Source organism: Fringilla coelebs, assembly GCF_963513975.1.
Source record: "Fringilla coelebs genome assembly, chromosome: 4".
In the NCBI taxonomy this organism is placed as follows: domain Eukaryota; kingdom Metazoa; phylum Chordata; class Aves; order Passeriformes; family Fringillidae; genus Fringilla; species Fringilla coelebs.
Window position 1 is genome coordinate 48,915,407 of NC_140032.1, and position 55,778 is coordinate 48,971,184.

The 55,778-nt window shown below is 39.9% G+C and overlaps 2 protein-coding genes across 3 annotated transcripts; one reads left to right on the plus strand and one right to left on the minus strand.

Moving 5' to 3' along the window:
- Positions 1–663: 663 nt before the first annotated feature.
- On the minus strand, positions 664–8,033 carry CISD2 (CDGSH iron sulfur domain 2). Its single transcript, XM_084204329.1, has 3 exons — positions 7,890–8,033; positions 2,026–2,237; positions 664–1,004 (listed from the first exon to the last, which is right to left on the minus strand). The coding sequence occupies exons 1-3, from the start codon at positions 7,990–7,992 to the stop codon at positions 915–917; spliced, it is 405 nt and encodes a 134-aa protein (XP_084060455.1). The 5' UTR covers positions 7,993–8,033; the 3' UTR covers positions 664–914.
- Positions 8,034–21,663: 13,630 nt separating this feature from the next.
- On the plus strand, positions 21,664–44,711 carry UBE2D3 (ubiquitin conjugating enzyme E2 D3). 2 transcript variants are annotated; one of them, XM_084203763.1, is made up of 8 exons: positions 21,791–22,077; positions 36,218–36,281; positions 36,367–36,398; positions 38,866–38,943; positions 39,778–39,883; positions 41,246–41,339; positions 41,845–41,894; positions 42,943–44,711. In XM_084203763.1, the coding sequence occupies exons 1-7, from the start codon at positions 22,054–22,056 to the stop codon at positions 41,891–41,893; spliced, it is 447 nt and encodes a 148-aa protein (XP_084059889.1). In that variant the 5' UTR covers positions 21,791–22,053; the 3' UTR covers position 41,894; positions 42,943–44,711. The 2 variants fall into 2 exon arrangements, with proteins under 2 accessions (XP_084059888.1, XP_084059889.1); XM_084203762.1 differs by lacking the exon at positions 41,845–41,894 and having other exon boundaries at positions 21,664–22,077; positions 42,943–44,710.
- Positions 44,712–55,778: the final 11,067 nt, after the last annotated feature.

Genomic DNA, 55,778 nt, shown 5'->3' on the forward strand with positions numbered 1-55,778 from the left:
AATAATTAATTAGAAATCCAGCTGTTAAGTAAGTAGTAATTATCTGCATCTGAATTTAAGCCTCAGCAAAACAATGTTCTGACTTGCCTAAATAATAATTCTGAATGGGTAACAAGCCAAGAAAACAGCTCAGCTCTACATCCTCAGTTCTGTCTCTTAACCCATTTATCCCTTGAAAATTCCCATTGCAAAAAGTAGTGACTGTAGTGCAAGGGAACTTGCAGGAGGCAAATTTGTGTTTCCTTACCATCGACGCAGGGCCTAAAATACAGGGGTAATAGTGGTGGGTGACCTGCTCAAAAGTTTGGTTTATATATGGCCTGGAACTGCCAGCACTCCACCTGGGATGCTGTGTGAAAGTGTAGGGTTTGTCTGAGCTGGGCTGTTTTGTGTAAGACCAACACACTGCCCACTTAGGCACCACGCAGGCCAGACCTTCAGCTAGCATGACTTAACATTGATCTGCTGCCTGAGGATACATTCACAAAGGAGAGAGTTGGTATCTTTTTCTCCCCTACTTAAGTACACTTAAATTTGTTCCTGAAAAGCTGAGTAAAACATGATTTCTCAGCAGAACAAACTCAACAGAGAAGTGCACTTGAAACAGTGACTATTTTATAATTGTATGTTCATACAAAAAAGACTTAGTTGTAGAAAGTCAATTTATTATTGAAATAAATGACTTATTTACAGAGATAGGTACTTTACAGTTTTACAAAGCAGGCAAAATTCTTCTCAGAATAAGGTACCAAAACAGTGACAAATTCATCACTGTCTAAATGCAATTTATTCCAAAAAGAAATCTACAGCAATCATGATACTAAATCATACCAATCACATAATAAAATGCTGTCCCTTGCGACTACAACAGTATAAAAGACTTTTTATCCATCAAGACCTAGATTAAGCATCTGCTATACTTCTTTCTTCTTGAGTATTAGTGGACCTACATTATCTCCTGTCAACTCATTGTGCTTGTTGTGGGAACCGTCACAGACAGGGAACTGGAAAAAAAAAAAAAAAACACAAGGAATTAGCATAATTCTGTACAGCAGTTGCATGGTGATTTCTGTATTTCTTCCTATGCCCCGAGTGCTCTGATAATGTTGCTAGTTCCTCCTGTGATGTCCTGGTTCAACGTTGAACTCCCTGTCTCCAATCAGACACAGGATACTAAGGACAACAAATACAGTTAATGGGTAACTCAGTTTGTGAGATCCTAAAATAGCTTTTCTTAGACGCAAAGTCAGGGACAAAGCCTCTTCCATGAAAGAACAGCAAACAAAACAGCCATCATAGCTACAAATGGATTTACTGTGCTACTATTTAGAGTGCTCTTAATTTAGTCATTTGCAACCAGAAAGTACTTTTTTAAGAGAAGCTGAAATACTGGGCTGAAGTGATTAGTCCAAAGTGAGAATGGCTGAGTAAGCTTCTTCAGTTCAGGACAGACATTTTGTTTTTATTAAAAAAGGAAAGCATTTGGTCCAGGGAAAACAAAACCAGACTGTGGTCAGGACATTGAAAACTGAATCAGGAAATGAAAATTGAGGCAAGATGAAATACACTCATTTACATCTAGTTGATTTGGGGGATATGGAATATCCCAACCAGTCATCTCACTGCTCTGGACCAGATGGGAATCACCAGGAAAACACAGGCCCAGCCTCATTTTCATTCTAATATGAACAACTTTCTAAGCATTGTTTTTTGCAATATAAGAGTAGTTATCTCTTAATTAGTTGCAATGTATTTCCAAATAGTAAAACAGGTTTGCTAGGTTTTATTCTTACTCCCATATGATCACTCTCTAAACATTTTTAGAGAAACCCTACTGTGTTTCTTTCAAGTTTCTACAGTTGCTTTCTTCATGTAGACAGGTTTGTGCCATTCTACAAAGTTCAGGAGCATGTTCCAATTCCAGACAAAGGCAACAGCTCAACACAGAGCAATCCACCACCAAAGCTAAACTACTAAAAATAAGCAAGTTTCAATCTTTAATCCTACAGTAGCACAATGTCTTACCGTCTTTGAACGCCAACACCTGCAGTAAGCTTTAGTGAGGCACAGATCTTCAATGTTGATCTCATTCACTACTTTGGGATTTTCCTTCTGGATCTTCAGGTTAATCAAGCTATCCTTCTGCTGTTTCTTCTTGGGGAGGAAGGGACGAACAGCAAGGTAACCAAGCAAGGCCAGCACGCCCAGGAAAGGCAGTAACCGCAGCCATTCTGAAACTAGAGATAAGGTGGGATTTAGGTGGCTTTTGGCACCACTCCAGGATGGTGCAGCATCAGCTACTTTCACACGGCTTAGGCTGAGGGTATGAAACGGGGCTGCACAGTCAGCAGCAGATTCCATTGGTGAGTCTCAAGGAAAAAAAAGACATAGATTAAGTCCTAGGATTTACTCCAGCCAAAGTAAAAATCTGACTCCTAGAATTTAACGAATTGAAATTAAATGATGAAATTGAATTTTATCACTCTAGAAGATGATTCAATGGAAGAATATAAAACATATAGAAGATTTATTGAAATGGCCAACCCTAAGGTACTGGCAAAACCTTCACCAATCTCTGGTTTTATTTTTCAGACCTCTGTTTGCTCAGGAATCTGCAACCAGTTTCTACAACACAGAGAAAGAAAGACACCTAAGATCAGGAGGTCAAGTCACAGAAAATTGCTTTTTACCAAGGTAAGGAACTTCTTTCAAGTACAGGTAAAAAATAGAAGTATCCACTGCAGATCTGGTTGCTCTGCTACATCATTATAAATCTTCTAGGCATACTGGTGAGAGAAGACTTACTGGACTTTTTAAGAAATGCATCAATAATTGGCATTTATATATATAAGGTGGATCTACTTTTCCAGCAGAGCATGCTGTGACAATACTCCAGTGCATTTTAAATACCATGGTGCAGTAAAGGTTGAAAGCATTTTTCTAAATTTCTGGAGAATAATTAAATCTAAACACTCATATGGAAGAGAGTTTAAAAATATTTTAGAAGAGAAAGAAAAAAGTATAACAAGCTGGAGCACAAATAGCTGCACAAGCACTTCTTAAGACAAGACACTAATCAACTTCTAAATTATTTAGGATCAGAATATAGCAAGATTATGTTCTACAAATTTTTTGAAATTAAGATGTGCAAGAAAGAAAACGCAACAGAGCAGGCTAAGTCTGCCAGGTGGGTTGTAGCCCTGAAAAAATACATTATTCTGTACAGCTTGATTTTATTTGTACTAGTAAAATACATGTTTATACTAATAATTCTCCAGTTAGAATCCAATGGCTTTTTCTTAAGGATTTGAATTTTCTGGAACCAGACCATGTAATGAAAATAATTTGTGGGATTAATATTTTGTTCTTTGTTGCCTTTGATGCAACAGCCACATTTAGTGCATTTATGTGGAAATGCATCACAGCTGCATAAATGCTAAAGGCACTGCAAGAAGTCTCAGCAGTCATTCCCCAACTGCACCTGCAGCAGTCCCTGCAAACCACAATTCACAACATTCACTAAGACTCACTGTGATGCATTAATCTCTGGCGCCCTTTCCTTAGTTCCTCCAACAAGCTGCAAGCCCTAAATAATAATTAACACTGAGATACTTAAATGTTTTCAGCTACAAAGAACCCTGAGTTCCTGGACAGTAGTGCCTGTTTGCCTTTTCTAGCATTACTTTTCCAGAACACTCCATCAATTCCATCAGGAATCCAAGTACACTTTCTTACCTTAATTGAAGGTCTGACTTGGAATGCATTTCAAAAGGGAGGAAAAATATTTGGTCACTGAAAAAAATTTCCTAACTTTGTATTTAACCTGACTGTTGACAAAAATGTGGATCTCTACAAAGCTACTCCTCTGAACTCCAAGACAGAAGAGACATTCCAAGAGGTACATCAGGACCAGGGCATCTGTCAAGTGTGTGGTGAATATAACTGGGCTAGGATTGACACACAAAAAGGACACGTCTCACACTCTGATATAGCATCAAAATCAGAACAGTGGTCATGTCTATGAATGGCTCACAGCCAGTTGGGTTCATACAAGTGAAAGAGGAACATGAGAGCTGTAACCTCTGAGAAATGAAAATAGAAATAAACATGAATAGGAGGTACAAGGCTGTTATTTAGGATGGTTATTATTTAATATTTATACCAAGATAAGGATAAATAGATTTGCCATCACTAGCCAATAAATTATGTGCTTACTTCTAATCTGGAAGTCTCTGGAAAGCCCCCAGTTGCATTCATGTGTACACTAATCATAAACTGGCTTGTTACTGCCAAAAGACTGCCTGAAGCTCCTGTGTTGAAACTGAAAAATCAATGTGATCATGCTCTAAGGCATGAGATACAAGACATTGTCAGAGATCTTCAGGCTGGGTGAGCAGGGATGGGAAAAACCCTTTCCAAACGAATGCAATGCCTTCCTACAAATGTAGACTGCTCTGGTTTTAAAGCCATTCATACCTTTCTGAAGCAGATGTAGGACAATTCATAAGACTTTATTTTCACAGCTGACAACTCAGAATTCAGCCATTACACTGATTCTGGAGATTCTTTATCGGTTCTGCTGCATGGGGAGAGGCAGATTTTGGAGACAGAAATGAAGAGTAGTGTATGAAACAGGTCAGTCTTCAGACTTGTGTTAGATAGAGACTAATCCCAAAGATAAGTCCTGGAAAATATCAGAAGAATTCCGAGAAGCTGAGGCAATGGATATTTTCAAGGAGAGGTGGTCTTAATTTTTAGCCCAACAGTAACACGTCCAAAAGCAAAGGATACACATACACTAGGAACAAAGGTACAGACTGAGAGGAAAATCAAAGCAGGTATTCCCTGCTTATCTTCCATCAACTACTCCTTTGGTATCTTTGACTTATGTTTCAGCTACTTTTTGTAGAAATAACCCCATGCAGACCCAAAAGCAGCTTCTTACAGTAACAGCTCAACTGCAAATCAAAATTTTAACGAGTATTAACTACCAGTCAAAAGCAACATTGGAACTGTGCTTTTATATTCTCTAAACTGATGACATTCTTAATGCAAAGTACTTACTAATTACATTCTCTTCAGAACTAACAAGCAGATCTATCCTGGTTTTGGTTGTTTGCTATTTTGAGGTGAATGTCTATGCCATTTTAATGACACCTTCCAGGGCAAAAAACAATGCCGATGTGATACAACACTGTTTATTTCACTGAATTTGAGAAGACTAAAGAAGCAATGACAAGACACTGAAAGGGGCTTCTGAGCAGCAGAGCATGATAATTTAGATATCCACTTTCAAACCCAAGGTCAAACATTCTTTACTTCGTCCCTCACTGCTTTTACCTTCAGGAGGTATGCACTGGATGTTAACAGTTTTTCTCTTCAAACAATCAGTTTCTCATTCTGGTTTTGTAAGGTTACATCAGATAACAGATGTCCAGATCTCTAACCAGCACATTATACAACATCCTATTAAAAAAACCAAAATGCTCCATATACTTTTGTTCTGTTGTTTCTACAACTGATGCACTACAGGAACTGAAACTGCATCTGCCTAATGAGAGTTTAGAAGCAATAAAAGAGTTAAAAGACTGCACTGTTCCAAATCTGAATTCTGGCCTGCATTTGCAAACAAGGTCTATGTTGCCCAGTGTTTCATAATGTTGGTCCCTGATTAAGTTCAACAGATGCCACCAAAAGGCAAATAGTAATGCACTTTAAATGTTTTTAGACCAATGTTACTTCTCACTTTCCAAAAAGGAGCAAAGTATGCCATTTGTCAAAGAATATACTTGGTAATTATAGGAGCACATACAAAAGGTCACATTAATTTTCTTTATTGTCTAATAGTCTTTCCTAATGATAATTCACTGCAAAATAACCCCAGGACTGGGAATCCCCTGCTCTTAAAGGCTTTAGGACAGGACAAAGACCACAACAACACAGAAGAGGCAGCACTTGCTCAAGCAATCATTTTCTCAAATGAAACTTAAGACTGACAGCAGCTCTGCGTGCAAGCAAGCACACAGCTCTTCACTGAGCAATGACGTTTCAATGACTTTCAATACCCTTTACGCCCTAAGAGATAATAATTTTTCAATGTGGGTGCCTAGGATGCAGTGTCCTACAAAACCCTTCTCAAAAGTCTCACTGTGTTGCATTTACCCTATGCCATAATTTGAAGCACCTGTACAGTTTTGCTTTTTTCCCCCCATTTTCATTCATATTCACCCTGGGAGGAAGATGTATAAGCATGGTGGCAGATACTAGTCTAGTTTACTATTGAAAAAAAATTTAAAATGTAAAAATGTTCTCTCTGTAGCCATGTATTTTTAAATATACCTTTGTCTCCCGTGTTTAGAGTCCATCCAAGAAATCACTAAGAACTAGAGGCAGTGGATTTTTCAGGTATGCTCATTAAATCCTATCAGTCCTCAAAAGCAGTTTCTGACTCAGCTCCTTCTTTCACTTTTGTTCAGTATTTTTGGGACTGACATTTCACATGTTTGGTCTACACTTAAGAAATCAGTTATTTGCTTCTTGTCCTCTCTGCAAATTCGAGGAAGTACCTTGAAGTCAATGGGGTAAACAATGTGACAACAAAACAGTTGTCCCACACTGATCACACTAGGTAAAAACCCCAAAGCCCTGATTTTGGTCTACAGACCAAACCTTCTAGAGGTTTTCAAAATAAATCATATTACTGCTATGCATTATGAGTACAAAAGACTGCACAAATAAAATCCTGCTGCAAAAAGACAAGTGAAGCAGTAAGATACTAAAATATTACTAAGCTTAACAAACTTTAAGTCAAGTTGTGGTTACAAGGGCAATTGGTTTCATTAGTAAACTGCCAAATACTAGAAACAGGAGAAGTTGCACTGTTCTGTAGTTTGTTTTATTCTTCCTTATCGCCCAGTTTTGTAGCAGCTGAACTACTCTATTTGGTAAATATAATTAACAGTTTTTTCGTATGAGAGAGTACTTGTGGAAGAAGAACAGGTAATTTAAAAGAGATTTGCTGGTTTCTGAGGAAGATAATGAGACTTGCAGTTCACAAGCAGCATAAACATGCTGGAAAAAAAGAAGTGCTCAAAGCTGGCTTTAAATAAACTGTGCCTGTTCTAAATTTAACAATTTTCCAACACTATTACAGTCGTGGTGTTAGTGCTGCAAGATGTAAAGTTGATTCTGCACTTTGATAACTCTTTCTACTTCTACTTTCTGTGGAGAGTGTTCCTTCCTTCTTGTCACCGAACTAACCCTGTCACTTGACCCTGCCCGAGGGCCCGCCTGTGTCACCACCGCCGAGCCTGGGCTCCCAGAGCCTCGGTGTGCAGGGCACTGAGCGCCCACAGAAGTCGACACTGCTCACTCTTCTTTCTTGTTCACTCTGTCACAGGGCTACAATCAATGAACTGGTGTTTCTACTCCCTCACGCAGAAAATACTTATAAAAATTACTGAATTTAAAAACTATCCTAACTTTATGTATGTGGCAGGTTCCCAGAAAGAGAGTTTTTTTGGTTTAACTCGTTTCAGACGCTGTCTTTGACCTGTGAGGAAGACGAAGAGGCCGTGCTGTAGGCCTCCGGCTAAATCCCAATCCATCTCGGCGCACGGCCTCTGGCCCACCGGCGTTGGTTCCCAGAGGAATTTCAGAGGCGAACGTTTTACCCTGCCCCTGCACTTCATCCTGACAGCTCCCCTGCCCTCCTACACCTCCTGTCGAGTCATCCTCCTGCTGCAACAGTTCAGGGTTCGGGGTTCCCCGTTCTGTGCCGCGGCCGGCAGACACCGAGCGATGCCTGGAGCGAGGGGTGGGAGCCGGATCCCAAGGCAGGACCGACCGCGCCGGCGGGGCGGGAAGGGGGTCCCGCTGCCCCCGCCTACCTGTGAGGCGGATGAAGCCGCCGACGCTCTCGGGCAGCGGCAGGCGCTTGAGGTACGCGGGCAGCTGGACCTTGACGATGCGGGCCAGAGTCTCCAGCACCATTGCCAGCCTCTCCCGCCGTGCCCCCGCGCGCCGACCCGGGATGCGCCCGCCGCGCACGCGCCGCGGGGCGGGGCCGCGCACGCGCCCGGCCGGCCGGGCCGCGCAGCCCGCCGATGCCGCTAGGGGGCGCTGCCCGCCTGTGCCGCTAGGGGGCGCTGCCCGCCGGCGCGGAGGGGCGGGCGGGAGCGCTCCCGGCTGCCAGGGGTCGCGCGGGAAGGGAAGGGAAGGGAAGGGAAGGGAAGGGAAGGGAAGGGAAGGGAAGGGAAGGGAAGGGAAGGGAAGGGAAGGGAAGGGAAGGGAAGGGAAGGGAAGGGAAGGGAAGGGAAGGGAAGGGAAGGGAAGGGAAGGGAAGGGAAGGGAAGGGAAGGGAAGGGAAGGGAAGGGAAGGGAAGGGAAGGGAAGGGAAGGGAAGGGAAGGGAAGGGAAGGGAAGGGAAGGGAAGGGAAGGGAAGGGAAGGGAAGGGAAGGGAAGGGAAGGGAAGGGAAGGGAAGGGAAGGGAAGGGAACATGAGGGACTGTATTTAATAAAATGTGGCTTATGCTTTACAGGTTTTATGTAATTACCTGTCATCACCCTGCTGCATTCAAGCTGTATTCCATGTTGATTGTCTTATAAATATTGAAGTAAAAAGATTGAAAGTTTTTCTTCATGTGAATGAGGTAGGATAACGTGAGTGCTGTGAGGTTTAAAGTTACAGGGGGAGGCACATTCACCTCGTGTTTGGCAATAATTTGCACAGAATAAGACCTATCACATATGTTTGTTTGTTTGTTTGTTTGTTTGTTTTCACTTTATTGTTATGTCTAGGAGACTGGACATTTTTTGGCATAGACAATCCTCCCTGTATAGGCAGATGAAAAAGTGGGAAGCATGTAGCCATTCTGGGCCAGTTTAGACAATCCATCCAGACCTGGAGATGCTTATGTTAATCCCTTGGTCATGACAACACCGTTTGGTTCAAGGTGTTTTGCTGCCATAAGTGAATCTATCAAGTGCTAGTAGAATATAGCACAGAGCATGAGCAAGAAAGCTGGAGCAGCACAATCCTGCAAGACCTGTCTCCTTCCTTTCATGATCCTGACTGAAGCACAGTTCTCTCTCCTACCTCAGCATACCGAAATCCCACCATATCTACCCAAATCAACTGTGTGCTTCTCCTGCTGGAAAATACTGGAAAATAAGTTTAGGATAAATCCAATTTATTTGTGCTTCTGGCCTAATACTTTTCTGCCTGTGGCCCTACATTAACATTTCCTCATGAATCATCACCTTCAGCTAGTGGGAATATTCCTGTGATCTCAGAGTATCTAAGTTCCCTACCTCACCTAAATTTATTCATGTAATGACTGTGTCTGATGTCCTAAGATGATTCCCTCTTGTCTAGGCAGATGCCAGCTATTAGACAAGGTAATGAAAGAGTAAAACATTTGGTTATTCCTGTAAAAATTATACATCAGTTGTCATGATGTGACCTCCTTTGTGAGACTTTCTGAGGGAAGAATACATAAGGTAAATACTCCCGCCCTAAATCAAGCAACTTCACACTGAAGTTGAGAACCTCTGTCCTACCCTCCTCCTCCCCAGATTCTTCTGCTCTTCCAGCCTTCTCTGGATGCTGTGAGCACAGCTGACATTGTGGGGAAGCTGCTGAGCCCTGCTGTGCTGCCTCTGATCAGTGCTGCACTCAGCACTGCAAGTCCATCTGCACATGTCGCAGAGAGGAATTGCTCTCCCTGTGTCCCTCCTGTTGTGTAGGGATTAGCTGACATGAGCCACAGATGGGTTTGGTTTATCAGTCTGAAAGTCACAGATTATGGCAAACCTATAAAGAAAACGAAACCTGAAGGAGATCTTTAACCAAAGCAGAAGTGAAAAGTGTCTTTAGAAACCCAGTTTGAACCGGAGCACAGGAGATGCATGTTCACCCTGCAATTTGGCTTCAGACTTCCTGTTTGCTTTAAGGTGGGAAATGTAAGCTTCAGGCTTGCTCAGTCCTGCAGGAAAGAACAAGGTTTTACACAGTAATCCATCTTTAGAGACAACATTATGAGTTCAGAACTTAGTCAACATCGGGAGGTTTAGCAGGCAGGTGTGATGTCTTCACTCTGTTACACGTGTTTAACACCCTACGTGGACATTCTTATTCCAGAGGCAGATTGCTTCTTCAGGATTTTATCAGTGTATTTTTCAGCTCAAATGTCAATATTGTTTGCTATTTGGAAAATTTTCTCACTTTTTTGTGGGGAGAGTAAAAATGCAACAATTCATTCTTGTATATTTAATTTCACTCTGTGAGCTGTTAAAAAGTAGAGATTGCCTCTGCTTGTGTGTTTAATGCTAAATTTGGCCACTGAAACTCTGGTATTGGGAGGATATGTAGAAGTTGCTGTAATAAAAGAGCAGCACAAAAAGCTTAAGCATAGATATTTGAAAACCTAGGTCACCTGTGTGGAAAGATGACTATTGCTTTCAGCACTAGATATCCTCTATCACTGGGATTTTTCATCTAGCAAGAACATTACAGATAAAATGGAGCTCAGAGGCCTCAGGAAGAGATCTCCATCCATAGGGCTAGCTCAGGTCTTTCACATGGAATTCCCCAAGCATTGCCCAAATGAGAACCAGCCTATGTTTGGATAAGAATGGTAGAAAAGTTTGTGGTGCAGATGATGTTTGGTAGAATTTGTTCTTCTCACTACAACATAGCTGCACTGGTCCAGCTCACAGCAGAAATAAGAGCTCCCCTCAGCATCCACAAGCTGGTTGGTTGTGGTCCAACAGACTGAGGATAGATTAAAAGAATCTGTTTGTGTTCCTCCTTATGTTACCCTTTGAAAATTGCTCTATTTCCCTCTGCCCTTAATTCATCTGTAAAATGAGATAATATTTACTGGTCTGTCTAGAACACATGAGATTTGCAAAGGAGAACATTTATAAATTACATATATTTATTTTATTTTACCAAGTGTACAACAGTAAGGATAAAAGATAAAAGGTTCTGAGGCAGCAGACACGCAGTTCTGACATCAGTAAAACAAGCCTAAGTAGCACAGTAATTTGCTCAGTACTCTTTCATGGTAATGAGCTTTTCTATCAAGAGGATGTCTGGTGTTGTTTCAACCATTTTCTTGGAATTGGTATTGCCATTTTCCAAACTGACCACCTGGAATAATGTCTGCAGCAGGCTAAAGTACTACTGCCAACTAAAAGGCCTGGCTTCTGTGATCAGCAAACACAAGTCTCCTGTCTAGGAGGAAGCTAGATCTGTCCCTTTGCATTTGAATCATTTCACAATGGGGTGTGATCAGCTGCTGTTCCTGCTGTATGCAAAGATCTCTCTCTCTTCCACTTCCCCAAAAGCAAGTGAAATCATTACACCCCAAAAGAGCTGTAGGAACTGTGATTCACTTCATGCAATATCTCCATCAGCTAGTTATGCAGCACTGTCAACATCCAACTATTAAATAACTGAATCTCAAAAAATAAGCAGGCTGGCTTAAAATTGAATATAAGATCACGTAAATACAGTTACTTTCCTGTATTTTATGCATAATAACATTGTAAGCAAATTGCAATTGCACTGCACACAAGTTAGGTTTTTTATTTCATATTTTTACATCCAGAGGTTTAGTTGCCCAGAGAAGAAAGCTGAGAGTGTTTTGCTTCCACTTGACTCAGACCTGGCACCTTAAGTGGCTTCTGCTGGTGTTTACTGAAAATAGCTACCTGTCCATTGTGGGCAAAGTGTTCAAGAGAAAAATAAGGAAACAAATCATGTTTATGACAAAATCAGTGAGCTAATCACGTGATACCAAAATGTTCATATTATAAAATTACTACTGAATGAGCATGGCATTACTTCTAATCTAGCTAATGTCCAAGAATTTTACAATGTAGCCATTATGTTTTGAAAGGAGGTGCTATCATAATTGCCTAAGTAACTGTAGTGTCCCACTAACAGCTTGTATTATTGTTAAATTTTAAAAATTCCTGCAGCTTAGAATGGCACTTATTGTTGGAGATTGTAGGGAATTAATTTCGAAGAGACTGAAAACAAGCATGTAAAGAAAAATTGCAAGATTTCTAAGAATTGCATCAGGTTCCAACAGGGCAACTTTGTACATGAGAGAACAGAACAGTAGACACTGTTTTTATTTATTCGAGAAAAATGCCATGCTTTGATCTCTCAGCCATGGGTTTAACACTTTAATTCCTTTCTCTGATTGCTACTGCTGGGGAATGGGAAATGTTACCCATGAGCTGGTATAAAACAAAGTTGAATAAATCCCCTGCTCAAGAAAAAAGAAGTGTATTCAGTGTTAACTTTCCAGATATCCCCAGCTAAAGTTCAGTTACATTTCTACTTACATTGTATGGGTTTTTCTGAGCTGGAGCTGTCTTTTTATGAAGTGGTTATCACTGTTAGTAGTTTCTACAGCTACTCTAACAGCTGCAGAAATAGCACGAGATGAAACTAAGAATATCCACTCTGTTACCCTGAGCTGAAATAGCATTTATTTAAAGCACAGAAAGCAACAAGTTGTATGACATGAAACTGTTGTAAAAAACATCAGTCAAGTAATATTAACAGTGCTCAAGAAAGTACACAGTAAATTTAATATTGCAATGAGTTTTAAATTTTGACCCATTACACAAAACATCCAGTTTTTCCATCTGCACTAAGTGATCCAGGAGGTACCGCTCGTGAGGATCCAGAATGATCTGATTGCTGCTCACATGCAGACCTGCATAGATTTGGAACTTCACTGGCTTCCAGGGAGCTGCTATTTCACAAGTTTTACTCAAATCAGAACAAGTATCTTTAGGATTCACTAATATGTTCATAAGAGACCAGATATGTTATTGATTTGTAGCAAGTTCTGCCTGGTTTGTTGCAATAAACCAGACTGCAAAATCGCCGATTGTCCCCTGGGAGGAAGCTGCAGTGATGGAAAACAGATACATCGTCCCCTTCAGTAAAGGACCTACAGAGGACAAAGCTGACATAATCTGGGAAGTACGCACTGTCAAATGAACAGATGTGAAGTAAAACCACTAACAAAACACTACAAACTGTGCTCATGATGGGAATTCTGGAGACAAGAAGCTGTGTATATATATGTCAGTATATTCTCAGCAGCACACCACTCACCTTTCCTTTTTCAACTGCATTGATGAGTGAAGACTGTCTATTCTTGACCAGATACCTGAGGATATATTTTTTCCCTTAGTACTTTGCTCCCTTGGTATAAGAGCTGACACTGAAAGATATTTCCTTCATTTTGGAAGGCAAAGGTGAGAATGCCACAAGACCAATTCCTGTGACGCAATGTGCATTCTTTGGCACTGGCTAATTATAGCACAGAAAAACTACCAGCCTCTCTGCCGAGGACAGAGCAGATGATCTCCGCTGTGGGACTGCACTCTGCTCCTGGGTTCTCCCTGTGTCATAATGCCCAGTGACACTGCAGTGAAAGGGCAGTTTGTCATCCCTTCTCAGACAGCTGTGCAACAACAGCGCTGAGGAGATTTCTGAGCTTGGCTCCCCTTTTCAAGGTTAGCCAGGTCTGGCACTGACAGTGACCCATACTCATTCTCTCTCATCTTACAAGAATAAAGAGGAGCAAAAGGAAAACCTCAACCCCAAAACACCATGCCTCTTTAGTTTTGACAAGTGTATGTCCAACAGATGGAGATGAAGGCCAGAAAAAAGAGGCTATCTTGATTCCAAGGCAATGGCATGGAATAGTATTACAGCTGGTAAACAAGATTAATACAGCCTCACTTATGCCTATTTTACTAATCCTTTTTCTTTTCTAATTTTTTTCCCAGACATTCCCTATCCTCTGGACCATAATTCAGTTATAGCACAGTGCACATCTAGATCTACACAACTGACCATTCCCCAGATCTTTAAGTTACTTCATTTACTTTTAAAGATATTGCCAGAAATTTATATAAATTCTGTACTCCAGCCCAATGCACAGAGCTGTAAGGTCTGTAAATATTTTTTTTAATAAGATTCTGTCTCTGCTGATTCAAAGGAGAAAAAAAGTAACTAACACAAAATGTAGAATATAAACATACCACCCCCTATTTACAGAACTTACTTTACAGGAAATGTAATCCTAATGGCTGTGAAAGGTACATGATAATTGAGAGGCATTCATGTTGAAAAACATGCTAGGAGAGTGCTTTTGGAAACAAGGGAAAGATCCTAGTGCCCCTTTTTATTAGAACAGAAAGGTTTTTATTGAAAGCTAATGTTGTGATAGTATCTATAGTTAATTTATTAAAACACTTGAGAATGTTTTAAATTGTTTTCCCAAGAGGAATTAAATTATTTTTGTTAGTTTTTTGGTTTTTTGTTGTTTTGTTTTTTTTTTTTTTACTTTTGTGTGAGTTACTTTGACAGTTTCAGGGACAGAAATGTTTTGATTATTCAGGAAACAAGTATAGTAGAAACCACTGATGCACATAGTCCCTCAAATTGCCTGTCCATCACGATTTGATACTGTCAAATATCCTGAATGATGAATGGGTAAGGGTATAATTTAGTCTCCAAGTACCTGAGTCCTCCATTTCTATTGTAGCGGTGCTTTTTTTATATGGGAGCTAAATGGATATCATAAAATCATCTAAGATAAGCCACCAAGTAGTCAGGAAGGAAATTATCTTTTTTGCTGTTATTTTGAATTTAAATCACTATGACTTTGAAAATTAGTATCTTGCATTCCACTACCAACTCCTTAAGTGAGTATTTTTCAGGGGGTATTTTTTTTACAAGATGATATCCCATTTTCCAAAGCAAAACAAACCAAAATATTTGCAGTCCTTATTGTCTATATGAAAACAGATTCCCATTTATTGCTTGGAAAAGTGACAAATCCATGCAGTATTTCTCTAAAAACTGAAAAGCATGCTTGACCTTGAAGAATAAAAGTCAGCAGGAATACAGAAGTCAGGTTGCCTTTGCTTTATGATTTGCAAAATTTTCGGCAACTTGCCAACACCTGGCCATATTTCATTACTACCATGTCTGTCACAACCCAGCTCCCCAGAAATACTGGCCTGGTCCATCTTCCTAACCATAATGATGGAATAATTGGCTCATTTCAGTTATTGGTGACTTAGAGTCATCAACAATATTTGCCAAATTACAATAGGACATCAAACAAGAATCGTATGCCATCCTTCTAAGAGATATATTTGGCTGTAATTACCTGGGTATTTGAGGTCTAAGTAAGCTCTTGGATACCTTGTGGTTAACTGGAACATAGCCAAGAAAAGAGAAGGCAAATCTTTAAAGGTGAGATTGCTCAAAAGGACAGAAAGAAAGTAAAATGACTCCTCATTGCAATGATAGTTGGCTAGTTAAATCCCTTGTCTAAGTAAACAGCATATACTCCTGACAGTTCAAAGACAAACCAACCAAACAAAAAACCTGAAGTATCTCTGCAGACTTTCTTATTTTCTTAAGTTATTAAGTCAATATACCATCAAACAATTAAAACACAGCACTCTACAAGACACTAATAATTTCCCCAGAGAAATATACCATTTTTCTGTGTAAAACACAATGAGGAGGGAGAAAAAGAGAGAGAAAGAATGTTCCAGGAAAAAACCCCTCTCAATGAAGAGTGACAGCAAGTCAACCTGCTGCTGCTGAACTGTAGTGTTTATTTAGCTACAAATATGTGAACAATTCACTAGCAGGACTGCTTCAGAAGAAGGAGGCATGGCCAGGAGAAGTAGTTTGCTGCAGGCCATTTGTGACATCAGTGGTACTAGGGCTTCTAGCTCAGTGCGGGTCTCTGCCCCAGGTCTTCTGGAAACATTGGCTGATCTCTGCAGGGAAACCTACTGAGATGAAAGGTGGTTTCTACTTCAGTGTATGAAGTACACCATCAGTGTCCTGATTAGCTCAGGCTAACTCATTCCCTGTATCTCTAGTCAAACAGTGAAAACTGTACTTTGCATGTAGCCGGGCAGGTGAATGGAAGCCTGCGCTTCAATCAACAGAGCCTGCTGTGACCCCTGAACAGCCGTGCCCATACCGGGGAGCCTGTGAAACACCTTAACTGGCCTGTTTGAGCAATTACCTTTAAGCATTAACATTTTATCTGAACTAGCAACTTTTAAAGTCTATTAAGTACACTGCTCAAATCCTTTCTTGTACCAAACACTCCTCAAAGGTTGTGGTTTGCTTAGTACATTTGCATCCTGAAACAAGCACCGGAGTGTCAACCGAATTAGGATGGTCCAAATCTGGCTAGTAATCAATTACATCAAAGTAATAAAAATAGACATATCTTGAAAGCGCTCCAGAGAATCCTTTGATGTCTCCTTTAGTAAACACAATAGGTCAAATTACCTACTGCTGAAAACTGCTGTTAAGAGCTTGGTCATTTTCAGTAACAGTGTAACCCACACAGACTTAGCTTGCAGTCTGAAGGCAGCCTGAGGGGACAAAAAACAGGTATAACAAGGAAAAGCAAGCACCACCAAACGGATAGGGTAAAGTAGGTCACCATTAAACACCTTTTTGACAAGGTCTCCAACTGATGTACCCTGGCCTCCTGAAATTGATAAAATTCCTGAGTTGCTCCAGAGAGGGGTTTTGCTCACTGAATTCAGCCTGTGTTACCTTATTTTAGCAACAGTGGATAATTGCTTAGCCCTTCACCCCCTCCTATTTTGCCATGTATGTTTATATTATCTATGTTTATTCAGGCATGTAAAGAATTCATACAAAAGAAGGAAACAGAGGTAGTTAGTAACTGCACGACAACAAAAAAATTCAGTTTTCAAATTTGGCATCATAATTACACCATGCACATACTCATCTGACTTTCATGCTTCAATATCCATACAGCTGAATCAGCACAGAAAATGAACATTCTTGTTGACAAAAACTGCTGGTGACTTGACAGGGATATATTTTTCATCTAGATCAAATGGTAGTTTTGCTGGGGGAAAAAAAAAAAGAGGAATACTCTGTATGATACTAATAAATAACCTGTAGTGATTTTCAGATATTCCATTGCTTAGGTCTGTGAAAATAGCATAAAGAATTTTATGTTGTCATATGTTTATTCTTGTAAAATAGCTTTTATTTTCTGGAAGGATTTCTAGAGAAGAAAGAGAAGAGAAAAATCTTTAACTAAAAGAAAGCTATGTTGTCGCTATGAAGATAAAAAAGTGCCAGACAATCAAGTGCTATACAAAATCCTGAAGATCAAAAGATTTTGTGGGGGACTTCAGTCTATTTATCTTGGTGTAAGTTACTGAAGTGTTCTATGCTCTTATGAATCCCACATGACTGTGCAAACCATGAAAACTTAGCATATCATTATTCAGCAAACGCTCCAGGTTTTCATTGGGAGTCATATGCAGACTTAAACTCTAGATTTTCCAACTCCTTACACAAAGCTGCAACAACTTAAAATGGATTGATGTAGGGACTCAGCGTTTTGCACTTCTAATTCCAAGGAAATGTGGATTAGCTTGGGAATTGTTTCAGTGAAAATGTCAGAGAAGCTGTTGAAGAACCAATGGGAGATGAAGAATTGGCCAAGTTGGAATATCAGGAAAGTTACCTTTTATCTGGTATTTCTTAAAAAGCTAACTGCTGCCTAACACACGGACCTTGGGCTTCACTCCAGATGTGAAAGGGGGCTGCCTACCTCTTCTTCCTAACAGAAGGAGACATAATGGTCACAGATACAACAGCCAGGGAACTAAGCATGCACTGCAAAGTCTCTAACTCTGACCTAGTCATCCTCTTTGAAGGGGAGAAGCCCCCAGCTACACAAAAGGGCCTGCTGATCTTTGGAATTTGAAACAGATCAAGTGGAACCCAATGGCATCTCCAAACCTGTTTTTTTCCACTGTCTTGTAATGGTGCTTGGCAAATTCACTTTTTTTTTTTGTTGTTCTGTTAAAAAAAAAAAAAAGCCGATGGAACAATCTTATTTTATCAGCTTTCTCCAGTGATCTTATTCTTTGTGATATCCACCGAATCAAAAGGATCCTCAATAAGGTGAGTTTTGCTCAGATAAAAGAAGGATTTGGCTGCAAGCTTGATTTACAGTAATTAAAGGAAAAACAAGTTGGACAGGATGCTGAAGAGAAAATTGAGGCCTGGTAATACATGCAAACAGGGAGAAGTTGTTGTTGTTGTTGTTGTTCATCTTAGCTCTTTGTTTTCCAGCAGCATGAGCTGAAGTGTTCCAAACAGGAACTAATAGTAATCTATTGGATGGTTTAGATGGATATCTTGCTTTTGTTGAAGTAATTTTTTTTCTCTCCTAGAATGGAAAATCTTTTTGGAAAACATTTGCATCTTGTTTCCCCCTTTCCTCTCAGATATATGAAGCATCCTGTATGGAATGCTGCTTGGTGTCCAGGATGCTTGGTTGCTCCACCTATTTTGAAGGCAGGTGGAATAGCATGCTCCAAATACAAAACTGGCTGGTCTCGGGCAAGCAGAAGTGAAAAACCAGCACTGATGTACAAGTAACCTATGTTAACCTCTAAACCAAAATTCTGGGCTGCTTTTCCCTCCAGTCCCCGAGGGGCAGTGCTGTAACAGCCAAACAAGGCAACCTCCATTCATGGCTGGATCATCCATTCCTCTGTTGGGCCATCAGGAAGCAGCTGAAATGGACTGGTGAATCCAGCCTTTGGAAGCTGTTGATCACTTGGCCACACAGGGCTCTGGAACACCATACCTGAAAAAAACAAAATTTAAAGACAGGGTTCAAGAGAGCTGGTTTGCTCTCAGTATTTTTGTGCAAACTGTTTATTACTAGGCCACATCTACTGAGCTATTTTGCATAATAAACCTCTAAAAGTCTAACCCAGACTCCACTACTGTGGAGGATTAGACATGGTAATACCTCTCTACAGCCACTTCTGAGCATTAGCTTCAAAAATCAAATTAAAATGAAGCAAACACAAATAGTTCCACAATAAGTTGCAACACCCTTATTCAGCAACAATCATCTGCACCTCCTGCATTTTATATTACCGTATGAGGAATCTATGCAAAAGAATATACATGCTGCGTGGGGTAAAGCTGAAAAACTCTGCATGGGCACATCACCATATTCAGGTTTTGAGGCCTTGCTTGCTCAAATATTCCTAGTGAAGTAAAAAATCTATTTGGTTTTATTTATTTCCAAATACTGAGGAGAAAATACATGATTTTTACTTCACAATTTGAGGAAAAGGAGGTGAGAGTGGAAAGTATAATGTTCTCCAAGCAGAACTGTGTGCTGTGACTTGCAGAACTGGTCACAGAACTGTGACTGCATGTCTTGTTTTTCATTCCTACACAAGCCATAATTTTTTATTATTTTTCTCAAAGGTCAGTATTTAAATGGGCAGATTGTTTTTTAAAACAGTGCGATGAAGTGTTTGCCTAAATAAGTATACTGAACTAAAATTTGCAAATCTGTTTCTGAGCAATGGCTACAAACAAGAGCTATCCAATAAATTTTAAATTCTCTTTGGGGTCAAATGCTAATAGACATATTGAAATTAACACGTAACAAAACTTGATTTACCAGATTAACAATTCCAGTTGTCTTAAATTAGCAGGGGAAATTACACACTGTCAACAGTATGTTTGTGCTGTTCTTAATTTCTTTCATTATACAGAAAATGTGAATCACAAGTCTGATCAAAAATGTTAATATAAAGTCGTATTAGAGGTCATTAATCTCAAATAATAATTACAAAATGTAGAACTGGAATACTGCCAAGGATCTAAATCTCCTGAGATGACAAACCATAATGAAGCTCAGAAAGTTTGTGAGCAATTTACAAGGCAGAGGATCATGTCTGTGGTACAAAGATAGACACGCTGGTGATTTGGAGCAGTTTAATAGCATCCGTAATCCAAAGCTGGAACAGCAAGGTGTTCTTCAGCAATATTCTTGACTAAGATGATAAGCATGAAAATCAAATAGTTTGTAATTACACTTCCTGAACATGCTGTTCAGTACAATTAAAAGAATAAGCAGAAAAAGAAGACTACATAAGGAAGTTGCTAGGATTGGTTTAGGAGATCATAGCAAGATAACTGGACTTTACAAGTACAATGCATTGTTTACTCTTTCACTTGTAAATATCAGTGTTAAAAAACTATGGCAGTCCTACTACTTGCTATTTTAAAAAGTAATAAAAAACCCCCACTGCTTTCCTAATTCACTGCTGCCTATTGTCAAGCTTCATACTGAAAATGTTGTTACACAGTAAGCTTTTCTGAATATTCTGCCTTCTCCAGACCAATAATAATTAGTATCCTAGACAGCAAGACAACTAACACTACAGCACTGTAACAAACACAAACTGAGTCCAGTGCAATTATTGGGACATCCCCCCTGGACAGCAAATGCCATGTTTGTCATTCTAATACATCCTGTCATTACAGCAGAAGGGCAGTCAGGCAATCTTTCTCTTCTTGTTTCATGGAAATGGAGTAGGAGTCCTTCCCCATGCAGAGAACTATGTATAAACCTGCACAATTTATTACTGTGAGAAAAAACCACCTGGCTGAGAGTGATCTGCTCACCCGTGCTGCACAAAATAAAAAGCCTCCAAGAAGCAGAAAGTGCCACGGATGGTATCTCTGTAAATAAAATAATTATTCCTCATTCTCTAGAGCTACCCCAAAGGTTGTTGTGAGGTGGAGGTCAGTCTCTTATAGACTGCCCACCGTGAGGAGACTAGAGGAAACGGCATTAAGGTGAGACAGGGTAGCTTCAAAATAGATATTAGAACATTTTTTTTCAATATTTAGGTGGTCAAGCATTGGAATAGGTTGCCCAGGAAGGTGTAACTGGCACTGGGTGATATGGTTTAGCGGCAATGTCCCGCGATAGTTGGATTTTATGATTTTAAAGGTCACTTCCAATTTTGATGATTATATGACTCTCTTTGATGCGTCTGGCCCTTGTACTGACATTCCACGTCACCATATCTTCCCTTTGGTGATGTTTTTTCCCCTATACTGAGACATTTGGTTTGGTATCCTCGTGTGTGCCGATATGCCACTAAAAGGAAGCGCCCGGGCCCGTGACCAGGCCCGCGCTCTTCCTGGGGAAGAGCAGCGCTTTAGCTTCGTCATTCGCACCGCGGCGAACGCTGCAAACCCCGTCGCTTTGGGGCTCCCGCCTTGCTCCGTGCCCAGGCGCTCCCGGGACGGCGGCGTCCGCGGGAGTGCCGGTTCTCCCCAGGCGCCAGGCGGGCCGAGCCCCGCTCCAGCCGCTGGGGCGCGGGCCGGGCGGTGACCCCTCCGCGGCGCTGACAGACAGCTGACGCGCGGAGGAACACCGCGCCGCCGCGTCAGCGGGCGGACCTAGATCCGGCCGCTGCCGCCATTTCGCGGGGAGGCGGGCGGGGCGGGACCCGCCGTCAGCGGTGCGCGCCCGCCGCCGAGCCCCGGGGGCCGCCGAACTCCGAAGCCGCCACAACCCCCAGGAGCCGCGGACAGGAAGAGCCGCACAGCGGTCCCGAGGCGGCGGCGCCCGCGGGCAGCCCCAGAACCTTCCTTCCCCTGCCCCGCCCGTTCACCCTTGGCCCCGCCCCTCGGCCCCGCCCCTGGGAGCCGTTGGCGGCGGCGTGCCGGGCCCGGCCCCGCCTCCCTCCCTCCCGCGGCGTCCGGGCCTGGCCAGCGGCGGCAGCGCGGGGCTCTCTCGCCCTTCCTCTCTCGCTCTTCTCTGGGCGGGCGACGCCTCTCGGCTCTCCCGGCACTTCGCACCCTCTCCCGGCCGTGACGGGCGGCGGCGGGCGGAGCGCTCCCCCGGCAGCCTCACGGCCCCGCTGCCCGCAGGCAGGCAGAAGTTCGGGCGGCCGGCCGGCCGGTCGGGCGCCCCCCCGGCTGTTTCCGGAGGAAGGAGAAGAGCAGCTGCCCCCTCCCCCCTCTCCGCCTTCCTCCCCGTTCTCCTCCTCCTCCTCCTCCTCCTTCTCCTCCTCCTCCTCCCTCCCGGCCCCCCGAGCGGAGCGCGGAGTCACCGCGGCGCGTAGACGGGCCCGGCACTCGCACACACACAATGGCGCTGAAACGCATCAACAAGGTGAGTGAGCACCGCGGCTCCTCCTCCTCCGCCGCCCCCCCCCCCCTTCACCGCTTCGCCCTTCTTTTTATTGTTATTTTTTGGGTGTTTTTTTCTTCCCCTTCCCCCATCGCCTTCCTCGCCCCTGGAGGAGACGGGCGGGGAGGGGGGGGGGGGGGGGGGTGGAGAGGCGGAGGCTGAAGAGGCCGGGAAGCGGCGGCTCCTTCCGGCGGGGCAGCGGCCCGGCTGGGGCTGCGAGGCTGCTGCTCTCTCCGGGCCTGAGCTCGGAGCTCGGCCTCGGCCCCTTCCTGAGGGCGGGGGCCGGGGGGGGGGGGGGAGGTCGGAGAGAGGCAGCTCCGTGGGCCGCTCGGATGTCAGCGCAGCCCGGGGTCGCTGCCGCTGTCCTTCCGCCGAAGCCGGCCCGGATGGTGCCGGCCCGTGTGTGCCGAGGGGTTTCGGCGCGATGGAGGCGCTGCCCGGGGCAGCAGCCGGGCCCCTCGGCCGGGTTCTCCCCACTGCTGTGCAACTTCTCTCCCGCATTGTAAGATGGCGGCGGGTCCGCCTGCCCCGAGCGCTTTCCGGGATCCCTCGCGTTCCGCAGTAACGCGGCACGGACACACGGAGCAGCCACCGCGGCGCTCCCCTCGCCCCGCAGTCGTCCCTCTCCGCTGCCCCGGCGCCCTCCAGACACCCGGGAATCCATCGCCCGGCCGGGAATAGCTTCCCCCCGCGCCCGGCGGGAGCGCGCTGCGCGCCGCCGCCTCCCCCCCGTTGCACAATCGGAGCCGGGTGGAGCAACTTCGCGGCGGCTAACTCGGAAAAAATGCCGAGGTGATGAAAGTTTAATGGTTTGGTTTTCTTTTGGTTTTCTTTTTTTTTTTCCCTTTTCTTTTTCTTTTTTTCCTTTTTTTTTTTTTTTTTGGTTTTTGAGGGTTTTTTTTGTTTTGTTTTTTGTGTGTGTGGCGGTGGTTGTTTTTTATTAAACCGCTCCCAGGGTAAGAAGGCTCCCGGCGTGAAGTTGCACCTAAGTAGGTTTAGGTTGTCTCGGCAGGTTTGAGAATTGCTGGGATGTAATGGCAAAACGCGATGGGGAGCGCAGCGGCGTAACCGGGAAGTCGCTGTTGGTCTGTGCTCCTTCTTACGCGAGCTACGTGGAGCATTTACGTGTTTCAAGAGCTCAGAGGAGTTTCTTGGTCATCTCATAGCCTGCCAAGATGGCAGAACGTCAGTGTGTCCTGAAATCGGTGAATTTCAGTGCACAAAACACCTTTTGTAGACAGTGTGTAAACTTCATGCCGCCTGCTAGTCTCGCTTTAATTTCACGCAGTGCCTGTGGTCATATTTTAGACAAAAAAAGCGATTTTTATAATATTTTTAGTGAATGGATAGTACTGTTTTCCTCGAAAATTTTAAATCCATTCTGGGTAGCTAGCTGAATGGATTGTCTTTGAATTATGGCTGTGCTCTGGCAAGAATTTCAAAACAATTCCTTTCGAATCTGCCATCAAAACTTGTTCCCTGTATTAGTGGATGATATCACTTGAGTTGAAACATAGCTGGGATACTCCCTGGTATGCTTTGTCATCAGCTCATGCTTATGAAACACGTTCAGGCGCTGCAGGTAAGAATTTATTGTCAAATGTAAACCAAGACAAACTCCCACTTATGTAGTAATCTGGTGGTCAGAACCTGGAAACGATTCAGCGTGACTCTTGAACCAGTAAGTCATCTCTGACTTCAGCGTCTTGGCCTGCTGTGTGCAGTCTTGTCTTGTATTGGTCCTTACGCTCTATTGCACTGTGTAGTCGGATGGTTCTTGCTTTACTCTTGCAAGAATTAAGGATTGGGAAGATAGTTGAGTTAGGGGTTTTTCTTTTTGCCTATTTTTTGTGTGTGTGTGTTTGGGTTTTTTTATCAGTTTCATCGCACCACACTACAAGATGCACTTCAGAATTCACATGGAGTTTGTAGTTCTGGTTTTTGTATTTGCAAGCCTGGAAGATGAACTTTATTTGTGAAATGAAACCATTCTTTGTGCGTTGGTTTCTTTCCTCTGCTGGTTTCCAGTACAAATGTTTACAGGGGTTGATGCTGACATAAAAAAACAGCAGGGCCAGTTCTGTAACAAAATGGTTGTGAATGTAATTTTAATTTTAATCCTGTCAACCAGTAGAGCCCGTAGAGAACGGCATTGTCACTGATAAGCTGGGATTCCTTGTCTTCCAATTGTAAGATCACAGATCAGACCTTGGAACTCTATGCTGCTTTGTAGTGTGTCTTTGGCAGTAGATGAGAACAGGGTGAAGAGAAACCAGGACCTCAGAACATTGTAATCACCATAGTTGATTTAGTTTGTGTTATTACTTGTCAGGACTAGAATTCATTGTCTCCTGCAGCAGATGACATCCTGAATGTACCAGTGAAGATAGTTTCAATTTGTTAGGTTGACTCCCTCTTTGTGGACTTGACATATCAAACAAAATAACATTCTTCATTATATTGAGTAAACTAGACTTTGAGACTCTGTTTGTGTGTGTATCTTTAATTTGAAGTCTGTTACACGTTCCAAATGCAACCACTCTTAAGACATAACTGGCAAATTCTACTTCTGATTTGAAAATGAAAGTAAATGAGTATTTATGTGTTGGGTTGTCTGCTTCTGGAACACCCTGTATAAAGCACTCCCCAGACTGAAATAGTTGTCAGGTACACAGCCAATCCCAGAAAGATTATTGTTATTCTGGAGTTTGTCATGGCATCAGTGCTATCTGCTCGGGGGGCAGCTTGTGTTCAGTTGGCAAAACTCTGTCCTTGATAAGGCTTGCTTTGCAGTTGTTTTATGATAACAAGCAAGTTCTTTTCCCATAAAATTGAGTGCTTTCTTTCCTGAGGATGAAATTTTTCCCCTTTCCCCCCCCTCCAGAATTATCAAGAAATTCACATTGATTTATGAGCATGTATATAAATGCTTGGTGCATGCTGTGGCACATTGTCTTGGTCTGAAGTGTCAATGGTGCCTGCTAAAAACACATCCTGTAATTGCTGCAGCATGCTGGAGCTTCCGCTTCAAATGATGATGATCTGGTAGCAGGGAAGCATTTATGTAGGAGTAAGGAATCAGGAATGCATAAAACTTGGAAAACTTGGAAATGGTACATCGTTGGTACACACATCCATTTTATCACTGCTGTATGCATCCATTAAAGTGAGGTAATGTAAGTGGCCTAAGTGATCTTGATAGGCTAAAAATAGAATTAATACAGGAGATGTATGCATGAAATGTCTCTTCTGTGTAAGCCTTAAGAAGGCTTGTGCCTGCTGTGTTTTATGGCCATTTGATTAAGCATAGCGCAAGCCAGCATCATTATATTGGAATAATTTATTAGTAAATCTTAAGTGGAGTTGACATCCTGGAAGCTAAAGGCTGAAGGTGGCAAAACCATTTATTACTATTTAAGTACAGATAGAAGGCTTCCATTGACACTAGTGGAGTGGAGACCAAATTAACTATTTTCCTCAGGCTATAGCCTCCAGCACTGTTTCTAGATGTATAATTAATTGCAGCTTTAACCCCCCTTCTCCAAATGCTCATAGTAAGAAATGCTGCTAACCCTGGAAATACAGTATTTTTCAGAGATGAGGTGTAATGTGCATTAGTGAGGACTGCATGGAAATCTGCATTAGTTTAACTGAAGTCAAAGAGTTGGAAAGCCTGCTTATTACTTTATTGCTACTTTTGCTACTGTTTTATTTTGAACTTAGTTTGAATGAAAAAACAATCTATAGTAAAGATGGTTGGAATTAAGTTTTCATCTCTGGATGAAACACACAACACTTCTGCAGGCAGCCTTGGATTTTGTTTACTGGGCTTTCTCAAAGTTGAAGTTACGTGATCGATCTCATGCTTTGAATGAATGTGTAGAAATAAGTCTGGATTTGTGTGTTTAGGTGCTCAGAAAGTTAAGATTAGCTAGCTAGTGAAATTCAGTTGATGTAAGCTTAGTTGAAATGTTTTAAACCTTTGTAAATGCTCTCTACATGTATTGAATTACCTTTTCACTGTAGTTTCATTTAACTATTGTGGATATCCAGGGCTAGACTAAGGCCCTGCCTTGAGTGGGTAATTCAGCGCAACTATCACTCGGTGGTAAGAAGGTCACATTGAGCCAGAAGGCAGTGGTTGGTTTTTAAATCATAATACTGCAGTAACGGAGTTTGGGAGGCCCTAGTATTGAAGAACTTAAATGTTTTTTTTAGAGTCAGAATAAAATATTTAGCATTAGATAAAATCTGTCATTGCTTAAATTCTGTTTAAGATTTAGCTTATCCTAAAGGAAGTGACAGTTCTACTATGAAATTAATATCATTAAAATGGATATAATGTTTCTTAATTGGGTAGGTTTGGTACTCTGTAATGAAGGCCAGCATTTATTAATGAAGTATTGGATATGTTTTAAGAATTGGTCATTTTTTTATGAGAGAGGAAAACTGATGCTTCCTTAGCTAGAAAGTTTGGACTGTGATAACTTAAAGATTTCTCTTGTTAATTGAACACAGTGCTTGTGAAACAAGTTCCCAGTCAACATAGAACTTTAAATGTGTCCATTGGAGTGGGAAGAGAATGGGGATTGTTATCTCACTTAAGTGATTTAAAGAACTTCAGAGATCAATATTCCATTAGACGGGTGCTTCTTGCATACTTTAGAAAGAGTCATCCAGTATATCAAGGATTTAGGTGGGATAATGTATACAGAGTAAAAAGGCCAGCGCTTATGATCTTTATGATCATTCAGGCTTTGAGAGATCTCATTTTGAAAATAAGTGTGCTTTTGCTGTTATTCCTAGTGTGAGTTCCTTCTACAGAAGGCCTGATGTGGAACTCTACAGAACAAGCTCCCTTCGACTTCCTGCCCAGTCTGTAAGCAGTTCTCAGGCTTTTTTCTGAGCTCACAAATAATGGGTAAGGGAATGGAGAAGGATGGAAACAGTTGTAAGCAGCAGCTGTTGGGTACTGCGCAGTAAACTGTCCCTTGCCAAAGGTATCTCACTATTCCTTGTGGAGCCCAGTTCCAGCCTGGTGTAATGCCCTCCCTACCTGTGGATGTGTTCTCTGCATCCACTGGGTTGAACTGTTGGACGAGAGAGAGGATGGAGGTTCTTAACCTTCCCTGAGATGTCAGGTGACAGCTGATAAGGTGGAGTGGGAAAGGGTTGAGCTTTTGTGTCATTCGGAGTAAGGCATGATACACCATCCCTGATAAGTCTTTCTGTTGCAAATATGAAGATTTTTCCACTTTAACTGTCTGCCCTGTGCTCTTGTGTAGGTCCCTCCCCTGTGCATCAGAGCTGGCAGATGGGGCCTTGAGGTCTGCACTTCAGCCTTAGGTCTGATCTCTCAGAATAAGCTGACTTCTGTTGATGGTTTTAGGCTGAGGTGCTGTAGCTTATATTGAAAGGGCTGAGTTACAAGCATTCTTTCCTGTGATTGATTCAATGTAGTAACCTGACAGTAGAATATGCAGGAAAAAAAAATTAAGAAATGAAAGCAGCGCTGTGAGAGTGTGTGTGTGTGTATATAACTGCAGTCAGTAGTGCATTTTTAAATGCAGTTGCTTTTTGCCGAGTTGGTCTTTAAGTCTTAAATTGTGTAGAGTTGCACATGCTTGACAAAGTTTTGTAAACTTAGGAATATAAATTTAATGTCTTAAACTCTAAATGAAAATGCAGGAGATTTAAAAAAACCCAAACAATGAAGCCAGTTTCTCTTGACTGCTCTTCTATAGGGCACAGATGGGATTAAACTTCGTAGTTGTGTTGGGGAAGGTTTGCAAAAAAATAGTTAAAATTACTTTCACAAGTTTAGATTGGTGTTTATGCCTTTAGCAGCTCTTTGTAAAACACTTGGATGTGGACAAGGTTTAATAGAGCATTGCAGGATTCAGGACTGAAAGCTAAATAGATAATAGGGGGATTTTTACCAACAGTAAACTTCAGTATTAAATTTTTTGTGTAAAGGAAGCCTTTGTTCTGAACATCATCCTTTTGAGACGTGTGATACACTAGACATCTTCAAGATCTCCTGCAGTTTTTTCCACTGTAATTATGATAGATTTTTATTATGGTCTTAAGAAAGCAAGATGAGAGGATTGTGGACTGCTTTGCAAATGTTACAGCCTAGTAGATAAAGGTGACCAACATTTAAACCTTTCCACAACCATCTGGACCCCAGAGTTTTTGCCAGCTGAACTGAGTGCAGATGCTGAAGTGCTTTAGGTCTTTCTGATGAGGAAGGCAAGAAGATTGTATTAAATGTTCAGTTAACTTTATAGTGAGCTTTCTCTGTAACCTGGAGTTAGAGTTCATCGCCTCTGTGAGCTCTTCTAAGTGTCTAATAAATAAGTGCACTGCTCAAAGACAGTACTTCTCAACCTTTGGTGGCCCATTTGAGTAGTAATGCCAAAAAAATTCTTCAATCAGATGAATGCAAAGTTTGTTTTTCTTTTTAGCCTTAGTTGTAATTTTTTCTTGCCTTGAATAATATAGGAGGATCTCCTGAATTAGTTTGCCACATGAGCTAGACCCCCTTCTACTCCCCTACTTCCGGATGCAGTCTGCTCAGAAAGATGCTTTGAAACTTTTTTTCTTAAAAGCTTTCCTCATTTACTTTTTAAGATCCTTCTGTACATCACTATTCTCTAAATAGCCGAGGTGGAACTCAACTGTAAGAGCAGCTGTTTGTGTTTTGTTTTGGTAGTGGTTGGTTTAATTGTCTTGGTGTGAGTTGATTTTGTGTATAACTGTACCTAATCCTATAGACAGGCCCTTAGAACGATTGTGAAGGGTAGTTTCAGAAATAGCATAATATAATATATGATAAGGTCATTATACAGTGTAGCTAAGGCAGTATAGTCAGTCCCACATAGTTGTGTCCATAGACTTCACCCCCAGGGTATACTGTAATAACTTTCACATGTATCTTTGTATTCATACAAAATATGGACTGGTGAAAGTAAAGACAATTTTTTAAAAGGATAGCTGAGTTTCAGACTTTATTAGGTTAATTAATAAATTTCAGAATAATATATCAAGCTATTGCTAAACAGTGAATTTACCATGCTGTTTACAGATGTGGCATTACTTGTTAGAATACTAATTTGATAACTGTTGCACCGTCCTCATTTTTTTTCGAACATGGATAATTGTTGTGGCTTTTCAGAAGGTGCAGACTGACTGATGTTGTGCCCCATAAAGGCCACTTGTCATTTCTACAAAAACTTGTCCTGCACACTGCCAGTCTCCAGAGTTGTTATTTGTGTAGTTTTGGCAAACTCTGGGACTCTTCTGTCACATGGAGTGCAGGGTGTACAGGTGCTGCTTCTGGTTATGTGTCAAATGCTGCTCTAAGTCACTGTGCCCTGAACAGTGGGAGGCTCTTGCATAATGCTGCCAAACTCCAACATCTAAGGAATAATGAGGCAGCATTGGTGTGAAAATGTCTAGCACAATGCCCAAATCACATTTCTGAGAGTTAGCCATCAGGACAGGGTGCTGTACTTCAGGTATAAACTTCTTTCCACCTGCATCAGTTTACATTTGTCTGTACTGAATTGCACCCGTCCCTTTGTTTCCCAGTCATTCTGTTTGATTTTAGCAAGGTCATCTTGGTGTTTCTTGTGTGGCCTTTGTGTATACCGGTTACCCTCTTCTTTGAGGGCTGCATTGTAGTCCTGGGTTACAGAGCCAAAGATTACTGTGGTTCTTGCAGGAAAAACCTCCCAAGGGAAAAGTCATGCTATGTTTCAGTGTCTGATATTCAAAAGCTTGGAAATGGTAGAATTAAAATACCCAACTGTCATGAATGACTCCGTAGTTAACCAGTGCTTCATTTCACACTTGCCCCTTCAATGTACTTTAGCCAGTGTGTACAGTCCTCATGCTCCACTGACACAGGAGTGTTTTCATAAAAGCTCTGCTGTTTTCAGGGTATGGTAATTGTTATAATACCTCAGAATTTGTGTGTTAAGCAGTCAGATTTTCTTCATCTTGAGTAAGACAGCTTCTGTGGTTTTGGTTACTTGAGGGGAAGCAAACTGTACTTTTCGGTTCAAAGCACAGCTACACGTGTGTAGTTGCCACCTTTTTTTAAAGTTTGTTCTGAAAGCCTTTAGGGAGTGACCAGGAAAGCAAAGTCTGTAACTGCATTCCTTTTTCATTTGGATCTGTCCAACTACTCTGCAAAACATTGGAATAAATAGAGAGCCATTTTTAGTTGCAGTAACTCTGAATTTTCCCAAAAACCATTACCTGCATTGTACACCTTCCAGATCCCAGAACAGATGAGAACAGCTGTAGACAATACTCGCATTCACAAAGGGCCTGTGTGCTGAAAGGTAGGTTCTTTGAAGAGATAGTAGGTAGTCACCTGAGTAGTTTATATCACAGTCCAAGTACACAGAGTGATTTAATTGCAGTGGCATAGCAGTCTGGCATTTCCTTCCCTGAGTGTGAGGCTTAAAACATGAATATTTCAATGTTCGTCTTTTCTTATACCACAATGGTATTACTGCTAGACGTTGTACAAACAATATGTCAGGTGTAGGCTGAAAAATCCAGTACTAAGGACTGAAGGGAGAACCATGAAAAGCAGAAGAATAACCAAAATAGGGAGAATTACAAGTGTTACGTTGCTAATTATGTTTTGGGTTTCTTAAAAACCTTGCTGTGCTCATTGTCCTTGCTGTTTTTCTGACTGCTTTTCATGTGTTTTCTCTGCATAGTTGTCCTTTTTTAATCAAGAGGAACCTATGTATTTCTGTATCTTGCACTGCCATTACACGTTGCTTTTATCTATTTATTTTTCGCCAAAAGGCTGGCTTGTTTGAAGCAGATAATTTTCTGCTGGTTACATTTCTTTTGTGATGTCTATTATGCCATTGCTTTCTTACTCAGCTTAGAAATCCACATTCAGTGTCCTTACAAACTGTTATTTTCTGCTTCCAGGTGTAATTAATTTCCATGCTGAAATGAATGTTTCAAATGCAGGTGTGTGGGATGAGGCAGTAGTTCTTTGCTGCTTGACACTTCTTAATCTTCAAACAGGCTTAAATGTTCTTCCCCTCCCTTTATAGCTGCTTCCAATCCTTCCTTCTTTTTTAAAGCTGTTTTCAGCTGTGAGCTAATGAGTAAGACTAATGCAGTGATGAATTTTTGGTTGCCTAGAGTTTGAAGTATCCTGTTTGACACATCATTAGACAAGCAGTTAGGTTAATGAATGTTGATTTTTTTGATTGGCCTAAGTGTTCGTTTTTCTCTTTGTCCTGTTTTTGGTTGGATTGGGCTTCTTTGAGTTGGGGGGGTGGGGTTTTTTTTGTGTGTGTGTGCATAGTGGGTGGTTGTTGTTTGGGTTTTTTGTGTTGTGGTTTGTTGATTTATTTTTTCTTAACTTCTGATTTAACTGCATATCACCTTTCATGTCCTCCAAATTGTTTCTGGAAATTTAAAGCAAATCCCTCTAAATTAATCCCTGTACGCTTTCTTGAGTACAAACCAGAAAGCTGCAGTATGTAATTTTAACAAATACCTTTGTTATGAACCAATATTAAATGTTACTGTGAATTAAGGCCCGTGGAGGGCAATCTTCAGTCATTCTGGTCGGAGTGATGTTCTGTCACTATCATTAAAAGAAAGGCCTGGCTATTTCCAGCTTAAACTAAAAAAATGTGGTAATGCTACAGGGAGTATGGAATCTGACAAATGGGAAGAAAGTGGTGCAGATGCTGCATTATTTGGTGCCTTGCAAGAAGGCAGCTTGGTAGGCACCAGGCTGTCATCTCTTAAAGAATTTTCTGGGACCTGAAAACTTCTGTTTTCTTGTTCATGCATATTTGGTTGAGATATCCTTTTTCAGTCTTTAAAGTTTCTTCATTCTTTAAATGACTTCTGTAATCTTTTAAATAGCTGGTAGAGGGGAGTTGTTTGAGGGGTTTTTTTTTAGCGACTTTTCTGTCAAGAAAAGAAAAATACTTCTGGTTTTATTGTAGGATCATAGTCCTGCAGTCGCTCTCACAGGTCAAAGTTTTGAATCTTCGCTTGAAGCACAAGCCATATTTTCTATGTTGTGATTATATTGCTGCAAAACAAGCAGGTTTTTTAGTTAGCTTTTTTTATTAGCATTTTTTCCTTGAATATACTGGTTTGTGGTTTTTTGTTAGCTTTCTGATAAATGTATAGTGAAAGAGAAGGGAGGAGATAAAAAATGGGGCTGTTTCACGAGTGAAACTGAATCTTGCTAGCAACCTAATATGAAACTGGCAGAGAACAACGTGCTGAATTTATGTTAGAGCAGATCTGTCTGTTGTGATGGGTACTGCTGTTTTTATTTCTATTGATCCCTGTTTTCCAAAACCGTTGTAGAATTGTACACATATTGCTCCTTGTCTGTGTTACATACTGTTGTCCTCTAACAGAAGCATTGGTGCTTACTCTTTTAACAGTGTTCTAGTCTGTAAAATGCTGAGTGACTAATCATCCTTGTGGAGAGGTAGGAACTATCACACTTTATATTTGGAAACTGGGACACAGAAACGGTGACATGCTGGAGTTGCACCGGAAACCTCTGGCAGTGACAGAGACCGCTGGTCACGGTTGTAATTCAAGACTAATCCTTTCCGATAGGTGCATGGTGTGTGACACTCGGCACCAAATTTGGGTTATTGTTTCTATGTAGTCTTTCACATTTGCTGCTTGGAAGTTTTGGTTTGGTTTTTCTTTAAAGCCACCTCTAAAGTGAAAAACTGTAACAACTGATTCCAGGAAAATGTGGGTTCCATTTTGAGGATTTTAAAGAAAATTTGGGATGTAGCTTAATACCCCTTGAGAAAGGGAAAGTACTACTTGAAACCATGTTAAAAAATGAAGCAAAGTTGGAGAAGTAGGTATGGTAGAAGGATTAGGAGAAGCAGAAAGCTCTTATATGTAAAAAACAAAAAAATATTTGATTCAATATTTATTTGTTTTAGAATCATTCCTCTTGGTAGCTAAGCTGAGAAAGAAAGTAGGTTTGTATTTGTATTGCTGAGTCGGAACCCTTTTAAAGAAAAAAAGCCCCTTCCTTTCCTTGAACAAAATGCTTCAACTGCACTCCAGATCTCACAGCCCACGTGCCTCTGCTTGTTCAATTTCCAGTTATTCCAGTTTGCCTGTTGTGTTCAGTAGAGTTGTAGCTTTCAGAAGGAGGTGCTTTTAAAAGTTACTCAGAACTTTCCACTGCCTTGTTGTAAAAAGCCTCCCCTTTTTATGTAGATGTGAAGTGTCACTCAACAGAGAGATGAAGTAGGTCTGGTGTTACTGTGAACCTGGGTTTGCTTCATGTTTGCCCAGGTTCTTCTACAGCCCTTTGCACTCTGCTGAAGCAGACAGCTTTACTACAGACTTCTCTGACCATAGTACCCTGGAGAAGCAAGTACAAGAGTATGCGCCACCTCAGCTTTTTTTCCCCCAAATTTAGTGGGTGTGTTACTTGCTCTGTGGATGAAGTGCCAACTGGTATATCATTTGTTCCCAGCAGTATCTGTATATTGAACTGCTTTTACTGAGGTTTTTTAGACCAGACAAAACTTCAGTCCTTTCGTTAATGAAGGTCACTGCTACCTTGTTATGTTGAGCAGTTCAAGTAGTTAAAAGGAGTATAGACATAAATTTTGAAATTATTGGAGCATGGAATTTTGAAACTCATTTGTTTCAGCTTTTAAGGTTTTTTTAGTATTACCAAAGGGTTTTTTGCACAAATGTATCACTGGAACTTACTAAATTTAATTTATGTCTTACATCTGCAATTACTTTTCCTGGTTGAATTATTGATGTTGAATTATTAATTTTCCTGCTGTGGTAAAGTACCTATTTTTATCTTGAGTACTGAATTCTTGTTTCTCTGAAGATAGTAGTACCTTTTGAAGACCTCTCTAGTCTAATGCACATGTCTTTGACAGTCCACTTTATGCTAATCTTTTCTCATCCTTGTCTTCATGCTACTTAATTTTATAATTTTCATAAATGGCATGAAGAGTCTTCATAGTTCTTAGTCCCTGTGAGAGTTTTAAAAAAAACTCGAGGATCTAAGGGTACTTCTATTAAATCCAGTAATAACTGTACAACTGCATTAAAATAATAAGATTTGTGTCTTTCTGCTTATTCTGTTGCTACAGCTTACTTCAAGGGACATGATATCTTTTTTCCTCTCCGATTTTGGAAATGATTGCTCATTCTTAGAACTGGAAAATGCATTTTCATGAGAAATAAGCCTGATTAACAAAACCTGCTGTATTTGTTAAAAAAAAAAAAAATGCCCTGAAAATTAAAAAAAAAACTATCAGAAGTTTCTTCTACGTTTATTGTTTTCCTTTACATGAATAACCTAAATCTAAGTTAGCAAATTTTTCTGGAGGATAGTGAACAACATATGGATCTAAGAAGTGATATTAAGTGGCACAAAGAAGTCTGTCATCAGGCCCTCCAGTAATATTTGGAGAGTATAGCAAAATTCATTCTAAATGCATGTACTGTGATGATCTGGAAAGAGCTGTTTCCCACACTTCTACAAACAGCAGCAGTGAAATGAGCTGTACTATTATTAGCTTCATTGTACTGTTGCTTATCAAAACTGATATGGTTTCATTTTGTAAAACAGTGTGATGCCAGTGCAAAATGGAAATATTACGAACTGGGAAATTCATCAGAATTAACGTGTGTAGGGAGGGGAAACCTGGGACTAAATTTTCGTGGTGTTTGGAGGGAATGGGATTGCTTTGTGCTTTGGGTGATGTGGTTTTGTTGTTTAGTGGGGGATGGTTGGTTGGTTGGTTGTGCTGGGGTTTTTTTTTTAGTGTATGGACTTGCACATGTTGAAGTGGTGTTATTCTTTCTGTGTTTGCAGGAGCTATCATCTTACCAAAGAACAAGGTGTTTTATGTTACAAGAAACATAAGTTGGGGTTTTCTCCTCATTTTGTGTTGGCTTATACTTAGTAAATTTTTATGGAGTGCAGAATTTGTGAAACTTTAGGGATGTCCATTAGGATCTTCCCAGGCAAAAGTTAGCTGTCTGGTTCAAGTATGCATATGTTTCCAGCGTAATAGGTATGCCTGGCTTTCTTAAATGTCTGACAAAGTTCTTGGTTGAATGGCTTGTATAGACTTCCAGAGGAAAAAAACCAACTTGTGTGAAACTGTTAATGTATGAAAGAGGGGCTGAATAGTTTGCCTTTATCAGGACTTCTAGATACATTGACAGGTGAAGATTGATCTGTAGAAGCTCTTGAAGCCCTTTCTGGAGTCAAGGAAGAGCAGGGGAGAAAGAAGGTGGTTGTTACATGCTTTGACTGAAAGTGTAATTTAATTTTAAGTCACTGTCCAAACAAATGACTTGTGGAGCATTAATGGAGGGCTTCTTTGTTTCCTCACAACAATATTGTTACTGCACAAGGAATCCTCCATATGAAATGTCTGTTTCCATTCCTCTGTAGTGGGGGAGGGAGAGAACTGTTCCTGCAGTTCAGTAATTTTTTATTTTAAAGGCATAATTGTCTTAAATGCGAAGTTTAAAATAAAAAATACAGATATTTCGCCTGATTACAGCACTTGTGAGCCTCCTGAATTTTCCTGTCTGTTTTGATCTTTGTGAGGTACATCCCTGATGCAGGTAGTGGGTAAAGTGAAACCAAGTTTCTGTGGGGTTTTTTCTTTCTGTTCTTAGTTCTAATGTCAGATGTTACATACAGAGTGCTTCCTGTTTCATGTAGACTCATCAGCAGGTTTCTCTCCTTCCACTTCAGGCTTCTCTAGACTGAGTTCTTGTAAATCTCAATCAAAAAGTGATTAGACTTTGCCAGCTTAAGGCTTTGTGTCCTGCTTCTTCCTTCAGCAGTGTTCCTTCCTTCAGGAGTGTTTTCACAGTAGTGACATACATGTGTTTGGAAAGGTATAGTCATTGTAGTCATAGGGGGTTTTGGTGCTTCTTTGTCTGTTACAAACATTTTTGATACTGATATAGTGGTTCTTAGAGTTGTTAATTGCACATTCTTCTGTGTTTGTATATGGAAAAACTGTTAAAGGGTTTTGCTAGATATGAAGTAAAAGTTACGATTTTTGTTTTTGTTTTCTTAAAGGAACTTAGTGACTTAGCCCGTGATCCTCCAGCACAGTGTTCAGCAGGTCCTGTTGGAGATGACAGTAAGTGACTTTAAGTTTTATGTTTTGTTCTGCTGACTCAAAGCATATCATGCCTAGATAATAATGCGGAGTTTTTCTTTTGTAGTGTTTCATTGGCAAGCCACAATTATGGGACCTGTAAGTATTCTGATTCTTGTGATGTAATATTAAATGAGTAGTTCCTACTGAGGAGAAAACTCTGGGGTTTTTGGTTTACTTTTGTTAGCTCCTCTTATCCAATTTAAGTTCTAGAGGTCTTCATTACAGTAAAGGAAAGTGAGGGAGGGGAAAAAACCCACCAGTTATTTTGTTGTTGCAGTGTTTTTACAAGGACATGTATTTCAACTGAAATAATCTCTAGAGCAATGTTAAGTATTCTAGATATTTATTACTAAATATCTAGAAACTTTGCTTGCATTTAACTTTTTCTAAAGCTTTAATCTAGCATGAACTTTGTACTAGGACCTGGTTCTACTGTCAGGAATTAGTTGGGATGTTTTTGTGGATATTAGAAGGGAATCCATATTTGATCTGGTGTAATGCTGAGATCTTGAATATTTGAAAGAATAGAAGAGGGAATAATCACTGAAATGTGCGGTTTTAGTTATGCTTGGAGAAAGGAAGTCGGTGTTCAATGTTCCGTAAGCATCTGTAACTTGAATGGGACTTTTTCCTCATTAAGGAAGCCAAATGTTTGCTTTTGTTGAAAACAGCCTGGAAGCAGTTCACATCTGGAATTTTTTGGTTACCTGTATTTAAAAGACAAAACTTGTATCTTGTGAAGACAGGCCTTTGGTGAGGCTACAAAGTAGGCATTAAATATCAGTGATGCTGAATTACCCTAGCTTTACATATAGCTACAAGTGTGCTATTAGGAGGTGTCTGTTAGATGTTCACTGGACTGAAAAATGTTTCTTCATCCCAAAGTACCTGCTCATCATTGATTGTAACTAGGTACCTCAAAAAGATAGAATTGTTCAATAGCTGTATTCCTACTTAAATGGCAAGGAGTTTTGTGCACTACACTGGATATGATGATTCTATGTGGCCAGTGTCTTCATGGTCACGAGGTATTAAGTGCTGGTTGAATTTAAATTGGGATTATTATTTTTAGTTTTCTCTTGTGGTTTAATAATGTACAGCTCCTTTTTTCCCCCATATGGTTTTCATGGTGTCAGAAGGTCTGCGTTCCTGTTTCCAGATTGGGCAGTATCCTGACAGAAGTGTGTCAGTGTGGTGTTAGTAGTTCTAGTGCTGCTGTGGTGCTGCCTTTAATAACAGACAGGGATTGTAGAACCAATCTGATCTTCACCTCTGCAATAGGATATGGTGATTTTCCTGGATAGGTGTATGAGAGTGTGCTTCGGTTTAACATGTTTTAAAGAGGAGTTTCTGGAATTGATAAAATGTATCCTCAGAATATGTCCAGTGAAAGAGTTGGTATTTTTTCACTCCTTAAGGCCTCATATGATATCTGTTGACCAAATACAAGCGTTTCTATCTTGATCACTAGATTTTATCAGAGACAGCATAGGGTATAATCTGCATGTTGAGGGTTTGAGTCCCCTGTCTTGTGGTGCAGATTTTCTCTGGTATTTAAGTAATACATAGTTATTTCTTTACATTGGTGAAGTGTTTTTGCAATTAAGGTGAGAATTCTATTTACAAATAATGCAGAAGTGTACTGTGTATGCCTCAAATTTATTTTCCCTAGCCCTGAGTCCAGAATTAACAGCAAAATATTCTTCAGGTTAAACAATTGTTAGCTCTATTTCAGAAACTTAGTTGTAATTTTGAGTTAAAAACCTTTTGCTTCTTTCTTCTTGTAACGACTAACTTATCTAATCCCTATTTAGTCACTCTAGTTTTTTCTTCTTACCATCATCTTTTTTGCTTCCAACATGTTGCTTTACTGCTTATAGTTGACACCTGAATGAATTATCCCAGTAATTCTTTCCTTGGAGAAGGGAGATGTGAAATACTCTCTCATAGTAGATTGCAGTGAATTTCTAATACAGAAAGAGAGGAAAAAATCACTTGAATTATGATTATTCTTTTATCTTTTTGGTTGTGCTGGTAGGATGGATAAGATTTTTTTGTTGGGGTCTTTTGGTTTTTTTTTTCAAGAAACAGGGATCTAGCTGTGTACTCACAGGTTTTCTTCTGGGCTGAAGCTAAGGACAGAATTTAGAAGAGAATGGGAGTCCGCGGTCACTCTAAACTTGGGTGGTCACAACAAATAAGCTCCAAACAAAGAACTGGAGGTTTTTTAATCTGATGGGACCTTCATTCTGTTAACATTACTTCTTGGAGCTATCTTAGAAGCATTTGAATGCTTCTGCCCTGTAGTCCTGAGTGCATTGTCAGAGCTGCTGGGTTTTACGATGCATTAACTTGGAGAAGTCCACATGGACAGTGATGTGTGTCTGTTCTGTATTACTTAGCTTAGGAAGTAAGACTTGAATTTTAATTATATCTCACTTGTATTGGTGGGTTAAACATTTTGGTTTAAGCAAATTTCCTCTCCATTTATTTAAAAACAAGATCTTCAGTGATCTTTGGTCTTAAAGATGATAATAGGAGAATTATTTGTTTGCTTTGACAGAACGACAGTCCATATCAGGGTGGTGTATTCTTCTTGACAATTCACTTTCCCACAGACTACCCATTCAAACCACCTAAGGTAAGTATTGCCGTGTAATTTGTGAAATTAATGCTTTTTAAAGAACTGAGTACAGGACAGAAATTGCCAGCCTCTGTATTGTAATATTGTCAAGTTCTCACTTCTGTTTGGGCATTCTTACCATCTATTGGATGTGTGGGTCCCATTCTGACTACCACAGGAATTGGGTTAGCATGTTCTTTATGAGCAAATCCATGTGTGTGAATTCTAAATGTCTTAAAGTATTTGGGTTCATTTCTGCTTTTCTGAATTGATAAGAAGACTTCATTAGCTTTGTGTTACTATAATTGAATTATTGCCGAGGGGACTGGCAAATATTAGTGTAGCTGTTTGGATTGGTCTGTAGGAATGTGACGTGGCGGGTAGGGATTTACTTGCTGAGGGCCTAAAATCAAGTGAAGGGGCTACTTGTTAGGAGTTTGACAGTAATTGCAAAATATGCTCTTTTTTCGTAGCTTTATCAGCCATTAGCTTTGTCTTCCAATTTTCAGTCAATGGGAAGGCCTACCCTTGGAGTCACTGCAGTGTTGGAAGTTTCGTATCTCTGTGACAGCAGTGTTACTGTGGTTTAGGCACTGCTCTTGGATGTCTTCATCAAAGGCAGCTGGGATTAAAACACTCATACTTGCCCTCTCTCCATTGAAAAAAGTGCCTAGTAGTGGGAGACTCAGAGCTTGTGGCTTGGGTGCAGTTCCCTAAATTTGATGCAGTTTAATTGCTTAATCCTTTTCTTTTAGGGTAAACAGAATTGACTGATAGCTTGAGTGAGCAAAATGGGTGCAGTTATTGTCATAGATGCCAATGCACTCTTTGTTTCTTTGTTTTTTGTTGCAGGTTGCATTTACAACAAGAATCTATCATCCAAATATTAACAGTAATGGCAGCATTTGTCTTGATATTCTAAGATCACAGTGGTCTCCTGCTTTAACTATTTCTAAAGGTAACTTTTGTGAAGGAGAAATTTTTCCATCTTGTGCTGAATACTGTGCTTTTAGCTTTGATTGTGTTAAGTTCTTAACCATCTCTTTGATTTTCCCTTAACTTATCTTCCTCATTCAAGCCTGCGTTTTGTCAGTTTGATGATTCTGCATTTTTAATGGATTTTTTTCTTCTAACACTTTCTCATATGTGGCTGTTTAAGGCCTTGTCTGGTCATTTACTTGCTTCAGTATCCCTGGAAAAATTTACCAGCTTGGGCCCAGAGGAATTTGCTGGTATTTAGATTGAACTAAGCCTGTGTTGGGGTGTTCAAGCTAAGGCTAAGAAACTGCTTGTTTGGAGCTGCCCATGTAGATACACATACATATTTAATGAAAGATTAATTTCAAGTCAGTTTTTAATATTGAAATTTGCATAATTTTTTCATCCTGCCTAGAGTTACATGCGTAGTTCTGTTGGCATATCTGTGGTAGATGAATAAATCTGGTATTGATACATTCTGCTGTCTACCACAATGCACAGGCATTGCATTGCATTACTTAATGAACTAAGTTTACTGATCTTTCTGATATCCTGTGATAAATTGATGTTGTGTTGCAAGAGAAGATTTGTGGCTTTCCTAATTTTACTACAGTAAATAACAGATAATTCTCAAATATTTTCATGATGATCTAATTGTTTTGCCTCAAAGCCACTGGTCACTGTGGCTTTAAAAGATCCCTCAAAGTGCCCTTTTGTCTATAGAACTTGTAATTCCTGTCTGTCCAAACAGTCAGTTTGTTATTTGAATGTGGATCCCCTACATTTTAATGCTTCACTGTTTTCTTCTAAAGCTTCTGTGAGAGTAGAAAATGAAGTCCTCATGGTTGCCCACAACAGTGTTCCTGAGACTTTTACAACGTGCCTGTAGTTTTATCAGTCCAGACCAGAATATTCTTGCCTTATGTACAACAAATAAAGAATTCAGTCTGATTTAAAAACTAAAAACTTAAATTTGAGGATTTTCTACTTGTAGTGATAAGAACCATGGGTATGCTGTTCATCAGAGTACATAATGTGCTTTTGTGTTGGCTGCTACGTTACATCATGGTGCAGGGGACAACAGTGCTGTTCTCGTGTGTGTACTGACAGCTGTAAGTACTGGGAAATAGGAAGCAAATAGTTCTTACAAACCTTTAAGTTAGTCTGGGCTTTTTCTTTAAGAGTGAGTTATGAATTCATATTGGCTGTTTATCAGGAAAATACTTCTAGGTTCTGTAGGTTCTGTCCTGTGACGACATTGTGCTAATGTAAAGATCTGTGCTCCATTGTTTCTGAGATTGCCATTCCTCTTTCGCTATTGAGATTGCCTTTTTTTTTACAGTTCTCTTATCCATTTGTTCACTGTTATGTGATCCAAATCCAGATGACCCACTAGTGCCAGAGATTGCACGTATCTATAAAACAGACAGAGACAAGTAAGTAGAGAAATGTGCAAGACTGGTGTTTTAACAGACTAAGAGTTCATTGTCAGACAGCAGTTGTGTTCAGTGAGCCTTTTGTGAAGATCTGAGATGGAGAAAGCTTATGTGTCAAAGAAGTGAGTAGTGCATAATTTAAAAACAAAGGAGCTTGGCATCTTTGAAGTTTATGGGTGAAAGAGACTTATCTTTTTCTCACATGCGTGGAAGTATTTTACAGTATATATTTTGCCTCTTTTTTTGCTTACCATGCATAAATCTAGTTAGATCTTCATAATGTTTTTTGAACAGCTTTTTGTTGTTGTGATGCCTTTGTTTGGCAGCAGCTTGGCCTTAAATTTTGGTTCTTCCCATGAAAATGGGCAGCAGAATTTTTTCCCCATCTGTGTTGCAGCAACTTTATTTTCCTTAGGTATCTTTAACATTTTGCACAGAGAGAATTATATGAAGCAGATTTTTGGGGTTTTATCTATATTAATGCTAAATACATTTGTCCAATTAGGTACAATAGGTTAGCAAGAGAGTGGACAGAGAAATACGCTATGCTGTAGGGTAAGAATATTTGCAAATTATGGTGCATTTAACAAAATGGAAATTTGTCAGCACTTGGGTGCTGCATGCTCTCAGGCACTGGATTAACTAACAGATAATGGATGCACCAGTTACTGAACGTGGAAATTTAACAGCTTGATCTGTGGTTAGTGTGTAATGTATTGGCCAGTCACTATTTCTCACAGATACTACTCTTGCATGGTCAAAAAAAAAAGTTAGTATGAAGTAATTACTGAGTAGTATGAAGTAATTACTGAGTTCTGAGCTACATTGTCAATTTGTTCTGGTAAGTATTTTACCCAGATTTTGTCAGAATTTGGTTCAAAGTGGCACCTTGTAGCAAGACCTCAAATATAGACATTATTGAATTCAGACAATCCAAATTTCAATTATCTTTAATCAGCAGTGTCTGTCTTCCACATATGAACTTGGAAATGGATGGGAATTGTATTTTGCTTGTATAGTTAATAATTAACTTCTTACTGACAAGCATGGAGTTGTGTTAACTAATTGTCAGCTCAGTTCCTGTGGAAGTAGTGCACTTTAAATAGTCTTAAAATTTTGAGCAGTATATTTGTGTGAAAAAAATATTCAGTGCAATGATATGGTTAGTGTTGTTTTTCTTTAAAATTGGAAATCTGACATTTTGTATCCAGTGACAATATTAACCAAATAATCTTTACTTATAGCATGGGATATATACTGTAATCTTAACCTGAGAACAATATTCAATTGAAATATTTGTTTATTTCATCCCAGATAGTCTCTGTTTCTTCTCTTTCAGTTGTTTTTTTAGTAACAGACTTCTAGCAAATTTGCTTGTCTTGACTTTAAGGCTTTCCTAAAATCTAGAGAATATCTATCCTAATTTGTGTAGGGAGGGAATTGTTTGATTTTTTTTGAGTTAAGTATATCTTGGTACAGAAAAAGACTTCTCACGGTGTAAAGAGAATAGAGAGATGGGAATAAAATCATATTTAATCATAAACTGCTTAGGAAATTGTCATTTTCATGCTGATGTTAATTCAGTTCCTGATTTTGCCTGCAGGTACAACAGAATATCTCGGGAATGGACTCAGAAGTATGCCATGTGATGCTACCTTAAAGTCAGAATAACCTGCATTATAGCTGGAATAAACTTTAAATTACTGTTCCTTTTTTGATTTTCTTATCCGGCTGCTCCCCTATCAGACCTCATCTTTTTTATTTTTTTACCTCCTTCCATTCATGCACATGCTCATCTGAGAAGACCTTAGTTCTTCCAGCTTTGGACAATAACTGCTTTTAGAATCTGTAAAGTAGTTACACAAGAACAATTGCCCAAGATTCAGAATTTTTTTTAATGGAGCATGTGTATTATGTGGCCAATGTCTTCATTCTAACTTGGTTATGAGATTAAAAACAAACAAACATTCCTCACTGCTCTAACAGATACTGAAGATACCACCTGAAGGGGGGCGGGGAGATGGATGTTCAGTTTTCTCCCATCAAAGAAGTAAAATTGCTGTAGCAACATCCATCTTGTTCCAAACCTTCCAGTGTTAGAGAACTGAGGTTTCATTATATACTTTTGCTCATAACTGATGTGTCTGGAGAATTGGTACTGAATCTATAGCATCAGCAGAACAGAAAATGTGATGTATCTTATGCATGTCAATAAAGGAATGACCAGTTCTTGTTTTACAGAGAATGGAAATTGGAAGTCAAACATCCCTTGTATTCCAGAATAGGGTTTAAGAACATTTTTGTAATTCATTTAAATTTTGTTAGGAGGCTTGGAGCTATTAGTTAATCTGTCTTCCAAAACACTGTTTAATATAGCACTGAATAAATGATGCAAGTTGTCAATGGATGAGTGATCAACTAATAGCTCTACTAGTAATTGATTTATTTTCTTCAATAAAGTTGCATAAACCAATGAGTTAGCTGCCTGGATTAATCAATATGGGAAACAAAATCTTTTGTAAAAGCAAAGCTGGTTTTTGTATATACTGTTGGCATTTGCCTCGTTGTTTAACATCAAATAATGATGTAAAGTTCAATAGAGTGACTCTTCTGCCATTTTCAGTTCTAATGCTCAGTCTGTTGCAGGTTGGCACATTGCTCGGCCTGGTGGATGCAGAATTAATAAGCTAACATAGTCGTGTAGCCGTAGTAGGGGGCTGCACTTGGTGCTGGGAGCCCAGCGTTCAAGGATGGACTTGGGACCCAGCAGATCTGAAGCGGTGTATTGTGGAGATACTTCCTGATGCACCTGTGTTTGCTGACTGAGAACCTTTTTCTTCACCTTGTACACTTGACAACTGAAAGATCTTAATGTGGGGGTAATGATGAGGCAAAAAAATTATAAAATAAAGTACTGTTTTGATGTGGGAATTGTCATGAGGCTGTGTTGAAGTGACTTTACTATGTGGGATGTTCGTTGCCATTGAAAAGGACTTGTTCAGCCATGCTGCCATTTACATTGATGACTATTTTAATGCAACAGACACTTTCTTCATGTCAGGTGACTAAACGTGAATAAAGACTCATTGCTATTGGATTTTTGTTCTACAAGAAACATTGTCTTGGTCCATTAGTTTATCTTTCAGCAACAAGGGCATTATTAAACATCTGACTCTTTCCTCCCCTCCTCCTTCATATTTTTCCTTGTTTAATCTTTTTGGTCTCCATTCTCCATAGCTTCATTTTCTCTAGTCTTGTACTATCACTTTATTGTGCATCTGTGACTTCTCACTGGCACCACTTTTGCACTGCTTATAGTTATGTACATTCTGATTCCTTGTCCCCACATGGATGTGGAAAGCTAGATGTAAAATAAATGTTAAACCTTAATTTTTATAAAAATTTGAACATGTAGTTTGGACATGGTTTGTTCTGGTTCTGAACTATGAGAGAACTTGAAATATTCAAGTTCATTTGGCTTGGAATTTAGAAACTGGGGCCCTCTTTCGCAGTCCATGCTTCAATGACTACTTTCTGAAATCTGCTGGCGGAGTTGCAGTTCATTTCTGCTTTGCTAACCAGTTTACACCATTTTGCTGGAAAATTGGAATACAGCTGCCAGTAGCATGACAACTGAGGTAAAAGTTAATATTTTTAAGCTTAAAAATGTGCTGGTCTCAATTGTTTTTTATACTTGTGTTAATTTGATGCTTATTACTTTGTCCTGGGAGTCACAGCCACTGAAATCACTTATATGATCAACTAGGAAGATGTTTTGTGAAGTGTAAGGCTGCGGGTGTTATAGAACACAAGGAGGTGTGCATTATGAAGGGTCAGGGAAGAAGAAAAAAATTGTAAAATATTACATGGAAGAGGGAAGTCTTGTTTGGACCAGTACCTGTTTCTTTTTTGCCTCTGTTATGTTCCCAAGATAATAATTTTTTGTAATTAGCAAGTGTATACTTTGATGAAAGAATGAGGATGGATTGAAGAAGTTCTAGAAGCATGCTGAAGGTCCAAAGTGGGAAGTGGGAGGTGTTTTGTCCTTGAAGCAGACTCAGCCCTGTCTGGCGCAGGCTTGTTGTACAAAAGTTACATTTGGGCTTCCTCTTCAAGTGAAGGGGGGGTGGGGGGGGGCAAGGGGAGGAGCTGGTAGACAGGAGCTAAAACGGACATGGTGAAGAAGAATTCTGAGACTTACAAAAAAAAAAAGTTTAATTGCTGATTACCTCAGTGAGTACCTACCAAAACCACTGGTAGTCTAAAAACTATATAGTGGATCTTGGTTCCTTTGAAACATAGGGAGGGTGGAAAATTTTCCATTTGAACTTAATGTAAAAAGTGAAGGGTTTGGAAATGTGAGTTTTCCTGTTCTGCTGTGGTAAAATATTTTTTTGTCATAAATGCTGTAATAGCTTCAGTGGGGTCAGCTTCATGCTAGAAAATTTGGATTAAACAAAATCTATCTCTGTTTCAAAGACTTATTTAAGAGCAAGTATAGAGAACAAAATGTCAAACCAAGACATATAACAGGGAAAGAAACTACAGTGTTCTTTCTGCAATAATTTTTTTAAGATTGCTTGCTCTGTTTAATTGGGGTTTGAATTTAACAACACGATTGCAATCAGTTTTTTTAAGTTTCACTCGGAAAAACCTTGAGTGGTTTTAAGCACAAAAAAGTCTTTTTAGGATGCAGGAAAAATTTGATCTGTAGCATTGGCTAGGGATTTTTCTGCTTTTTCTGTCTCCTGATGCACAGCATCTGTATTTGTTACAAAATGAATATGCACGTTTTTGCCTGCTTGAGTAAAAACATTCTATTCAGTTGCACTGTGCCATAGTTTTATATGATAACAGATGCTAACTTTTTCTGAAAAACTTGGCTTTAAGCAGACCACAGCAACAAGCTTTTGTTGCTGTGGAGGCATGGAACTAAAGTCTGGCAAATGATTAAAAGACAACCAGTTAGTAGATGGCTATGCAGATGTACAGTACCAGTCCTGTTAGACTGGATAGTTGTTGATGCAGAAGTTTGCATTACTGAGCAGATAACATGAGGGTTTAAATACAGCCAGAAGTGTTCTAAGTAACTCCGTAGTATTATTTTTTGCTGCCCCCCCCTTCAATTTTTCTCTCTAGTAATTTTATTTCAAACTCCTCATTGCTTTAAAAAATAGTGTTTTAACAGGCATTATGAAGCAGATACCTTGGGTCTATCAAATGTGGCTGTCTTCAGAAGTCTTCAGTCTGCATATCCCTAGTAAGACTTACAGCATAGTTGGAATTCAGCTGAAGATTTCTTGCTGTGTTTTTAGCTGTCCCAAAAACATTAAGGTAGTTGTTTTTCTCTGATTTGTTTGTAATTTCATACAGGAAAATAAATGAGACTGAGACAAAGCCCTCTGTAGTTAAATAAATTAGCACTAGAAGAATGGAATGAGATAATGCATGATCAATAAAGGATCTTAAGGTATGAAGGTTATTTTACTAGAACACAAACCATATAATTCCTTCAAATGTGGAAAAAAAAAAGGTACTGATTGGATTTATCTGCTTTCTGGTCTTTGGTTCTTGGTGTCATTGAGTGGATGGTGTTTTTCCCCAGCACCTTCAATATAAATATAAAGTAGGTATAAATTGAAGAACAGTTGGATTCTGATCATGATAGGCAATTGCATATTTTTAAAGGCAGATTGAATTGTGGCTAAAATACTTCACGTATAAGGCTGAGGGCTTGTATTTTGGCAACAGTGCAGGACTAATGCAGAGAAAACATGGGAACACAGGGAAAAAACCAGCATAAATAAATGATGTCAAGGGGAGTTACAGAAGGTAAAGGTAAAAGCTGCCTGTATTACTGTGAAATGAAAACAGGCTGCTGTTAATTCATGCATTTTAGTGTGAAAGCAACTGGTTTCAAAATCATCTGGAATATGATAGTTGATGAATTATAATTTTAAGTGTCCATCTTAGTCTGACAGAATAGCAATTCAGAATAACCCTTAACTGGAAGACCAGTTCAGAGTGCAGACAAGCTCTTGCAGGTGTGTGTAGTGTAGAACAGTTCCTAAACAGATGTTTGTGATGATTTAGCTGATGACTGTAAACTGACTTTGCATTCTTGGTTAATGCAGCAGTAAATTCTGCAGTAACTTTGGTCTGCAGTGCATTTAGTACTCAGTCTTCTGCAGGGATAGTTCAAAGTTGTCATTGTCTTTTTTCTGTACTGCACTGGTTTAATGTCAGCCAGTTGTGTGGGAAGAGTTCAGTAGCTTCCAGATAAGCAGGAGTAAGGGCTGTAACTATTTCTAGAGCATCTGTGTGCCTTGGGTAGGTTAGAAGAGGTGACAGGCATAATCTTCACAGTGATAGGTGCCAGAAGCGAAACAGTGAATTTGATAGGACAGCTCTGTGTAAAGCAATACTTGCAAATTTCTCCGGTAAACATCCTTGTTTGCCCCAAATAGCTTTTGTTTGTTTGGGGTATTTTTGCCTATGCATTAGGAGTATTGGTGAGACTTCAGTATCTTCTTTGAACAGTGAAGGATTTTAATTGATGATGGGACAAAGCTTTATCAGGACACACGGCTGAACAGAATATATTGGTTTTCAACATCTTTTAATACTGATCTTTGATCTCTGGGGTTGTTCCCGTGCTCTGGAAGAGTAGGCTCCTCTCTTTAGATGACTTCTGCTGAGATTGGTTCTCCGTCAGCAACTTGAAGCAGAAATACTCAAGCTCTAAGTACTTAGGAGTCCTAGGTTTGGCAGATGAGGTAATTCTGGCTTTTGCCTAAACTTCATTAATCTCCATATTAACTGTGCATTGTCCCATCACAGACTTAACCTTTGGAGTAAGAACAGTTGCTTAGAAGATGGTGATACAAGGTTATCCTCATGGGAGGAATGCTAGCTGTAGAGCTGGGCAGCTGGCTTTGCTCCAGCTGTTTTGGCAGACCAGGGTTGTGGAGACAGAATTTCAGAATGCCTTTAGTTTTATTAGGGATGGGAATTCTGACTCAAGTTTAGTCTCAGATGTGATCTCATATTTCACTAGAGGGAATGGAAAAATTAAGCTGTTACCTGTGTTTTGAAGAGCTGCCTAAGAGGTGTTCTCTTAGAAAGCATTTGTAGACACTGAGTATGGTAGTTTCATGTATGCTGAGGAGAAGTGTGTGCTTGTTTGTAAGTCAAGCCTGTTTTGTTTTTTTCCCCTCTGGCCAGGTAAGCCTCAGCACTTCTTATCTTACAGTCTTTGATGCAAGTCAAAAATGAAACTGTTCAGTCATGAGTCATGCAGGGGGGAGGGGGGGGTGTTGGTTCCATTTGTTTTGGTTTTGTTTTGTGGGGTTATTGGAGTTTTCTAGAGAATGTTCTAGAACAGAACTTTGTACTAAATGTGGAGCTCTAATCCTCTTGAGATCTAAAGGAGGAACTGCAATTTGCAACCTTATATAGAAAACTTAATGTGAGTCTGTAATCCCTTCTTCCTGGCAAATTTATGAAGGTAAATAGTGAAGATCTGTCATAGCTCTGGCAAAGATCACTGTTCAGTGTGAAGCTGTTAATTCTTTGGAGAAGGATACTCTTGCTGAAACAGGCTTTGCAGATTACTTGCCATAGTGTTAATCCTGCTCTGACAGTGAATGCTGAAAATTAATTCACAGATACCTCAGTAATTGAAGGATCGATCCAGTATAACAATTTTTTTTATTCTTTTTCCTATTGAAAGGTTTGGAATGCTTTTGTTGGACTAAGAGGTCCAGATCTCTTCATAAGGTTCTAGATTTTGTGTCTCTACTCAGAACAATATTGAGCAGAGGATCACTGTTAGTGACTGTAGGAGTTCTCAGGTAACAAACTTAGTGGAACATGGCAGTGATATTTTTCTAGAATGGATCAGTGCTGGCTGAAGAATTGAATTTAGTATTTGGGACTGGTGTTCAATCTCTGTGTCTGCTAAAGTACTGCACCTCTCAAGCATGTCTGTCTGGTCTAAGCTCAGTAAAAAGCTGCCAGAGCACAAGTGCAGATGATGATTCTAACCATCATTAAGAGGTAGAACTTTCTTGTGTAAACGAATCTGAGTTTTATTGGTTGGTTGTACTAACTACTCTGTTTTTACAGTTTGAGTTGTATTTCATGAGGATATCACTTAAGTTCTTGTTTACAGCGTGATTTATGTTTCCTGAGAATATGTTCAAAATTCACTGAAAGCAGCACTTTAAGGTATCATCCCACAATCACAAGCAATTGAATTAGAGAGGAGGTAGGTAGATGGTTGCTGCTTAACTTAGCTCTTTTTGTCCTCTCCTACTTCGTCTGTGCTGCACTTCACACTCAGAATTGCCATTTGGTGCAAAGGATGTGAATTTTCATAGCCTTAACTATTTTTTTGTAAACCGAGAAGTAAAAAAGCAGTCTTTTTGGCTTAACTATAAATTATATAAGAAAAGCTTTCAAAAAATTCAGGTTACCCTGAATCATATTTTTGCACATAATATTTTTTCAAATACTGATAAGACTGATGTACAAAAACATCCCAGATTTTCAGAGTGGAAACATGAAAAGACAGGTTTGTGGAGAACCATTGACCAGTTACCTTAAAATTTTTGGATGCAAAATTTAACTTGAAACAGCCTTTTCCTCCCCCTTTTTTTGTTTAATGTGACTGGCGTGGCATCTTAATATTTTAAACATGCATTGTGCTGTGCTTTATGAGAGGTGGGAGGGGAGAAAAACAGAAAGGTGAGAAGTTGCCCTTCGCTGTTCAACTGAAGCTACATCTCTGGTTCCCAGGGCAGGAGACCAGATCCAGAAATAGGTTATAGTTGACCAATCAGCCCTCCTGGACTCAGAAATTTCCTTAGGTTTTTAAGTTACATGAGTATAGGTATAACAAAGGTCATAAATGTATTAAGATGTGGAATCTAGAGTGCAAGTATACAGAGAGTGAAGGGTGAAAGTTCAATGTTGTAAGTGTCAGTGAGGTTTTATAAAGAAGTTCCCATGAAGCATATGCTGACACATACATCATGAATAATTTAGGGTGTGGACAGAGGAGAGGGCAGCCAGCTGTACTTGGTGAGCCAGCTGCAGCAAACTGATAAGCTGTTCTAGGAGTTCTGCTAGGCAAAAGTAGCAGTAATAGTTGGTGGTTGCAAGATTATGGGTCATTGCCGGGAAGCTGGAAGGATAAACAGTGGATCAGCATGCTTGGTAATGAGAGAACGCAACAAAAGAGGTCTTGAAAAGCCTCCAAGTTCAAGCTACCACCAGGATGTTCACTAAACAATGAGTGACTTTTCTTCTGTCAGCATTAAGCTGTCCACTGCTAACTGTGAGAGCAGGAGGTGGCAGGAGAAGCTTAGCTGCATCCTTCTGTCCTCCAAGTAAATTTCCATGTGTCTGACCAGGTATGGAGGACTCCAAAGGAATTATTGTGGAAAAATTGTTACATGTCAACTTGGTAGGCATCCTGAAGTACTTCATTAGACTGAATTTTCTAAAATGTATTTTAAAAATAGTTTTAAGTATCTTTTTTGGGTGATCAAAATTCCTCAGGGCATTTCCAGGCCTTTAAAACTCCTATTTCTCAATATGACCACTGTTGATAAAATGTACTGAAAATATGCTGAGAGAATCAACATAATAGAACCTTTATTGACAGATAAGTACTCAAGATAATTTTGCATCTTGAACCTTCTAAGTGCTTAATAACATTCTGGAGTCATAATAGCTTCCTGTGATGAAGAAACCTTTTCCTCAGAAAGCCATACTTTTGGAAATTATTGTTTACTGAATGCTGTTTATTTTGCTAATATGTAAAAAGTGCCAAAAGCTTAGGTGGTTGTTCACTCTTCAATGCACTAATTAAAACTTTAAATGCCTTCAGAATATTGTGGCACTTCTGTGAAATGCTTTGTTGACATCAATATGTATGCTGAGTGTTTAATACAAGGTTTAATTGAAGTTATATTGCATCTTTTGTCCTTTCATTAGATCTATACTAGTTCAGACTAGTTTGAAGATCTTTGCTCTTGCTGAAACAATCTGGGAGGAGATTGATTCCAGGCAGTGATCTCTTGTGGTTTTTAGAACCTCTCTATGGGCTCTTACTGCCTTTGTGCTTGTGGTGAGAAGAGTTCTTCCATGGAACAGTGACATTTGTAGCAGCAATCAAAGGCATAAGGACTAATCTGAGCACCAGATTATTTGGATTCACTGGGTTGAGAATTTTGCTGTAAACAAAATATGTGTGAGTAGTATTTTAGCATGGCCACTCCTTGAAGGGGTCCTTCTCTCACCAAGTACTTTGCTGAAGAGACAAGGTTCTTTTTGCATCCCTAAGGCTCTTTTTTTAATGTTTCTAGCCATAAAACTACTGCCTGCCTAGTACCAAAACAAGAGATCTAATCAGACAGTGTGACAGGATACAAGGAAATGGCATGAAGGTGTGTCAGGGAAGTTCAGGTTAGACATAAGGGAAAGATTCTTTACTGAGAGGGTGGTTGGTCACTGGAGCAGGCTCCCCTGGGAAATCGTCACAGCATCAAGTCTGACAGAGTTAAAAACACATGTAGATGTTACTCTTAGTCATATGGTTTTGTTTTATTCAGTCCTCCAAGGAGAAGGGAGTTGGACTTTTGATGATCCTTATGAATCCTTTCCAATTTGAGATATTCTCTGATCCTTCCAGTACTCTTTGTATACTGCAGTAGTCTTTTCCTTTCTGTTGCCATGAGAATCAAGCACATAATGCTTTTTTTTAAACAGATGGGTGTATATATAAAGCAGTATTTTTAGTGCTGTTTATGTATGAAGTCATTTGGAAAAAAAAATAGAGCCTATATTAAAGTAGGCCTGTTTCATGAATGTGCAAGAGCCAATTTCTTTAAACGTTACTCCTGAGACATTTGTTCCAGCATTGTGCAGCAAGTGATAGGGCTCGTAGCTTCCTGGACTGCATGAGGATGAAGCTCTGTTACATACAAGGGTTTTCACTGGAATAATTCAGACAAGTGGATATTTTTGCCTGTGTAGCCATGCTCTTGGCTTATGCTGTTGTCTAAGTAGGGCTTGAGTTGATTCAGTGAGAACTTTGTTGATTAAGAACTCTGGAAATTCTTACAGGTGATGAAATAATCATTAATCTTTCAAGAGGAAAAAAAAGTGTCTCTCAAGTACTCAGAGTATTCAGTAAAGTTATTTTGAATATTCTCTGGTGCTTGCATTAGAGTCATTTTGGTAGAAACAAAGGGACAGAATTTGTCCTAGGGCTGAAGCCAGGAGCATTAGCCACACTGAAGGTCTGAGAAACAGAGGTCCTGACCTGCCCCAGTGGTTTGTTTGGAGTCTATTAAGAGTTAGAAAAAGAAATGAAGCTCCCAGCTGTTTCAGCAACTCCAAATTCATTTACATTTACTCATCCAGTTTATCAGCTACAAACCTTTGTTGACATTCTCTTAATACTCACCTGCACAGAAAACATTAATTAAAACAGTTGACTGGATGTGTGCTTCATACGTAGTGTGATCTATCTCATATGTCCTGCTCTCAGCAGGTAAAGTGCCACGCACACGGGCTAAGTGAAGCCTCTCAAACTTCCACCATGGGGGAAGGTTTGCTACCTACAGATCCCCACATGTTGAGGGATTTCATTTTAGGCATTCAGGGACAAGATGTGCATTGTACTGTGGTCACAGATGACTGTCTAGTTTTAAGCCTCTAAGAAAGGTGAAGCAACCTGTTAAATAATGTCTGCATTTGTGCTACTTATTTTCTCTAAGTACCAGAGAATCTGTATGTTTTAAGTAAGTTTTAATAAGAATTGAAGGGGAGCTTGGACAGCACTGTACAAGACACTGATTTTGCTGTTTATGAAACAAAGGGTAAATGGCAATGATCAGTTGTTACATAATTTTATAAATAGGCTAGGATTGATTCAAAATTGTTCATAAAAGGAAGAGAATAAAAGCTGTGGGAATTCCACCTTCTAAATAACATGACTTTAGAAATCTGGCCATACTGGTTTTTGAAGATCCTTAGGCTTTTTTGTGCCTGTTCTATGGAAGGTGGTGACCTGCCACCTAAATCTTTGGTTTAAGTGCATCTCAAAGCAAGATGTTGTGTAGAGGTACAAATACAGGCTTTTGTCCCAGCATGCCTGATGAAGTTGAAGGTTATACTGAAGGCATCACCTGTCTTTCTGCTTCTGAAATTTTAAAGTTATTATTACATATTTTTTGCTTTTCCCCTTCCATTACAGCATTTGCCTGGAGCAGTAGCTTCCCTTCTATACACTTATTTTTAATTAATTGTGATTGTTAATGTTGGGTAATTCTGTTTGCTAAGGAAATCCCCTTGCAGTGGCCTACAGACTTTGCTGTAATTATGGAAGAAACTCCAGGCCTACCATTTAGATTGTCACTTTGTATTTTGCTCATGATAACCTACTACAGCATTCTCTTCTAGTGATGTATTAATAGTATCCTCATCTAAAAGCAATCTTAATTTATTTCCTCATTTTATTTTTAACATCCTTTTGGATGGAGTTCAAGATAAGTACGAAATAATGTCCTTTAGAAATCCATAGCTGAAGAGCTCCCTGCATCATATTGTCTTTACTCCAGTGCAGAGGGTAACTGTTCTCTCTGCACAGTAGATCTGTTCTGCAGATGCAGTCAGAAAACAGAGGTCTGGTGTTATGTTGAGAATATCTTATGGATATTCTGTGCTGCCTGAAGGTATTCACACTCAGACAAACATGCATACAGTGATATTGCTGCATCTGTAGGAAATTCCCTAAGGTAGACGATCCTTTAGTTGCTTTGCATCTTTGACAAATGGTCTGTGGTGGTGGTATCCGCAGCAGCACACAGTTACCAAAAGAGAGAGCAAGCCCTGATACAGACTGCTGTGAGCACAAGTCCTGTTTGGCTTCAGAGGTGTCTACCTTCACCAGAAGAATGGTACAGGGTGGACAGGTGGGGGCAGTATATCTTGAAGTACTGCATCCAAATCTGTGAGAACCTTTTTGTTTAAAACCTTTACATGAGCTCATTGAACATGAATTTGAAAGAGAAAATAGCAGCAGCCTGTTGTAATGATAGAGATTGCACAGCATTTGGAAACAAAGGACTTCTGGATTAACATGGCAGAATTTGGGCAGCTACAGTGGAACTGCTCTGAATTTATTCTAATAGAGTCAAAGGCATGGTTCTGCTGTCAGCTTTTTGTCTTAGTTGATAAAGAATATCTGCTTGCAGTAATCGTAACATAAGAACTGTAATAACCTCCTAAATTTGTGGTATTTCAGAAAGAGGGTTAATATAGTTCACAGTAAAAGAAAGTACTTGGTTTATTTTGTTTTGTGTCTTAAGATTTTAAAAGATTACACCACAGCCTTTAAAATTCATATCTCGAAACAGCAAAAATGTCATTTGCTTTAAAATACCCTCAAACAAACAAAAAACAAACCCTAAAACTGGGACATGAAAATGAGACATGATTTAACTTAATTATAAACCTTGAACAAGGAAACAGCATGTTCTCAGAATACTTAATTACAGCATTGTTTTTAGGTTGAGTTTTTTTGGTGTGTGTGTTGCTCCAGTCAGTCTCAAGCAGAAAGAATAAAAGGCAAAGCACGGAAGTACAGTAAACATCTTGAAATGCAGTTTCCTTCTTACTGGGAATATATCACGTGACTTGCTGGAAAAGATTTACTAAAAAAAAAGAAAAGGCAGTTTCTTTTTTGACAGCTGTAAATCTGCTTCTTGAGAAATAATATCCTGTAAGATGTCTCAAGCAGCACTATAAGGTTTAAATGGTTTTAGTGTTGTATCAGTGAATTTAAGAAAAGAACACTGAAATGTTTGCCCTGAAAACATTCCTCTTTGACAGATGAGGACAGAAACAGAGTAAGGTTTTATATCATTAATGTATAATTATTTTATAGTCTGGACTCTTAAAGGTGAGAAGATGCTAATTTTGACTGAATTCTACAGCATGCAAAGCCAGTTGGGGTAACTAAATCTAGGATGATAGCCTTTTTTGGCAATCTCACTAAAAGACAGCTGGGAGTTGAACTGAAATGGGACCAGAATTTCAGTTAGTCAGTATATTGAATGTGGCTTACTCTGTCTTAAAATTACACACATGGTAACTCTTCTAACAGCTAATTTTCTGTATGGTCTTCTGCTGTCTCAAAGTGTGAGTCCCAGATATCCCTTTCTGAAGTTGGCAGCAGAAATTTTTTAAGAGAAAAAAGGATCAGCTACTGTCTTTCTCTTTGAGTCAGTATTTCTCAGAACTGCACCCCCTCTTGCGCTTTCACAGGTGAAAAAAATTACCTGTAGCTGGATTGTGTACTTTTTATTGAAGGTGAATGGAAGGACTAACATTTCTATATTGCATTGAAACAAAGGGTTGTCAGCT

What these genes read in the sequence shown, in the direction of transcription:
- CISD2 (XM_084204329.1), bottom strand. Translation starts at nt 7,992, where the DNA reads ATGGTGCTGGAGACTCTGGCCCGCATCGTCAAGGTCCAGCTGCCCGCG. An exon ending in CGGCTTCATCCGCCTCACAG is followed by an intron (nt 2,238 to 7,889) that starts GTAGGCGGGGGC and finishes CCTTATCTCTAG; the next exon opens with TTTCAGAATGGCTGCGGTTA. An exon ending in GGTGTTGGCGTTCAAAGACG is followed by an intron (nt 1,005 to 2,025) that starts GTAAGACATTGT and finishes TTTTTTTTCCAG; the next exon opens with TTCCCTGTCTGTGACGGTTC.
- UBE2D3 (XM_084203763.1), top strand. Translation starts at nt 22,054, where the DNA reads ATGGCGCTGAAACGCATCAACAAG. An exon ending in ACCCATTCAAACCACCTAAG is followed by an intron (nt 38,944 to 39,777) that starts GTAAGTATTGCC and finishes TTTTTGTTGCAG; the next exon opens with GTTGCATTTACAACAAGAAT. An exon ending in TGCTTTAACTATTTCTAAAG is followed by an intron (nt 39,884 to 41,245) that starts GTAACTTTTGTG and finishes TTTTTTTTACAG; the next exon opens with TTCTCTTATCCATTTGTTCA.